Source organism: Lagenorhynchus albirostris, chromosome 20 (assembly GCF_949774975.1).
Source record: "Lagenorhynchus albirostris chromosome 20, mLagAlb1.1, whole genome shotgun sequence".
In the NCBI taxonomy this organism is placed as follows: domain Eukaryota; kingdom Metazoa; phylum Chordata; class Mammalia; order Artiodactyla; family Delphinidae; genus Lagenorhynchus; species Lagenorhynchus albirostris.
The window spans coordinates 15,463,652-15,529,487 of NC_083114.1; the positions used below are offsets into that span (position 1 = coordinate 15,463,652).

Genomic DNA, 65,836 nt, shown 5'->3' on the forward strand with positions numbered 1-65,836 from the left:
AAATGGGCAGAAGACTTAAACAGACATTTCTCCAAAGAAGACATACAGATGGCCAATAGTCACATGGAAAGATGCTCAACATCACTAATTATTAGAGAAATGCAAATCAAACCTACAATGAGGTACCACTTCACACCAGTTATAATGGCCATCATTAAGAAGTCTACAAATAAATGCTGGGGAGGGTGTGGAGAAAAGGGAACCCTCCTACACTGCTAAATGGAATGTAAATTGGTGCAGCCACTTTGGAAAACAGTATGGAGTTTCCTTAAAAAACTAAAAATAGAGTTGCCATATGATGCTGCAATCCTACTCCTGGGCATATATCTGGAGAAAACTCTAATTCAACAAGATACACGCACCCCAGTGTTCATAGCAGCACTATTTACAATAGCCAAGACACAGAAGCAACCTAAATGTCCATTGACAGATGAATGGATAAAGAAGATGTGGCATATATATACAATGGAATATTAGTCATAAAAAAGAATGAAATAATGCCATTTGCAGCAATATGGATAGACCTAGAGATTATCATACTAAGTGAAGTGAGTCAGACAGAGAAAGACAAATATCCTATGACATCACTTATATGTGGAATCTAAAATGTGACACAAATGAACTTACTTACAAAACAGAAACAGACTCACAGACTTAGAAAACAAACTTATGGTTACCAAAGAGGGAAGGGGGGGAAGGGATAAATTAGGACTTCAGGATTAGCAGATACAAATTACTGTATATAAAATAAACAAGGCCCTATTGTATAGCACAGGGAACTATATTCAATATCTTGTAATAAACCATAATGAAAAAGAATATGAAAAAGAATCACTTTTTCTGTACACCAGAAACTAACACAACATTGTAAATTAACTATACTTCGATCTTTAAAAAAAAGAGTAGAAGTGGAGAGATCTATTTACTACATAGGGCAGGGAGGAAAAGAGTCTTTGAAGTGACACTTACATTAAGTTTTAAAATGAGAAGCAACATGCTTTGGAAAGAGCCGGGGAGAAGCATTACAGCAGAAGAAACAGAATGTGCTAAGGCTTGACTTGTACAGAGAACTGAAAGATACAGTGAATGGTTGTAACACAATGGTTGAGGAGAGGGTGACATGAAATGAGTTTGGCGAGGAATGCCATGAAAGTAGAGACCAATAGCTTAGACTAGGAGGTAGTGGAGATGTAAAGAAGTCATCACAATTTGCATATACTTGTGGGTATAGCTGATAGGACTTGTGAATGAAATAATTGTGGGGGATGAGAGAAAGAGGGGAGTCCAAGAAGACTCCCAGGTTTCTGGATTAAGCCACTGGTGAATAGTAGTGTCATTGCAGACTGAGAAGATCAGAGAGAAAGAGGTTAGAAGAAAAACCAGTTTTGCTTTTGGGTATGATAAATCTGAAATGCCTGTGATGTATCTAAGATAGAACAAGTAGGCAATTGAGAGTCTGGAGCTCAGAGGAGAGGACTGAGGACATATATTAGAAATAACACTGTAGGGATGATATTTTATTTATTTATTATTTTATAAATTTATTTATTTACTAATTATTTATTTTTGGCTGTGTTGGGTCTTTGTTGCTGTGTGCCGGCCTTCTCCAGCTGCAGTGAGCAGGGGCCTCTCCCGTTGCGGAGCATGGGCTCTAGGCGTGCAGGCTCAGCAGCTGTGGCACATGGGCTTAGTTGCTCTGCGGCATGTGGGATCCCCCCGGACCAGGGATTGAACCCATATCCCCTGCATTGGCAGGTGGATTCTCAACCACTGCGCCACCAGGGAAGTCCTGGGATAATATTTTAGACTTGGAGGTGGGTGAGATCTCCTAGGAAGACAGAGTAAAGGGAGAAGAAAGGAGAGCTGAAGACTGAGCATGGAGAACTAGCCAGGTGAATAGTTGTGCCACTAAAAGAAATGCTGAAGGAAATTAAGAGGAGCATATGGTTAGGAGAGGAAATTGATGATTTATCTTTGGAACTTGCTAAGTTTAAGGTACAGACTAGACTCGTGTCATTTCTAGTGTGATGCCTGGCAAAATGTATAGGTCCCCCTTCACAATGTTAATGCCATACTTATATTTTATTTTGTGATGAGGCCTTACAATATCTCTGTGAATTTTCAGGATAAAACATTCATGGTCATGTCCGAGTTGGAGTTTGGATCAGGAGAAACAATTCTACTAAGATCCATGAAATTGAAGGTGTTTCTGAATTATGGAGATAAATGGTTCTCTATGTCACCAGTCCTAAACAACAAGTGGCTATTTCTTTTTGGGTAATGGACATGAGATGAAGAAAGACAAGTTTGTTCAATGTTGAGCCAATGTGCTTTAATGGTAGCACACAAGCTGAGAATGCAATGAAAATACACGTGTTTTGAACATCTACCATGTGCCAGGTCCTGTGCTAGGTTCTGGGGATAACTCAGAGAACAACATAGACAAGACTTGCACCTTACAAACAAGCAAAGGAGATGGGGAAAAATTAACCTACAAATAAAATAACTGCAAAGTGTGGCAAGTGCTATGAAAGAAACAAACAGATCCAGGAAATAAGTGGGAGGGGTGGTATGGCACTTTGGGTTTAGAAAGGGTCTTTAGGGAAATTTTCCTTGGGTAAGTGACATTTACTTGATTCCTGAAGGATGAGGGGTCAGTCATACCAAGATTAGGGGATGTGCCTGGCTATCGATGAAACACCAAATTGTTTTTGCAGAATCTGACTGTGAAAAGTTAAGCCAGGCTGAATAGCTCATATTGGAATATTCAGTATGGGCACACTGAGAGCGGGGGAAGGTGTTGGAAGTGGTCTGCCCCCATGGGGAGTATTTTATCATTGACTCTGTTTAAAATTGCCTGCATAGGGTGATAATAAAAAGTGGACTGACATTTAGCCAATTTTAATATTATTTAAAAATTCTTTGCAGACAACGGCCCTGTCGTGGGCTGAATGATGGCCCTCAAAAAGATACATCCATATCCCAAACACTGGAACCTGTGACTATTACCTTATACAGTAAAAGAGTAAATATTAACTTACGTGAAAAGATGTAACTAAGGATTTTGAGAGTGTGTATCAGATTATCTTTCTGTAAGCTGAAAGTAGATATTAGACTGAGATATTAAGTTACCCAGTTCTTGAGGTAAATAGGTGTATGTTTTAATAGAGCTGTCACTGTAGAATTTGATGCTGTGTTAGGAGAAGTGTTTCTTACATCCAAGTTTGCTTACAGCCAAGTAACTTAACCCAAGTTAAGTTAACCTGACTAGCCATGTAGGTGTTTTATATTGCCATTCCTATTGCATAAGGAGGCCTTGTGGTAGTTCAGGTGGGCCCTCTCAAGGCAAGACTACAATCCTGGGCCTGGTCACAAGTTTAGGTTCATATACTTATCAGCGTTAGGAAGACTGAATCACACTAGCCACACTCACAAGGCTGGCAAGTGACAAAATTCAAGTGTTTAAAAATATTTATTAATTTAATAAATGATGATGAACTTATGTGTGTTGATTAGTGTACTCTCCTTATAAACAAGTCATATATAATATGGGATTATATTCAGAATGCAGCTAGGTGATGACATATGAGCAAGCAGAAGTTTAATAAATGGTTTTATACCTGCAGTAGGCAGGCTCTGAGATAACCTTCAATGATCCCTCTAATGAAAGTATAGTATTCATACCCTCCTGTGATTCCCCTCCCCTTGTGTGTAGGTGTGTATTCACTTTTAACGAATAGAATGTAGCAGAAATGATGGGATTTCACTTCTGAGATTAGGTTACAAAAAGACTGTGGCTTCATCTTGAGAGCTCCCTCTTGTTCTATTGCTCACTCTGAGGAAAGACAATTGCCATGTTGTGGGCTGCCCTATAGACAGGTCTCTGGCTAATGACCAGTGAGGACCTGAGGTCTTCACTCCAACATCTCACCAGGAACTGAGTCCCACCATCAACCACATGAGTGAGCTTGGAAGCAGATGCTCACCAGAGGCACCCAGGTATGCAGCACCTGGATTCCTAACCCTCAGAGGCTGTGAGATAGTAAACGTTTGTTGTTTTAAGCAGTAAGGTTTGGGGTAAATTGTTACACAGCAATAATAACTAACACAACAGCAATCATATAACTTTTGAAATACTAATTTAAAAACACTAAAAGACAATAAGGAGGGAAATAAAATTGAATAAAAACTATAACAGTAGTTTCCATGGTTACACTATTTATTTTAATAGCTTCTGAGGCATTCTAATCACACTGACTAGATTCCCTAGTAGTGGTTAATTTCATCCAGTTTATGTTGAGTCTTACTAGTTTTATTCCCAGGGAGTGACATTTTATCTAACTTCTAGATGCATCTAACTATGGACTCCAACAAACTGAGTATTATACACACTGACAACTAAATATTTATTGATTCATTCATACATAAATTCATTTTGTCTACTGAAGACTCAGAAAGGAATCCAAAATGGCATACTGATTCTGTTGGTCTTTTTTTTTTTTTGGATTAATGTTCACAGGAGAGTTAGATGTTAAATTCATTCATTTTTTTAAAATACTTTTTTTAAACAAAAAGTATAAATGTTAAATGTACAATGAAAAAATAGAGAAGCAAAAAAGAAGAAAGTGAAAGTCAACTTTGAACCTGCTACTCAGAGAGGACTGCTACTGAATGCACTATTGATTTTAGTTGACAGCAGTTGCCTATTCTATTTTTTTTAAACATCACAAATAAGACTTTTTATTGTCACCATTAAATATCTGAATTATAAACAGATTCTTGGATTGGTGGCTCATATCCATAAGCTCATTCAACTCTAGCATTCAACTCATCCCCAGCAGCTTTTCCAAAACTACTACCTTCACCATGAAACTCCATTAGTTTACCCAATTCAAATTTTTGCTTCTTAGGATTTTTACTTGTCTAACAAAGACATCAGAGAGAGGATAAAAAGACTGGCAAAGCCTTTTCTATGTCTTTCCCAGTGCTGTCTGGAATCAATTTATTGACCACTTTTTTTAAGTTATTTGTCTGCACCTCTCGGGTCATGGTTCCCAACATCTTCTGGATTTCTGACTATTGTGTTTTTTAGTAAAATCAACACAGAATTAGATGAAGCAAATAACCATTGGTAGTCTTGACATCAGCATGAGATTCGATCATGGCCTGCCATTTTTTGACCATTCTGGAGCACAGTTTATCACAGGTACAATCCATGCCATGGGAGTTGGTCAGGCAGTTTTTGCCCTGAACATCCTCAGTAATTAGCTTGGATTTTCTAAATGCACCTTCATTATTCTGCAGATGAGCAAGGCTCACTTTAAAAACATGACCCTTGAGGCCATCAGATGCAATTTTGATTCCTTGAGTTTTCCTGACTAGTGTTTTTCCAATGTTTCATATACTGAACATAGCTGGTACTTTCACATCATACCAATCTTTCATAGAGAATGGATTAACCACTTTCTTCTTGGCAAACTTTTTGCCACTTTTCATAAGCACTTGTTCTTGCCCACTGCCATGGTGCTGCTCAGAGGGCCAAAAGGGCTATTTGCTTTTTTTTTTTTTTTAAAACATCTTTATTGGGGTATAATTGCTTTACAATAGTGTGTTAGTTTCTGCTTTATAACAAAGTGAATCAGTCATACATAAACATATTATTTGCTTATTTTTTTAAAAATTGGGAAAATATTCTATTCTTGGTTAACTTGCTAATTGATTTTTCTGAAACTCAGTTTCCTTAATGAAATATTATATCTGAAATTTTATGTATTAATATTTAATAATTTAGTATCACTAATATTTAATACCTAGTACCACTTACTAATGTTATAAACACTATACCCAACAACTTTATTTACATTATCTAATTTGACTTTCACTATACCTTGTGAGTTAGGCACTAATATTAGTTCTATTTTTCAGATAAGTAAACTAAGGCTTAGAGAGGTTAAATAATTTGCTCACACAGGGTCACAAAGCTAAGCAGTTTCAGAATAGAGATTCCATCCCAGTTCTGTCTGACTACAAAATTTATACTCATACCACTCTGCTATAGTTTCTCCCTCAAACTTGTTCCCATAATGCTTTTCATAAAGGAAAAATGTCATTTAAAAAACTTTCATATTTAGAAAAGACATCATATTTGTTATTAAAAGACTAACCTAATTTACCCATACCTCCATTCAATTCCTTTGAAAGTTTTTTGAAGATAGTGTCTCAAGACAAAAATATTAAGATCTAAAGGAAATATACATGAATAAAATTCTTTCCCTGCCAAAATAAAACAGTGGATGTTACCAATGATTTGCCTCGTTTGAAACTGGAACTATCATCAGGGAGCCAATTTCCATTTATATAAAACTACATAATTCTGTTTCTGATTATAATTTCTAAAGTTATAGTCAACTGTTACAGTTGAAAAGCTAGATTTTTATCAGTTACACTTCTGCTGCTGTAGAGTCTATTATAATGAAATAAAGGAGTAATATGGAAAGAAAGAGCAGTGATAGTGATTAAGGAATGTTAGAATAGAAAGAAATTTGGAGGCTACTTTGCCCATTCTCCATATTTTAGAGAGGAGAAAACTGAGGTCCAGAGAATTAACTATCTCTGTATCTCTTAAGCTGTCAAAGTAGACAAAGTGTAAGAGTACAGGTGTGTGAAAAGTGACTTTCATCTGATAATTAAGACAGTGTTGCAAATGTATTCACCCAAGTTCTAAAACTCTATCAATAAGAGAAACAGATTTTTTAAAAACCCCAAATAACAAAAAGCATAAGATCTGGTACATAAAAAGTACCTAATAAATATTTGCGAATGAACAAATGAATAAAAAGATTTTATTGCTTTCATTTTCAAGTTCCCTCACAATCCTTTAATTCATATTTTATATGCAATCATAATGTATACATATAGTTTATTTTGCTCTTTGCCCTTGAGTTATAGCATAACATTTTTCTGTGTTATAAAATGACCAGAACCTTTTAAAGGACCTATTGAAGTTACAACACTTCTGAGTCAGATTCCCAAATGACTGTTAAAAATGACTATTAACAGGGGTGCATCCAGGTTTTGCAGGGAGGCCCTCATTAAGGAAAAATTACAAAAATATGTTACTTAAAAAATTTTTTTACAAAACAGTGAAAAAATATCTATCTCTTTCAAGAGACCATTTCTAGGGCCCCTCCAGGGCTTGGAGGGGCCTGTGCATTGAGTGGCCCTGAACCTTCATTAGCTGCATAGTACATATGCCTCTGTTGGTAATCAGATACCACCTTCATGGTAGTTATGATACAGCTTGAATGTTTTTTAGAGGTTTACTAAAATTTTAGAAATGTACATCACACTTTGACAGTGTTAGAAATTCTTTCTATCCAGCTGACCTGGAATCTACTTCAGGCCCCACCATAAACTTGGTGGCTTTTAAATTATAAGCAAGTCTCTTAACTTCTTCAGGTCTCAAATTCCTCATCTGTAGAATGGGCTTAATATCTATCTCAAAGAATTGCAAATGAAAACAAAGATAAAATAGTTGGTACAGTTCCTGACACATCATAAATGCTCCATAAAGATTAGGTATTATGATTACAGTGATAGTTAAAACATTAGCCTACCTTATATGGGAACCTCCTGTCTCTCCATTACAACTTTGTACATTGACTGTAGGTAAAATATGGTGTAAAATGAGTTTTAAGGATTGTGCAGATTCAATTTTTTATTATTTTAATTTTTAAAAATAATGTTATTATGGGGCTTCCCTGGTGGTGCAGTGGTTGAGAGTCCGCCTGCCAATGCAGGGGACACGGGTTCGTGCCCTGGTCTGGGAAGAACCCACATGCCGCGGAGCGGCTGGGCCCGTGAGCCATGGCCGCTGAGCCTGCGCGTCCGGAGCCTGTGCTCCGCAACGGGAGAGGCCACAACAGTGAGAGGCCCGCGTACCGCAAAAAATAAATAATGTTATTATGAAAAGTAGTAACTACATAACAGAACATTTGGAGAATAGAGAAAAGAAAAAAAATAGCACCCATAATTTCTCCAGACTTATGCTATATTTTCTTGTTGTGTTTTTTTCCTTAATGCAGGCTTCATTTAAAATATAAAAATGCTTGAAATAAGTAGACCCAATTATTCTCTTTTTTTTAAATTTAATTATTTATTTGGCTGCGCTGGGTCTTAGTTGCAGCACGTGGGATCTTTAGTTGCGGCATGCAAACTCTTAGTTGTAGTATGTGGAATCTAGTTCCCTGACCAGGGATCGACCCCAGAGCCCCTGCATTGAGAGCACAGTCTTAGCCACTGGACCACCAGGGAAGTCCCCCAATTATTCTCTTTTCAAGGGGGGTTGGTATTATGGCATTATTATTTTCAAATACATGGCAAATCTCAAAATATGTTTTACATAAAACTATTTGAGAAAAATCAGGAGGAAGAAAAGATACACATTCTACTGTTGTCATTCCATAGTTATTCCCACAAGCCGCGCGGCGCGGCCAAAATAAATAAATAAGTAAATAAAGATTCATGTTTTTATAAGATTATGATCTTACTGTACATATAATTTGATAGTCTGCATTTTTTTCCTACATTATATCACAAGTCTTTCTCCATACTACTACATACTACTACAGCGACATTCATAGTAACTAGAGCATCTGAGAGCAAGGCTTAGTTTCCTAAACTTCATATGACTGTGTGTGAAGAAAGTAAGGCAGGCCAAGGTTTGAAAAGTCAGAAACTCGGAGTGAGTGCTTTTGGTTTGCCTGCAACTATAATGTGGAAAATGTAGAAAGAGAAGTTATGACTCAGGGATTCTTGATTTTCAACCAAACGTCCCAAGTCAGCAAAAGAATATAAAGCCCTATCAATATAATCCTAAATTCCATAAACACTTTTATTTCTTTAATAGATGGGAAAGTGGTGCAATACTATTCAACAGCAAGGACTTATCTGTCACAACGTGTTATTATTAGGGTTTTAGCTCTCAAAATGGGGTAAATTTACTCCCCCACCACCCAAAGGGGTCTTTCTTTAAAATTCCGCAAGGCAACGCAAATCCTCACTATAAAGAACAAGTCAAGTCTGGACATGGTTGTCTGAATTCAGTGACATTTGCTCTTGGAAAAAGACTTTTACCTTTTAATTATGCTTTTGTGCTGATATTCATTGATTTCAAAGCACAAACTTTTTCTTTTAAGCTTCTTGTTCCTTTAACATTGTCCTGCTGTAGGAATTCAAGCCACTTTTAAAAATTGTAAAATATACACTGAGGAAGCAATCCACATGTCCATTGCTGAATGAATGGAAAAACAAAATGTGGCATATGCATACAATGGAATATTATTCAGCCTTAAAAAGGAAGGAAATTCTGATATTGATACATACCACAGCATGGATGAACCTTGAAGACATTACGCTAAGTGAAATAAGCCAGACACAAAAGGACAAATATTGTATGATTCCACTTATATGAGGTATCATAGAGATAGAAAATAAAATAACGGTTACCAGGGCATGGGGGAGAGGAAGGAACAGGGAGTTATTGTTTAATGGGTACAGAGTTTCATTTTCTGATGATGAAAAGTTCTGGAGATGGACAGTGATGATGGTTGCGTAACAGTGTGTGTGCTTACTGACACCGGACTGCATACTTAAAAAGGAGTAAAATAGTAAATCTTATATATTTTATGGTAAATTTAAAAAAATCCAGTGTATAACATACATTGAGAAAAATGTATTACACATACATACATATTCAGTTTAAGAAATAATTATACAGCAAATATATGTGTAATCACCAACTAGGTCAAGAAATAAAATATTATCAGAGTGCACCCCTGTGCCCCCATCACAACCGTTTTCTTCCTTCCTGAGTAACCACTGACCTGACTAAACATTTAAAAATCAGGCTGTGATGTGATAATGCAGGATAAGTTAAATCAATATTAGAAAATGCAACCGAGCATTTCTTTAAATTCCAATATTTTCCATATATGCAAAAAAAAATTTTTAACTTAACTTTTAAAGTGCTCTTTCACCCTCTTTCTCTCTTGAAACTCTTCACATTCTAAAACCCTTCTTAGTTCCACAGTTGACCTCACCTGCAGCGTTAAAACAAAACAAAACAAAACAAAAAAACCTACTTCAGTGTAGATTTTAGATTTTCATTCCTCCCACTCTCCCTTGCCTCCAACTACAAAGAAACAATGATTTAAACCCTTTGTGCTCTTTTAGAAAATTACACAGATACCCCATTGTGGAATCCTATAATCCCTTCGTGGAAAGGAAGAGATTAGCATATGAATACAAAGCAAAATGAATCCAGAATACAAAATGATCTACTGGATTGCGAAGCTCTTGTGTTTTTAAAAATGTATTTATTTCCTCTTTTTGTATTGCCCCTTTAGTGGTCTCAGGGTTAAGGGAATTGAGCTTCCCCTCTGGTTACCCGGAAAAGGATTTAGAAAGAAAAAAAAAAGCCAGTAGATTCTAGGAGATGCAAAACCAACAGATGGCTCCCAGAGCCACTGGAATCGCCAGTGGAATCTGCTGCCCTCAACATGAGCTAGCTTGCGGGCGAGAAGTGTAGAAAGTGCTGTTCGCAGACTGCGCAGTGAAGGAGAGAAAGCGACAGAAGAGAGAGCCATAGTGCTGACGTTGAAGGCCCGGCCCTGTAAGGTTGCATAGGGTAAGTGGCGTTGGCCAGCAGGCAGTGGCTAAGGGGAAGGAAAGAGGATTTGGGCTAGGGGCGGGGCCAGAGGCACAGCGTGGCTCCTGATTGCTGGGGTGCGGTGCCAATCTCGCAGAATCGCTCGGTTAACCAGTGCGCTTGCGAGACGCGCTCAGATATACTGAGTGAGCCCTGAGAAGCAGTCTCAGATCCTGACGGTGCAGCAGCCCGCAGCCTCAGCTAGAGAGTCCCAGCCGCTTTCAATGGAGGAGAAGCCCAGCCAGCCACAGCCTCAGCACCATCACAGCCACCACCATCCGCACCATCACCCCCAGCAGCAACAGCAGCAGCAGTCGCACCACCACCACCATTATTATTTCTACAACCACAGCCACAACCACCATCACCACCACCATCACCAGCAGCCTCACCAATACCTGCAGCATGGAGCCGAGGGCAGCCCCAAGGCCCAGCCAAAGCCGCTGAAACATGAGCAGAAACACGCCCTCCAGCAGCACCAGGAAACGCCGAAGAAGAAAACAGGTCCGGGAGGGAGGACGAATGGGGGAAGGGGGATGGAGGTGGGGGGGTAGGGGAGATGGGGGTGGGGCTGGATCGGGGAAACGCGGACGGGGTCAGGGTGTGTGTGCGTGTGTGTCCGTGTCCTGCGGGTCTGGGGAAGCCCCCTTTCATTCTCCGAAAGCTCGGGCTGGGCCCCGGGGTTTGCAGCGCCCTCTTCTCCTCAGCATGGGAGAGGCCCAACCAGGCCAGTGTGACCTTCCCGGCCCGGACTGGAGGGAGACCCGGAGGGTCGGCCTTGGAAGTCTAGGCTTATATTCCTTTCTCGTTTACTTTCTTGAGGCCCCGGAGGGACCCTAATTTGGGGGCCCTGAGTTGGGGGTGAACCTCGCCCCCCCAGGAAAGTCCTTCGGGTGTAACTCAGGAGGGCCTAGCGAATTCCGACTCGGGTGGCGTCGCGAGACCCTTTTGCGTACGGCGATGAGAGGGTAGGGGGGCAGAGTTGAGGAAGTGTCCTCCCTCACCCGCCACCCCAAGCCCACCTGTGGCCTTGGGGTTCCCCGTCTGGGGGGGCGGTTGGGACCCCTCGACTCTCGGGTCATTTCCACCCCTAGACGCCCCTTTCGGGCACCGCACCTCGCAGTCTATCCCCGCGGCTCCCCCCGAGGCCGGCGCCCCGGGCCCGCTCCCCCCAAAGCCGGCGCGGCTGGAATGTTCTCTCCTCCTCGCGGGGCCGCTTCCTGTCCGCCATGTTGGAAGCCGATTCCTGTCACCGACTCCGGCCCACTGAAGAGCGGAGGGGGAACAGTGTCGAGGGGCGCACGGCGCGGCCGAGCCGGGTGGCTGGGGATCCCCCTCGGCGTCACCTCGCTTCCCGCCCTGCGGGGGCGCCGCCGCCCCCGGCCCGCGGCCGCCCCTCCCCCCGTCGCCGGCCGGGTTGTGTAACCCGGTGGCGGCCGCGCGGCCCCGGGCGGGTCCCTGGGGTGAGGGGCGGGGGCGGTTGGGGTGGGGGAGGGAAGCGGCCACGAGGGGAGCGGCCTGCGCCGGGCCCCGCGTGCTGGCGGCCGCATTTCCCGCTCCCGGGTGCGGCGGGAGGCGCGGGCGGTCGGGGCGGGGAGCCGGCCTCGAAGCGGGGCTGAGGGAGAAGGAGGCCGCGGGCGGCGGCCGCGAGCGCTCCTGGGGCAGGAGGGCTTGGGCGGGGGGGCGGGAGGGATACATTTTGGGTAGAGGCGGTGCCTGAAGACCGGGTGGGGTACCCAGCGGGAACCAGGCTCCCCGGTCACGAGTTTCTCTGCCACAGGAACCTCGTCTCCTGCCAGGTTCGCTCACGACTCCGCCTCTCAGGCTTTCACTTGGGCCCTTTCCTTCTAGCAGCTCATTTTTACAAAAAAAAGCTTGTTCTATCTCTCTCCAACCACCCCAACATTTATTTTCCGGGCTTGGGCAGAGGTTTTGAGGAGAGAGATTAGAAAAATGTTTGATTGAATGGTAGAGAGGGCGACGTTTTTTTGACCCCTTTTTCTTGCCCTTAAGGGTGAACCGAGGTGGCTCATCCATGAGGTTGGTGCACTACCATCTTGCCTGGGAGGAGACTTTTTTTCCATGTTAGAAAGGAAAGGTGTTTTCCGATTTTAAAACCGATATGGATCCCCAAACTCTTCTTTTTAACAAATGTTAAATTGAGGGCAAAAGTCATTTTAGAAAACATTTGAAAAGAAATGAACTTAAAAGTTTATAACCACGCAGATTAAAAAAAATAATGGTTCTTTATAAGTTGAAACGGTAGGAGAATGAATGTTAAATCCTGCGTGTCAAATTTGATATAAGCAGTTACTGAGAGCTGGAGAAAAACTGCTTTTCTATTGCAGATTTAATAGTACTTGAAGAGTGAAATTGGAATGTCAGCTTTTCCATTTTGGGGGGTGGTAGGGACTGATGGTGTGCAGTAGAAATGAACATTAAATTTGTTGAGTATTTAATCCTAAGGATTTGGAACAGTTTAAAAACTGTTAGAAGCTATATAATACTAGATCTTTTTAACGTTAGGTTTTTTTCAACTTCAGGTGAAAAAAATCTTACTATGGTTACTTGGACTATAAGGCAGTATTACAGTTCAGATTGGAAAATTCAGTTTTGTCTGTCAGGTATTATTTAATATACTCCTGCAGGACTCCTCTCTACTTATGGGGGCAGCCCCTGAACCATTCAAGGTGGCATCCTTCAAATTATAATAGTTTGTCTTATCCTGAAAGGGAATAAATAGGGGAAACTGGGTTTAGCAGTTCTGAGAGAATGTAAACAATTGGGGCGAGCAGCTTTTCTTGTGTGGCCTGGTCACACCACTGTTGCTTCAGCATGCATAGTGCTAATATATTAAGAAAACTTGTGAGGATTTTTGAAATGTGTCTGTAACGTGTTGAGGTGGGCTTTATGACCCATTACCCATAAGCCTGTAAAGAGTAACAATTTTTCTTTATCCAGAAGAGGGAGCAAGAGAGGGACAAATGCAAATTCATTCGGTAATTTCAGATACTAATCCAAAAGCTAGATTTATCAGAACTCCAGTTCTGCTGAGTCCTTTTGAAGTAGGGTTAGGTGCTTTAGCATGGCAACCCTAAATAATAAAAGCACTTGGAGACTTTTGATTTCTCTCAGTAATTCTATAGTGTTTACATTTTCTTTCAATATCTAAATTTTTAAAAGAAAATGTCTCTTCGGCAGACTTTTTGCAACCAACAAAGTTGCCATGGGAAAATTTTTATATGGTTAAATGAGAAATATTTTTTGTTGTTAAAACTTGGGGGGCGGAAGTATAGGGGCTTCTGGGTGGTTTTTAAGTTGGTGATTTCTGATATCAGAGCCATTAAATAGGAAAAATTTTATTTTAAAGTCTTGGCTTTGGTCCAACTAGTTTGGACTTTGGATTATTTATTTATTTTTGTGTTTAAGACTGCTTATGTTTGAGATCTGAAAAGTTATGACTAATTGGCCCAAGGGTACAAGCCTTTGTTTTAGCCTGTTAGTATGTTAAATGGTATATATAGTTCTCATTGGTCTAGGGTTGTGCACTGGTAAACTTGTATCTGTTAAAAAACGTTGAGAGTCTCTGTCGAAATTTCTGCTTTTCTGGAGAAAAATAAGAACCTTTTAGAAAACATCCTAAGCAGTGATCTCTGCTGTTTCATAGAATTTTTCCACCAAAAGTTTGATTTGATTGGCTATCATAGCTTTTTTAGCCAGCCAAAAAATAAAATGTACCTTTACAGAAGTTAAGAACTTCTACAAAATATATTCTCTCATGAAACAAGTTCTGTGCCACTATATCTCAAGAATGATTATGCCTTAAGTATGTTTTCTTAAGTTATTTCCTGAAAGTTTATATAATTTGCTCATTTCTCTGATGTGGAGTGACTTAAAATTATAGTAAACAGTGTTGTGAATCTTCTCAGTTTGTTCTGTTTCACATCAAGTTCTTTTAAAACAATGGTTCTCAGGCCTTAGAAAAAATCTTAGTGTCCCTTATACTCTTAAAGTATACAAAGAGCTTTTGATGTGGATTATGTCTATTGATATTTACCATATTGGAAATTAAAACAAATCTCAAGACAAGAAAATACAAGCTCATGTGCCTTTTAGCCTTGACAGGCTAAAGGCCCAAGAGAATGAATGAGAGTGACAAATTATTTATTCCTTTTGGAATACTAAATACTAGGAATACTAAATACTATTGGATTTCCCCCCCACCCCCTGAAAAGCTGCCTTAAATGAGTGTGAGTGTGTGTCTGTATCCATCCTTCTCTTGGATCATGTATCTGTTTCTAATGACTTGACCTCAAGATGCTTTAGGGAACATTTCACAGTAAGGTAGATAAGTTGTAATGCTATTTTACTAGTAAGGAAGTGAGAAAAGTTGTTGACCCGGCTGAATCACCTATAGTAATAAGCTGATTCTGGTGACTGAAGTTCTTAAATTAAACTTGAATACCATAACACTTTTTCAAAGTAGATACCGTTCATTGTAGTTTTGTTAGTATCTTACTGAATCATTTGGTTAGGCAGTATGACATAGTGAAGGGAAACCATGTTCCAGACAGACTGGAGTTCAGCTTTCCAGTTCTTCCACTTTGTGACTTGGGCAAGTCCCTTAATTTCTCTGAGAGTCTGTTTACCCAAATATAAAATGAAGAAAATGTATCTATAAGAGTTAGTACATAGGTGCTTGGGTTTCATACAGTAGTAGTATGATTTAATGTCTGGGAAGTGTCAATGAATTTAAGACCACTTTTTTTTTTTTTTTTTTTGCGGTACATGGGCCTCTCACTGTTGTGGCCTCTCCCGTTGCGGAGCACAGGCTCCGGACGCGCAGGCTCAGCGGCCATGGCTCACAGGCCTAGCCACTCCGTGGCATGTGGGATCTTCCCGGACCGGGGCACGAACCCGTGTCCCCTGCATCGGCGGGTGGACTCTTAACCACTGCGCCACCAGGGAAGCCCAAGACCACTTTTGAAAAAGTTCACAAGTGTTAGATTTTTGTTTCACAGAATGCAATAGGAACTGCTTGTGGTGACCACCAGCCATGTATGGTTTCATAGAAGTGGAATCTTTAATTTTGTTGTAATACTTAGATTTACTGTATCAGTATAACTTGATTTTTCCCAGAAGGTAGCTCTGTTCTTAATTGTAAAAAAATTTTACTTATTTGTTTATATTTAAATTGTTTATTTATTTATTTAGGCTGCACTGGGTCTTCGTTGCAGCGCGCAGTGTTTAGTTATGGTATGTGGGATCTTAGTTCCCCCACCAAGGATTGAACCTGGGCCCCTTGCATTGGGAGCATGGAGTCTTAACCCCTGGACCACCAGGGAAGTCCCTATAAAGGAAATTTTATAACAGCCTTGTGAGAATGATGGGAAGGTTGATCCTGTTAGGTGAGAGATATTATGCTTAAGATGTCATCTTCTTTCTGACCTTAGACTCTGGTTTGATACCAGGTCAGTTCTGTCTCTTGCTTAGTAAACTTCCTAATCTGTGAAATGGGACTGACAAGTGTTTTCTCATAGAGTTATGAAATAATAACATAAAGCTGAAGTCATAGTGTCTAGTGCGTTGTAAATGAATAGTTGTTAAGTGTTATGTACATATTGTAATTTTTTTAACCTTTTTTTCCCTAGGCTATGGTGAACTAAATGGTAATGCTGGAGAAAGAGAAATATCTTTAAAGAACCTGGGTTCTGATGAAGCCACCAACCCTATTTCCAGGGTCCTCAATGGCAACCAACAAGTTGTAGACACTAATCTGAAGCAGACTGTAAAGTCCAGCACCTTTGGGAAAGCAGGAATTAAAACCAGGAATTTCATTCAGAAAAACAGTATGGACAAAAAGAATGGGAAGTCTTATGAAAATAAATCCGGAGAGAACCAATCTGTAGACAAGACTGATACCGTAGCAATTCCAAATGGTGTTGTAACAAATAATTCTGGCTATATTGCTAATGGTTATATGGGCAAAGGAGCAGATAATGATGGTAGTGGATCTGAGAGCGGATATACCACTCCTAAAAAAAGGAAAGCTAGGCGCAATAGTGCCAAGGGTTGTGAAAACCTTAATTTAGTGCAGGACAAAATAATGCAACAAGAGACCAATGTCCCAACCTTAAAACAGGGACTTGAAACTTTCAAGCCTGACTACAGTGAACAAAAGGGAAATCGAGTAGATGGTTCAAAGCCCATTTGGAAGTATGAAACTGGGCCTGGAGGACCAAGTCGAGGAAAACCTGCTGTGGGTGATATGCTGAGGAAAAGCTCTGATATTAAGCCTGGTGTGAGCAGCAAAAAGTTTGATGATCGGCCCAAAGGAAAGCATACTTCTGCTGTTGCCTCCAAAGAGGACTCGTGGACCCTATTTAAACCACCCCCAGTTTTTCCAGTGGACAATAGCAGTGCTAAAATAGTTCCTAAAATAAGTTATGCAAGCAAAGTTAAGGAAAACCTCAACAAAACTGTACAGAACTCTTCCGTGTCACCATCTTCATCTTCATCCTCTTCGTCATCTACTGGGGAAACTCAGACCCAATCTTCAAGTCGATTATCCCAGGTCCCTATGTCAGCGCTGAAATCTGTTACTTCGGCCAGCTTCTCTAATGGGCCAGTTTTAGCAGGGACTGATGCAAGTGTGTATTCTCCTGGGGGTCAGCCACTGCTAACTACTGCTGCTAATACTCTAACACCCATCTCTTCTGGGACTGATTCAGTTCTCCAAGACATGAGTCTGACTTCAGCAGCTGTTGAACAAATTAAGTCCAGCCTTTTTATCTACCCTTCAAATATGCAAACTGTGCTGTTGAGCACAGCACAAGTGGATCTACCCTCTCAGACAGATCAGCAAAACCTGGGGGATATCTTCCAGAATCAGTGGGGTTTATCATTTATCAATGAGCCCAGTGCTGGCCCTGAGACTGTTATTGGGAAATCATCAGATCATAAAGTGATGGAGGTGACATTTCAAGGGGAATATCCTGCCACTTTGGTTTCACAGGGTGCTGAAATAATCCCCTCAGGAACTGAGCATCCTGTGTTTCCCAAGGCTTATGAGCTGGAAAAACGGACTAGTCCTCAAGTTCTGGGTAGCATTCTAAAATCTGGGACTACTAGTGAGAGTGGAGCCTTATCCTTGGAACCCAGTCATATAGGTGACCTGCAAAAAGCAGACACCAGTAGTCAAGGTGCTTTAGTGTTTCTCTCAAAGGACTATGAGATAGAAAATCAAAATCCTCTGGCGTCTCCTACGAACACTTTGTTAGGCTCCGCCAAAGAACAGAGATACCAGAGAGGCCTAGAAAGGAATGATAGCTGGGGTTCTTTTGACCTGAGGGCTGCTATTGTATATCACACTAAAGGTAACTTATTTGTTTCCTATATGAAGGTTCTTACTGGTCATTTTAATGTACATTTATTGCCTGTTGTATTAAGAGTGAAATTTGGAAGCTACTATGAGATTCTTTAAGAATTCCAGAGCTTAGTTGAGAATAACAATGTTGATAAGCAGCTGATATCAGACTCTAATTCAGGGTCTTTGAAAACAGTATGGTTAAGGTTTAGAAGGAATGTTCACTTTTCCAACTTAAAAGTGTTTCTTTTTATATAGACAAGGATAATTGACCTCCTGCCTTTTGTTCAAGGAATAGTAAATTTTTTCTTTGAACAGGTGTTGCCTCTCCTTTGCTTTTTATATCATATGCTGCTTTATTAGTGAGCTCACTTGTTTGTTCTAAGTTGCTTAAAATGAGTAGGAGCAGTGTTTTGGAGGAGTCCAAAAAGGTGGAGTGTCAACTAATTTTTTCTCTTATAAGAAGGAATAACGGGTGCTAAAAGGTAGCTAGAAAATAATCAAACTACAATGGCAGGTACAATCATCATTGTATGGACCAGGCTCTTGGGAGTCTGCGCCTGTCACAGCCCCAAAGCCCATGTTAAAAAAGAACCAGATATCTTTCAAGCTCCATGTTAATAACCTTCTTAGGATAAGGCTTATTTGTGTCTTAAGGAAAAATTTGCTATTTGGCATAACTAATTTAAATCCTTAAAATAATGTTTTTTTGGTTTGTTTGTTTTTGCAGTATTTTTGTAGCCGTTTTTTAAAATTTATTTTTTATTGAAGTATAGTTGAATTACAGTGTTGTGTTAATTACTGCTGTACAGCAAAGTGACTCAGTTATACATATATACATTGTTTTTCATATTCTTTTCCATTGTGGCTTATCACAGGATATTGAGTATATAGTTCCCTGTGCTATACAGTAGGACCTTGTTGTTTATCCATTCTATATATACCAATCTGCATATGCTAATCCCAAACTCCCACTTAAAACAATGTTTTTTGTTTCATGAATGATGTTTACAAATGATGTTACAAGTACCTCTGTGCTTTGGAGAACAGTGGTTTTCAGTTTTCCTTATCTACCTCCCCCACCTCCCCTAACAGAAATCTATACCCCATGCGTGCATGCACACGCCTAATATATACTGCACAGTCCCATTTTTAACAGTAGCTCATTTAGGCAATGATTTGCAACTGCAGCGAAAAGATAGCATATCAAATAATAGGGGTAAGGTAATTACCATATTCTCCCTGGAAGAATCACTGCCTCATAGATGAATAACAAAGCTATTTATGTGACTTCTAAGCAAATTACCTAGTCTCCATACTTTAGCTGCAGATTGTAAGACATTTAGTAAAATAAGCAGATATCCTTTTAAATTTTTCTTCCTTTAAAAAATAGGAGTAAATAGTAGAATTGCCTTCTGGGAGTTTAGGAGTAGAAATCCTGGCAGATAAAATTACCTGTTTTCACTTTTCTCCAGCACTGCTCTTCTGGAAGTAAATACGCGTTAATCAAGAGCTGGGTGTTTTTAGGAAAGTTAGGGTAAAAAAGAAATACTTAGTTTCTTAAGACATTGATTAATTATATGTTAAATTCTGCCAGGGGAGTTGGGTGTTTTTGATATTTTCTGTGCCATCTGCCCTCCAGAGACCGCTGTACTTGGAAAATCTTTACTTTATACTGGTGGTGGTTGTGTGAGCCTGAGAAGATATCTGGTTGTGTTATGTTCTCCCACAACCTGGAAAAATTCTGGGACAAGTTGTTCCATTGGGAGCTTGGTTGTTGGTATTATGTATGATGTTTATTATGGAGAAATGCAGGCCTTTTTAAATGGCAGTATTAACTCCTGTTTATTCTTAGGTATTCTGTGTATGCACTTGTCCTATAGATGGGCTAACTAACTGTGAAATCCATGGTATTTAGATAAGCTAAATACCCCTACATGGTTGCAGTTGTACTTACTTTTGCTGATGTAACTGAAAGATTTGCTTTAGTAAAGTGCATCAGTTTGAGTTTTGTAATTGGACATTATTGAGATGAAATTGGTATTGATTTTTTTATTTTCCTCCCTAGAACAAACAGGTAATACTCAGTTCAATTAGGTCCCAAAGTGGCAGGTTCTTTGAATTCCTACCAAATCCATTAGATCACTAATTTTTCTTTTATTTGAATTTGTTTTGGTCACAACCTTTTGAAGATACGAAGATCTTTTTCTTAAAGGAAGGCTTGCCCTTTTTTCAAGTGTTCTAAAAGAGGCAATAATCAGTGGGGCTTATTGGACTATCCTTTAAAAGAGCACTTGTATTATTTTCTTGATCCTTTAGTATGATCTTTAAATGTTCAAAAGTAAACTAGTACTGAGTAAGTTGAATGAAGTTAGACTTAGAATTGAAAGTTCTGTGCATACTTCCTAACTTCAAAAATAAGCCCTTCAGCAACTTTATTTGGAAATAGTGGGTAGGAGGGTGCATTATGTCAGTTCGACAGGAATGGCACATTTTTTAGATTAAATATTAATTACCTGTGGTCTTAAACATTAGTTACTGCAGATTTTAAAAATCTGAATGTTTAGTTGAGGGATGTGAAATGAAGATACAGTGAGGCATAAAAAAGGAATTGATGGGAATTCTTGTTCTTGGGATTTTTCTTATAGCTTTTGATATAAATATGCTACTAACTTTTCTTAAGAAGTAAGACTGTTAATCTTTGTGGTTTTGGGGGGAATATTGTACCATGACATAGCAGTACCAGTATTTAAGTTAAGAGGTAGGTCGTCTTCTCCTATTTATCTCAAGTGACACTTGAATTAAAACTTCAAAGTGATAATTTTTTAATTGATTATGAAAAACTTAAGTATATATAAGTATATAAATATATTTATGTATATTTAAAAATGGAGCCAAATAGTACAGTGAACCCCAATGTGCCCATCATCCAGCTTGAACATTTAGAAAACATTGTCATTCTTATTTCATCTACCCACCTCCACACTCTTAGGAGTTTTTAAAAGCAAATTCCAGGTATCAGCATTTTACTCATTGATACTTTGAGTATGTTAGGGTGATGGCTTTTAATGCACATACCCAAGACGTATAACCATTGCCACCTTCAAAGTAATTACTCAGAATGCTTAGTTAGTAGAACTCTTTGATTTGTTGTCAAAGGCTTAGAATACTAGATCCTAACTTTCTGAGGTGATATCTTTAGTTTTGAAATGGTCTAAAGTCATTTGAATCCAAGAAGTAACATTGATTGGTGTGAGTTGTGTGGTTAATGTGTTAATTTAAACCAGTTAATTTATCTTGCCTGGCTAATACTGCACTAAAGGATATTAAGCATTCAAAATGCTGACATTTTGGAGTATTCATTAAATAATTTGATTTGATAAAATTTACCCAGCACATAGAGACGCAGGGGAGATAAATAGTGTAAGATTTAATTTTTGATGGTTGGGGTGAGTCAAAATGAAAGCTGTCTAGTATAAAATATTCCTAAGGCAGCTCTAGGCTATTGCATGAAATTTTAAAAAATTGTTTATGTATTACCTCCACAGGTGGCAGGTTATTGGCATAAGTGGTTTGATCCACTCGAGTTGGGTCCTGGATTGAAAGAAATTTTTAACTCACTGGGTGGTTCTAATTGCCGACTAGGATTGGGACTCTAGGTCTATAGAGAACTTTCCTCAGCTTAATTCTTTTTTTTTTTCTTTTCTGTCACAGTTTTCTGTACTTCTAAGGAGTTGTGCAATAATTTGTTTTCCTCTTAATGTTGTACCTACCATAGGCCTAGTTGTGGAAGACTTGCTTTCACAGGATGAGTCTTTTCCTTTAAAGAACTTCAGTAGAGGAGAAAACAATAAACAAGTTTTAAGGCAAGGATTTTAAATGTCATAAGAAGGATAAAAATAAGAGATTTTAGTTGGGGGAGAGAGAGTTTCTTACTGGAGTAAAGGTAGGAAGAGCAAATGCAGGGTATGTTTTCCTGGAGGCAGTGGCATTTAAACTGGATTTTGATGGATGGGGGTAAGATTTTTGACTTAATGAAAATACAGAGAACAGAAAGATAAAGAACAGAAAAGTTGGAAAACAAGTAAGGTAGGAAGATATCCATTTTGGATGTGGTGAGGGGATATAAAAGAGAAGGAAGGTAAATTGCCAGATCATGGAGGTTTTTAATTTCCATCTGGAGGCAGGGGGAGCCACTGAATATCAGGGAGATAGGCAAGTAGAATGAAGTAATTTAAACTGACAAAAGACAGGGGTTTTAATGCTATTCCTAATTCCTATGTACTTGGGCAAATCATTTATCATTTTTAGGCCTGGGTTTTCTAATTTTATAAAATAAGTATGTCAGCCTTTGTTTTGTGTTACCAGATTGTACTCAACTGCTGTAAAAACTGGGTTGGTATTAAACAATTGACTTGTAGATCTCTGTTCGGGTAGATTAATGTGGCACCAATTTGTAGAGTAGATTAGAAGCCATTTTTCTGGTGACTAGAAGTAAAAGATTAGTCAGACTCTTGGAATAGTCCCGGCAGAGAAGTAACAAAGATTTCCCCTTTGTATTTGCAGTCATGTGAATGTATTATTTATCCAAAAATGAACAAACATTTATTTTTTTAAAGTTTTTAGATTGGGTAAGGGCAAGAGGGAACTGATAAATATTTCTACATCTGCAGGATAATGGGAAACAGGATTTTTAAAAAATTTTTATGTATTTTTTATACAGCAGGTTCTTATTATTTTATACATATTAGTGTATATATGTCAATCCCAATCTCCCAAGGGAAACAGGATATTGAGGAGGCAAGTTATGGTTAATTAAATTGATCCATAAAACTGATGGGAACTATACATACAGTTTATATATTTGTTCACAAAAAGATCTGAATATTAAATTTTCTCCCGTTAACACAGTGCTTAATAAGCCTTTTCACTGTATTGCATTTGCTCCATAATTGTGCCATCAAAGCTATCTTTCTAATAATCTTATTAATAGGTACCTGCAGATTTGAGTTTGGTTTCAGTCCTAGCTGAATATCCTATATTTGGGAAGAGTCCTTTTTTCCCCTCTCTGTAATATGGAACATATAGGAATGTATGTGACAAGTAATTCTTAATAATTGTGTGAGATCCTTTTTTCCCAGTGACTTTCCATTTTAACATCCATACTGGGTACTTGATTTCTCATTAATTCTGCTTTATGAGTACAGTAATTTGCTACTAATCTGGAAGGTAACTTGTAAGGAATTTAATAGAAGCTAAAATTTAACCCCTAGATTTCATTAGCTGAAGTCCTGAGGGAAGTAATCACCCATGCTATAAAAACAGAAATTGTCTATTACTTTCATAGTAGTGGCAGTTTCATTGTAAGCAACTTGAATTTTATATTTAACCTTTAAAAGTAATCTGGAATAGAATAAGTGCTCCAAGTTTCGATTGTGTGTATTTAGAGGTTGTCCAGACAATTCTGTTGTCTGTTGGTGTTGCTCCAAATTGGGAATGTAGGATTGAGATTGATACACTGAAGAGTTCATTAAGCATCTACTGAAAAGGTGGTGACTTAACAACTACCTTAATCAACTTTACTTGAAAATGTACAGTATTTCTTTATGGGTATAGTCAAAATGAAAAGAAAAAGAAAAGGGTGGGGAGAAATTTCTGACAAGCAAAAGAATAGGTAGGTAGGTACAGTGACTGGTTGAGAAGGAGGAAGTCAGGATAGCAAAACACAGTGTTGGGATAGCCAGAAATCATCAAAAGACAGGTAAATCTAAACTAGAGAAAAAGCAGAATTTAAATTTATGCCACCACCCTTGCAGAATTTTACAGAAATTGATCTAAAATGTCTTAATGAGGGGTTGGAAGGCATGATTACTGATAAATTGATCTGGGGGTTCTCATTTGTGGGAATCAGCTTGTTTTGCCTTATATATGATTTCTTTTTGTGGGGAGCCATTACGTGCTTCTTAAAATGTTTATAAATGATTTTTTTAAAATGTTCTATTAAACTGGGACAGTAGTATCTTTCAGTTTTAAAGGCAAACAGTTAAGCTTTTAGTTAGCTTTAACCCTCTTCAGTCTTTTTCTTTGAAGGATTTTAGAGTTAGAAGATTAATCTATTTGGTTGAACCACATGAAATTGCTGTTTTTGTAGGTCAAAACAGGTTGAATAATAGCAGTTTCAAATGGGTCTACCTAAAACTACTTTTCTATATTATTACTTCCTTGACTGATTTATGAGTAGTATTCCGTTCAAATCAATATTTATTTACTATGTCAAGCACTGTGTGTGGTGATAAGCAGATGAAAAGAGAGGGTTCATGTTATTAAGGAACTCAGTCTGATGGGGAAACATGGAAAGAAATTACTAGTGTCATTCCTCTATAGAAAAATGCATTTAGAATATAGAGAAACTGCTAAGGTGAATGGGTGGGTTCAGGGGATGAGGGTAGTCAGGATTCAAAAAAGAAGTGAACGTTGGCTTATTTATTTGTAGAAGGAGAGTCAGAATATTTTAGGTGGAAGTGAAATAGTGTTTGAAGATTGCCAGTTATTCAGTTTGTTTCAAGGAAGGTGAATGGTGCAAGTTAAATCTTTAACTTAGTCATTGAATTTATTAATGTATCAGCCACTGTGTCAAATGCTAGAAATTTATTTATTTCATTTCTTATTTTTGGCTGCTTTGGGTCTTTGTTGCTGCGTGCGGGCTTTCTCTAGTTGCAGAGAGCAGGGGCTTCTCTTTGTCGCAGTGCGCGGGCTTCTCATTACAGTGGCTTCTCTTGTTGCGGAGCACTAGCTCTAGGTGCAGGCTTCAGTAGTTGTGGCTCGCGGGCTCTATAGCGCGGGGTCAGTAGTTGTGGCACATGGGCTTAGTTGCTCCGTGGCATGTGGGATCTTCCCGGACCAGGGCTTGAACCTGCGTCCCCTGCATTGGCAGGCAGAGTCTGAACCACTGCGTCACCAAGGACGCCCTACAAATAAATTTTATATGAGACATACACAGAACCAGTCTCCATGTAGGCAAGTGGGAATCCATTGAAATGTTTTGAGCAGTGTGGTCACTTTCAGATTTATATTTTTAAAGGAAGAGAATTATAACCATGGTGTAGAAAATAGAAAGTGAGGCTCAGTTAACTGCATAAGAGAGCAGTTAAAAGACAACTTCAGAAATGTGCATAGGATACCACTGCTTGAACCAGGGCAGTGGCACTGGGCTAGAGAAAAGGGGATAGGTAACTAGAAAGTTACAAATGTCTTAACCTTGGGTAAGAGTTGCAGTAGTTGAACACTCCCTCCCTGAATTCTCTAGTTTCCATTTCCTTAACTCTACCCACTCTTCCTACTTCCTGTATGTTTGATATAACCTTCCTGGTATCATTCTCTTTTTCTCAAATGTTGGTGCTCCTTCAGTCCCCTTTTCATGCTTTTGAACTCCTGGGTAATCTCATTTAATTCTGTTGCTGTGAATTAAGCTTAAGACTTCTTCAGCTGCTTTTATGCTGAGTTCAGACCACGTATATTCAATTCAACATCACACCAATTCTGTGTTTGTAAAACTGAATTCATTTTTTTCCTAAAACCTGCTCTTTCTTTCTTGCCTTCCCTCTCAGGGAATTAACATACAATACAAATACAGCCCTTATCGTTAGGTTTATATGGATCCTCTCTAACATCTCCATTCTTTTCTATCTCTAATACAACTGTCCTAAATTCTTTACTGCTGCAGTAACATTTACTGGGCTCTTTTTCTGTATTGTCATTTCATCCATTCTCTTCAGCTGCCTTGAGGAATCATTCCTAATATTTAGTTAATAACCTCATATTTCTTCAGTAGGTTCCCTTCACCGATGTAATTAAATAACAAACTTTTCTTTATGAATGCTTTGTGCTCTTCCCCCAAAATAGCAAAAAGGCATTTTTCTTTGTCTAAATCTTTCCTTCTTGATGACTTTCAGCTTTGTTCCCTGAATAGTGTTGTTGTCTAAATCTTTTCCTCTTAGTGACTTACTAAATTACCTGTGACTGCTAAAGCCTGGGTCAGGAAACTTGTTTTATAAAGGACCAGATAGTAAATATTTTAGGCTTTGTGAGCCAGTCTCTGTTGTTATTGGTTCAGCCTTGTACACAAAAGCGGTGGGCTTGGCTCTGTTCCAGTAAAACTTTATTTGCAAAAACAAGTGGTATGTAGAACCCAGTTGGCTGACTGCTTTAAATTAGCACACCTTGTTTAAAATACCATCAAGCTTTGTTTGTGCTGATGTTTCTTCTACCTAGAAAAGCTACCTACCTACTCTACTAAGCTCACAGAGGCAGAGCATTTCCTTCTGTTTTTTTATCTATATCCCTATCCCCTAAGTAGTGCTTTTTAATCCACTTGGAATTAAGAACTTGTAGGTAATTGGGCATTTACTACAGGAAGCCTTGAGATAGGGAACTACATAGAAGGTAGTCTGCTTTAGAAAATTGAATGTTACATTTTATTCATTTGAGTGGCATTACTAAATATTTGAATTTTTAAAATTTTGATACAGTAAAATTTTAAATTTGGGTGGTGGTAGTTTAAATGATAGAATCATGACAAAATTGCCTACCAAGTTTGGCCCTGTGGCTGTTTCTCAATAACTGTTTACATAATTGGATGATGTGATTCCTGTTTTAAAAGAACTGGGAAGTTAGACGTGTGTGTGTGTGAGTGCATGTGTGTAGAAGAGGGCAGTGTTAAAAGTAAAAAGATTAATGTTATGCTATGTTATGATTCTGTATAGTTGAAGGTGCCTTCTGTAGGCTTCTTTATACTTGTTCAGCTTCTCTTGTTATAAAGTTAAACAGAAACTCATTTCATATTTAATGTCTGAATCCAGACTTTTGTAACCTGAAAGAGGGCAAAATGTCATTCAGTTCTTTCCCATGTATTCTCTGTCACTAGCTTCTTGTTAGTCTTTTTAGAGTGGTTGAAGCATGGCATATAATCCTGCAAACAATATTTGATTTATTTCCCCTTCTTTTTCATCTTAACTTGGAGTTTCATGGAAACATTAAATTCTAGTCAAGGAGATCAAGTTGCTACTAGTTATAGAAGTAATTGATATTAAATAGCAGGAAGGGGAATTGCATTCATTTCTCAGTACAACACTGCAGATAATGCTGATTTCCTGGCTGGAAGCTAGGCTGGCCCATGACTAATTTTTTAGCTAAGTCAGCATCCCTTTTCCCTCCTCAGGAGTCATAGTCAAATTCACTACTCCAGAGCCCATATATGAGGGTAATAAAATTTTCTTGCCAGAAATAATTTAAAATTATTAGAGTAGAATGTAAAACTGAATGTCCTAGTTGAAGCTAAGGAAATGTCTTCAATCCACTAAAGAAATGGGATGTTTGCAAATAGTTATTTTTGTCTTTATTCTAAATGTGTATGTTTACTCAGCTTTAGAAGTACAATAGTATGCTGCTACTGTGACTCTTGAATGTAGTGCCCTTCTCCCGCCCCCCCCCCCCCACCAAAAACAGGGTGGGGCAGCGGCAGGTTGAGGTTTTCGGCTGGGAAGAGAAAGGAAAATGTTATAGCATAGGCGGGCTATAACAATGAAAAGTTCTATTGTTCTTTTCTTTTCTCAACATACAACTAAATATAGATGTATCTTTGCATTAAGCAGACTTTAAATAATGAGCATCAAGTAATCTGTGTATACACAACTCAGGAATTTATCTGTTGCAAAATGGGAGATTTCTGTACTTTAAAAGGGGGAAAGGTGGTTGGATTAATTTTTTCTGTAGTGAGGTCAACCAAAGGAAGGCTTATCTTCGGACTTCTTAAAGTAAGCCATTCTGAGATCCAGAAGTTTGTAGATAACAGCTCTAATGACTATTGCAGCTACTCCTAATTGCCTGAAACTAGTGGGATTAGAAATTATATTGAAGTGATAGATACATGAGTGCCATGACTAGAATTCCTTTCCTGATATATCTTCTTTTTTTTCCCAGATTAGACTGGTTGCAATTCTCTCTCCTTAGACCTCCTAGGAGATGGGAATTTTCCTGCCAATCTTTAGATGGGCATCTGCTCAGCAATTTAAAGGCCATAGCATCCATCTAAGCTCTTGGACCAAGTGGCAACCAGTGCATTATTCCCAGTCTTTGTTTAATCAGGGAATTGCTGTGATACCTTGAATGGGATTTTATCTGGGTAATTCTTTGATCATTTTGAATAATTAACCCATTACTCCAAACATCCAATTTTGACAAATTTTCAAAAAATCTTAGCAGGTTTTTTAGAAGTGAGTTTGATGGGGTGGGGGCAGGGAGAATGTGATTCTACCATTCCCTGACCCCATCCATTCACATAAAACAAAAAGTAATAATTTTAGATCTAGACGACACTTACTTCCTTTTAGCCCTGGGGAGCTATTATATTGTACCTTAACTATAACCCATGTTCAGATGTATCTGATCTTAATGAGCTCCAGTTTTATTTTTCCTTAACTATAATTGGTTGCTGATAAATTATAGAATACAATTACAGACAGTCCAGTTATACAGAATAAAAATCACCTTTTTGTCTTTTCAAAATGGTAGTTATAGGGCCGTGGAAGAGCACTTATTCTCAGTGTTAGTTATAGGTCATTCCCATTACTAAGTAGTTTTTGTTTACATTAATCTCCTTTCAAGGAACAGTTCTTAGGTTCTTGTGGTGTAATAGTCGTCTACTGTCTTATTCCTCAAGGCTTCAAATATCCCTTCTGTGAAGCTTTTTCTTATGCTTCCAGGTAGAGTTTTTCTTGCCCTCTCTGTGTATGTCAGTACAGTTTGGTCATGTACCTACTTCCCTTATTCTAAGATACTAAAATAGGCACATGGTAAATGATCACATTTGAATGGAATTGGAACAGATAAGGATTGTGTGTTATTAATAAATAGGTATGGATTGACATTTTGACCTTATGGGTTAAGAAGAGTAGGTTGGGTTTGTAGGAGAGAACTACTTACCTATAACACAGAGTTAAGTAAAATTTTAATAAGGCATTTTAAGTGTCAAGCTTAATTAAATTTGATGACTGCTTCATTCAAAAGACGTCGGCACCTTGTTGAAGGATGATGGGTTGACAAAAAATACTTGGTGTTTTTTAATAACAATGAGCTATTACAAAAAAACATTTTATCTGTAGCATGCATGTGCATATCTTTACTGTTTGTGCAGACAGATTGTTCTCTTGGCAATTTGATTTCAGGTAATAATTGATTTTCTGTAATCAACATTTAAGGCCATCTCAATGACACGCTCAAGAATTAAAGGAAAATATGAATATTTTGTCTGGGTTTCATAGAACCCAGCCCTACCTCCAGCCCAGCAATAATCCGTCTAGGTTTTTTAGGTTTAAAGTGAAAAGCATAGCTTTAAACTTTGCTCTACAAAACTTGGTGTATAAAAGTAATCCTTTTTTTCCTTCTTTGCAGAAATGGAATCTGTTTGGAATTTGCAGAAGCAAGGTAAGAATGGTTAGGTTACCTAAAATGTCCTTATGGCCAGTCTTTATCTGTATTTGTGTGATAGACAAAGGGTAGCCTAAGAACTGAAATTCATAGTTCATAAAAATATTAGCTGTTTTAAAAACCTTATTTGGGCTGTATATTCTCTGCAAAGAAGGTTAGAAATCTACAGAATAGCAGATTAGCTTCCTTCACTCCCGTAAACAAGATGTGAGTAGCAGGAGGGCAGAGGGACTAGATAATCCACATCTGGATAATTTGGAATTTTAAAAAAACTGAAAATTGCTTATCTTAATTATTGAGTGCTTTATTTCCAAATACAATAAAATATGTTAGTTGTGGGATACCTGAAATAAAGTGAGTATTGGTTTGGAGAGTCAGTCACTAATAGATTTTGGCTTTCAGAGCCCTGTAAGCCCACTTACAGGGCTGGATCCCACTTGCCATGCACCTTGCTAGTTAAAATAAGTGAATTTCAGATGAATGTGAAAGTCCTAGAATTTCAGAACTTGAAGGCATTAGAAATTCTGTTTTCTTACTACAAATTAGGAAACTGAGGCACAGAGGGGTTACTATATAAACTAGAAAGTGTCCGGACTAGAAAGTAAGATTCCCCGATTTTCCAGCATTGCTGCTTCTTCCATCCTCTCTCTTATTCTTAGGCCAGGTCTTTTTTGTCTAACACAGCCATGACCTGAAAATAACTAGCAAGCTCTTAAATTATTTTGAATTGCTTTCTGTGTACCTCCTTATTCAAACACACATTTAAAACATAGACTAGAAAATATACCCTGCAGAAGTAGACCTACCTGTTTTTTACTCTAAAATGGTTATTAACTATTAAGAATTGAGCGTTGCCTTCCTGGCAAGCTGCTAATGGATGTCCCTTGGAGTTCTAGAAAGGATATTGTTTCTGGACTAAGTTAGATTGATTCTTAGCCTCAGGTGAGCTTGAATTCTTCGATATTATTTTCAGGCCTTTATACTTTTCTATTAGGTTGACAAGTTTTATTTTCATTAAAGCATGTGTACTTCAAAAAGTTCTTAGGGTAGATAGACATAGTATGTAATAAAAACATTGCTCTCCAGAAGAGGGGGGCATACAGATAAATAATGGGAATTTAAAATAACACTGGAGTCTTTGCCCAGACACATTCTGACTGTTTTATACTTCAACATAGGATATCCACAGGTTTTTGCTGTTGCTGAGGATAAAGTCTGGTGGGGAAGTCTATGGGAAATTAGAGGGAAGAAATAAGTAATAATTAGGACGGTAGTTTTGCTTTAATTTAACCTGAAATTTTTGGTGCTAGGTGTTTCTTGAACAGTTCCTTAATAGACAATCCACATTTCTTAAATAAATTTTGACTTCATTTTGCTGAGAAGAACAAAAGAAAATAAATCTAAGTGTTTACTTTAGTATTGGATTATTGATGACTTAACCTTTGTCTGCTTTTTTCAAATGTGCTACTTTTATAATCAGGAGAAGCACATTGTCCTGGTTAATTGAACTCAACCCTCTTAACCTGTAGGCGTTGAGGCCCCTCACTGGCTCGAGGACCTTTATGCTGGGAATCCATTGAGGTGGATTTATTTGAGAAAAAGTGAATCACACATGTGTTGATACAAAGAGGAAATGGCCTTTAAATTGTGTTTTCATAAAAGGAGTTTACATGATGATGGTTATTTGGGATTTGTTTTTTGAACATGGGCATTTGGGGATTTCAGACTTCGTTTTTATTTATGTGTTTATTTTTTAAACTTCCCTCCAGATCCCAAAAGGATAATCACTTACAATGAAGCCATGGATAGTCCAGATCAATGAAGGACCAGACTGCCTATTTGTAACCTTTCTGCAGCATTAGAGCCACCGTTCATGGGGGACACAAGGCTTTTATGCTCCTAGATCTTCAACGCAGCAGAGGAACCATAAGTAGAATCACAGGATAATATATACAAATATATATATATATACATATATATATATAGTTATTTAAAAAAAGGCACCTGAAAGTAATTAGACTTCTTAAGGAATCAAATTTATTTCAAGAGACTACACATGGTTATTTAATCTCTGGTACTGAATAGTTTTTTTTCTTTTTTCTTTTGTTAGTTTTCGTTTTTAAGTGTGAATGCAAGTGATTAATGAATATGGACTTATTAACAAGCGTGGTTCTAAAGTTCCTGCTGTCATCAACTTGGGCAACAAATGACCCACTGGAAAGGCAAATCCACTTAAAAGATCTCTGTATCTTGTTCTGTGACTAAAGTGATACACTAATCACGGGGAACCCAGAATGATTCAACATTTTTCCCCACTCCTCCCTTGATCTTTTGGTTATACTATGAGCCCTGCGAGAATGCTGGATAAAATGCCTTGAAGTTTGCAGGGGTGTATTTTTTTAGAGAATATGATTTGCATGTCTTGCCAGGAGCTAAGCAGCCTCTGTGGGGTGTTGGGGAAATATTTTCTTTCTTTCCTTTTATTTTTTTGTGGGGTGGGGATAGGGGAGGGCATTGAAGTTCTACAGTTCTGGAATAGTTGGTGGTACATAGTTCACTTGGCTTTGGTTACATATTGGACTTTAATAAGTAAAGAATCCATGAGTGTCATTTAAAGAAAAGTTACAGAACAAACAATTGGCTTTAGATATTTAATATGGAAAAATACTCCTGTGCCCATATTTTAATGTAATTGTGTAAGTGGGAGCAAAAATATATTCTGCTTTTCAACTGTAGGTGCTCCGGACTTGCTCTCTGTCACTAACACTAAATGTGCTGTTTTTCTTGTTTTTCATCAAACATCTGAAGAGAAGCTTCTGTACCTTTCTGTAAATTCTCTTTTAATTTCTCAGAAATAATCTAAAGGGGGAAGAAAAAAGTCCATGAAAACTATGAAACTTCATGTTTTTAGCCAGTGAGGAGGTAATAAACCCTGCCTATAGAAGGTGTGTTTCCATTCAGACTATACTTCTGAGCTTATTAGCTTCTGATTATATCTTAATAAATATATTTTAATACTAGAGCAAATGGGTTTTTTAAAGAAAATAATGTGAAATTCTGGAAATTTTCTTTTGGGCAGAGAAGAGCATTAGCCTTGTCTTATCACATTACCATCCTGTTGCACTGCAGCTTGTATATAGCATGCTAAAATAAATTTTTTTGTGTGTGCAGAAACTAAGGGTCCAATTTAAGATTGGGTGGTGTTAGTGGCGTAAAAACAAGTTCTCTGGCCTGACATAGCATTGCGTCACACACACATAGAAATTAGTATATCCATGTATGTCAAATACAGGTTAAAATAGCAGGGCATTTATATAGAGAGATGTAGTCTTCTAATAAAAGTAGACTGGATCCCCAGGGGTATTTGGGGAGAAAGTAACTACTTTTGCTCAACCCTTTTGCTTAAGAAATGTCCAGTTTTGAGCGACTGTAGTATGGATGAGTTTTCTTGTTTTGTTGATTATTTGAGGCTTTTAACAAGTAGTTTGTGAAAGAAGCTGTTGGACTCAGCATAGAGTAGAGAAAATACCTTTATAGTCTGGATTTCTGCCCTGCTTAGATTTTAAAAGTATAAGCATGGATTGCCAATTCCACTTGATGTAAACAAAACTTTTATACATAATATATATATATAATAACTTATTGTATCAGTCCAGGTTCAGAAACTTGTGGTAGGCCAGTTCCAGATAGTTTCATTTCCCCTGTAAACTGTATCACTTTTACAGATATTGTAATTTTCAAATGTATAATATGTTTACAGATGTGCCCTGCATTTAGTCTGCCTTGTTCTATTTTGATTTTTGTTGAGTCTCCTGCCTGCTTGCCAAAAGCTAGGATGCTTCAGGCCCATGTACAATTGAAAGCAGAGGCATCCTTGAGCTTTAAAGCATTGAACAAACTGGAAAATGCATACCACATACTGAAGTGAAAGAAGTCTGTGTTTTTGTGTTTTTTTTTAAATAAAAATTTTCAAAAGGTTAAAAAAAAGATACAAGGTTGATTAAAGGAAAAAAAAAGGCTCCAGTTTGTTTTACAGGTTTTAAAGTTCTGCTGTGTGTTCAATTGCCTTGTGTAACCACTTGTCGCCTTAGGGCCAGATTCTCTCCCTCTCCCCTTGTCACCCTCCTTTTTTTAAACATCCATTTTGCTTACCTGGAATTTGAAAGCTCTTCTGTGTCACAACTCACAAGAAACTTTCTGGGTTTGTGATATACAGAGGTTGAATGAATATATATTTTAAAAGGAAAAAAAAAAAAAACAGCCCGCATCTGAATTTTTAATTTAGAAGCAACACTTACTTGAAAATACCTTTTGAAAGTTGTCATTGCTTTCCTACTTCCCTTCCACATCCCTCAGGCCTCCATGTTTAGAGAAGCCAAAAAGAGAATGTACCCCATCTTTGTGTCTGTCCAAGGTTTTTGAGTCTCACTTCTAAATGAAACGATGCAACATTTCACTTTGATTTCCCCACTGAAATTTCCTTGATTATATGGTTAGAGGTATAGAGTTAGGGATGTCTCTTAACCTTCTGGAACCCTAGTGCCCCATAATTAACTGTCAGTATTTTGGGGGCATTGGGTTAATGGACTTACTTGCCTAGGTACAAGCAGGACTTTTGAGACATGTCTCCTTTGTGCTGTTTGGTAACACTTAACTCTACTTGTCGCAATCTTTCTTAGGTCCTCACACAATTCCTTACAGAGCACTTATTAAAAAAAGAAAAATCTTAAGAGTTGATGTTTTCTGATTATTTTGTGTAAGCTTCAGCTGTGATTAATTTAGCACATTTAAATAACATTGATGTGTTATTGTTCGGTATAAAGAATTTTTCTTCAACTCAGAGTATTAGTACTGTAGCATAAACCAAATACAGTCTAGAGGGGATTTTTAACATCCCTCCATTATAAAGACTGAAAAGGTGTGTGTCTGTGTGTGTGTTTGTTGAGTGCTTGTGTGTGTGAGAGAGAGGGAGATATTAAAAATTAGTAAATGAATGTGTGTAAGACATTATATTAGTATTCAGAGAATGAACTTGTATTTATTTTGTGCCATTTGTTTTCATTACACAGAATAAAGTCAGGTGGTTTTAATCCTTAAAAGGGTAGTATTTGAAAAATGGCACTAAGAATGAAATCATGACCTATTTTTTTAATAGCTATGAAGATACTAATTAAGGGTGAAGATTTCTTTTTAAATCTGTCTTGATTGTAGGTGTCTGTCACATACCACTCTCTTGTAGATGTCTTGAATAATTCCCCTTCCCCACAAAAGACAGGGTGTATTTATCTTTCTCTTCATTCACCCCACTTTGCTGAACTGAAGTTAATTCCATAGCCTTTCCTCTGACTTCAGTAATAATGAGCTTTCACATACAATGTATTTACAGCATCTGTAGTCAGCCCTTCCTCCTCCTCTACTTTCTAGGAGTGGATAGACAATAACTAGGAATTTGTTAATGGCAGTTTGTTTTTCCTTAAATAGCTGGAGAGGTTTAGAATTTTGCTGTTTTCCTTAATCATCTGCTTACCCTAATCATCACAGAATCTGCAAAAACTTTATAAAGGAAAAAAAGTGCTGCATTGTTTTTTCAAATAACCGTTTCTAGGGAAAATATGACAAACCTCAATGAGTGTTGTCCACAGTACAAAATGTGTTTCTTTCACAAAACATTACATAGCAGTGGTAGTTCCGTACTTGGTTGTTAGGCTTGTTGCTAACCCAGTTGGAGGCATCTAATGGTTTATTTTTTGCTGTAAACTTTTTTTAGTGAAATTGTATGTCATGTACCAAATGGCCACAGTCAAGGAAATTTAGAAGAGGACTTTGAATAAGGAGGAAGTCATTCTTTCAAGGCTTTCTTCCTCAAGTTCTAGAAATAGATTAAAAGTCTACACTTTCCAAGGATTATGAGAATAGTTATGCCACTGAGCCATATCCTCAAATAACACATGATCCCTCTTGTATACCTGTGCTAACTGTGTAAAACAGACACTATAGTGGGACAAATACATATTATGATCAGGTCTGTTAATGCTGCACCAGTTGTAGATTCTGATCAGGCAGTGTCTTTTAATAGTCCTACCCATAATTTTACTGTTGAATTTTTAAAAGAAAGGGTAGAATTTGCTCAGCTTTTTTCCCCCCAAAATGTTGATATTTGTTTAAAGGGGAGGGGCAGAGGATAAGACTAAAAGAATAATAACTGCTTTATGTTTGCAGAGGTGCATTAGGTTATCATTAGTTCTTAATATTGATGTTATTTTCATTAATGTAATTAATTGACAGAGCACCAGGATTCTTTTATTTTGAGAAAGATGGGCTTCTGCTTTAAGTATCTTAAAATGTTTCTATTTAAATATACATCAATCTGTTCAGATGTGTGAGAACCAGGACCACCCTGGGTTGGTTTAAAGAATGATGAATCATTGGCTTCACTGAAAAGCAAAATTTCACTTCACTCAAAATTTACCGAGTTTTAAACTAAATTTCACACCATTTTGCTACTCAAGAAGGGTCTTACGAATAAATAGAGTTTTAAGTTGTCTACACGATAAAAACACTCAGTGAAGCATGAATGGTATATTGCTTTTGCATTACTGGGAGTGTCAAATAGCAGTTATGTGCTAGAAACCTATGGAACAGCCATCCTCACAAGTGGGTTTGCTGATTCAGACTTCCCTATTTATCCGTAAGATTTTGTTTATGTCCAGAGTTCTAAAGCCATTTTATAGTACTGCAGTATCCCTTTTCTGCAGCCTTATTAAAATAGCTACAGACATTTTCCAATTCAGTTTCACTTTGATTGCATATCAAAATTTTACTCTGTAGACCAACAAAACCAACTTGAGGTAAATTGCAGAGCTTTCCATAAATCCTTTTCTCCTCAGGTGCTAAACAAAGGCTCCAAAAATGGATACTGCTTTAGTAATGTCTGCTTTATTCTTAAATATTTCTTTTGCTAGGTGTAAAGATTTGGTGTTAACAAAAGTGGTTTAATATGTAAATATGAATGAATGCCTTTAGTTTACTCCTGTTTGTTTCCTTTATCCTCCATGGAGGAGGATCCTTTCATGATAATGAATACATTTCATTAGGTATTGTTGCATTTTTAGGATGAGAATACAACTATTTTCTGTCTTGGATTAATCCTGCTGCTGCTATGAGAAACTGAAAAATCAAGAATGTGATGCACTTTTTACATTACTATATACCATACCTTTATAGGTTGCTTTGATACCTTTCCTGTAGCACAGCCACTAACAAAAGTGAATGAATTTAAAAATTCTCTTTGGGAGGGAATCAGTACAAATTATTTATGGTATTGGCCTATGAAGGACATTAACTTAGGGAAATACAAATTCTGTTAGTATTACACGTTTTGGCCTTAAAATGTCTTCTACTACTGAAAATCTTAAATCTTAATTTTGCTTCTGTTATTATTCCCTCTGCCTCAAAAAGAGGAGTTGGGAAGAATGGCTTAAAGGAAGTATCATTGGTTTGTTGCTGATCTTTTAGAAAGAAAACAATTGTCTACTATATATACTGGGAGCTTATTTTTGTTTGTATACAGAGGAGAAATAATGTTGCCCCAAGCCAATCCGATTTAGTTTAATCAAATCAATCAGAACCAGCTATTCTTCTCTAGCGTACTTTTACTTAGGAAAGATAAACTTATGCTACTTTACAAGAGGAAAAGTCATTTCTCAAGCACGTACTCAAACTTGAAGGAGATTGAACCCAATATGATGGAGGAAAAACACCAAATGGGGTGGAAGAATATGAGAGAGAGATGTGGTCCAAAGCTATCTGATTATATTTTGATGTTGCCAATATTGCAAAGCCAAAATTTTAATTTGCTTATTTAATATATTTGTTGGCCAGAGATCTATTTTTATATCAATGTGCCTTGCATGTATATTAAAAAAAAATTGGAAAGGCCATGTTACAATGCCTGAGATAGTTGATGGTTCTTACCACCTCACTAATTTTTATGCAGTATGAAATGCTCATTCTATCACCCAACTGGTGCTCTCTGTTTAAAAGTTACAGATCTTGTCACAAACTGGAACTATTTTATAAACTGGGAAGTGATTTGATTTACTTTTTTGGTTGTATCTTTTCCTTTTTTTTTTTTTTTTCAGTTCTTAGTCTGTTAGTGGCTGTTCTGTAGTGGGAAATAGTAAAAGGATTCTTCACTTTCTTTCCCTCCCCGCTCAGCACCTTCTTCAAGTAATGTGATGACACCATTTCTTGTGTGCTTTGAAAGAAGTTTCAGCTTGCTGTTTCCTTTAGTGTTATAAAAAGCATTGTTTGCAAAATCTAGGGAGATAATGGAGTCCACTTTCATTTGGAATTCTATGTGAGCTATGATCCAAGTTATTGGCTCTTTCCAACTTTAAAATTTTTTATTGTTAAAGCACCTTGCTTAGAAAATTTTAAATATTTATGTCTGCAACAATTGTCTCAAAATAATGAACTGTGCAATTCTGTCATTAAAAAAAAGAAAAAAAAGATCTGAACTCTCCCTACTGTGACTTGTTAGTTTCTCTGTATTTCCTGCCAGTGTAAATGTGAAAAGCTTTGCTTGCATTACGTTTTAGAAATGCATTTTGCACACTCGAATTTTGCCGAAGCTCCATGAAAAGGTTAGATCTAAGTAGATGAATAAAGCTATGCACATGTCTTGAAAGTTTAATTTGTGTGTCATTACCAAAAGTGACCTATCCTTATTACTTTGCTGCTCTTAGCTTTACCGTGTTTAGAAACATGGCTCAAAGTTAGAGTTCTGGGCTAGCTCATCAGTGGAACTAGAAGAGAGGAAAATTGGCACCTATTTTAATAACATAGGTTTAAAATGAGAGCTTGACTCATGTCTACTAAAGGGCTTTTTTTTGAAACGGCAGTTTTATCAGCTTTCCAAACTGTTGGATACTCTTCAATGAAATTTTCGTTGATTTGATCAAATAGAAATGGGAAGTAATTGAAACTGAAGTGAAGGAAGGACCTTTGCCACATGGAGTTCTGTGACAATTCTATATTAAACCTCTAAACCTGGTTTAAAGGTAGGATAGCCTTTTTACCTTTGCTTTAGCATAAATTTGGTTTACTGAATGAATGACTGACTTGAGATAAGAATCATTCAATTCTTTAAAGATCAAAGCACAGGTTAAAGATGATGTGTATCTTTTTAAAACTGCCCAAGCTGATTAGAACAGGTTAGAAACTGAGCTGATTTGGTTTAATTGCTGCAGTCTGCATGTACTAAATAGCTTTACTTCACATGTATGTGTACTTAAAGGTTGTGTAGATGTACTGGCCAGGTTTTGTCAAATCATCTTCTAAAAGATTGTTTTATATTCTCTTCCGGACCTTTGTAGAAGAGGCTAATATGTTTAAGTAGAGATAATACTAATGGTATTTTCCCCTTGCTCCTAGATATAAAAGAAATATTTCTGTTTTATAGCTTTTTCCTATGTATAGAATATTACTTCTCTATCATCAAGTGTGCTCTTAATGTATGTTGTTGTCTTTGAAAACACAGCAAAACCCTTCTATACCTTCACTGAAAGTGACAGTTAAAATCTAAGTCTACTAATCAAGATGTGAAAGGTGGCCCATAATGCATGGCCTTAAAAGGCATGAATGCAGGAGTATAGCATCATCTTTGATGGCTATGACTACTCCTCAGCATCTGTCAGTGGTTCACATGTTCAGTCTTAGAACATTATTGGAGGAGCAAAGTAATTTCTGTGTCTTGTGTGCATCAGCACTTAGGAGCTGAGTTACCTCTTAATCTGGGGGAAAGGACAATTAATGGGCTACAATTATGTTAGAGGATTTTTTTCCTTCCATCTCCCAATTTAAAAAATGTTTTTTCAGTGTTTGTTTTGACCAGTCCAGAATGATAGGCCTTTTCTAGATACAAGAACAGTGGCCAGAAATTTACCCTTTTGCTAAATGCTTAGGTATTTGCCATAGCTGTTTCTGATGTCATGGATTCTGAGGAAGTGTCAGTTACATGATGATCTTCCTTTATTGGTGTCTTACTTCATGTTCAGTGTTTTAAAAATACAAATTACAAACACTCTACATCCATACCCAGATTTACTTATTTTATCAGGAAAAAAAACTTGAGAAATTTGTAGATCAAATTAAGAGACAATAAGTGTACATTGTTGAATAAAAAATTTTAAAGTTTCTGAGGTGTTTGTGTTATCATCTTTTGTGCGCTTTAATTCAAAAAAACTACTGAAAGCTAAGTTAAGATCATGACATTGATAATACTTTTTTCAAAGTGTCAAATGTACAAATAATTTGTCTTAAATATTAGCATGGTCATAGGTCATGGTTTTTTTTCTAATCATACAGGTTATTAAGGTACTTAAGAATTGCCATATGTATGGAAAAATCGGTTGTGAGAGCAGCTATCCTGCCTTTTGTCATGACATTGAGCCTTACGTTCTTCCAGTTGAAATAAGAAACTGAAATTGAGCTAAGCAGTTAAGCAATATGGCAGTGCATATTTGAGAAACTTCCTGAGTTTGTTTAGCATTGATTTGTCACAAGTGAAAAAAAACAGTGCTAACATCAACATTAGAGTGGGGGTTAGAAAAGATGAAAAAACATTTACCAAAAGTGTGTGTCACTATATAGACTGATGCATTTGGGTTATATGCTTTCATGTTCTTTGAAATAGGGAATCATTGTCCTTGGCCAGGTAAGTGACTTGCAAGGACACAAAAGGGAACTTGGGGTTTTACTGAAGCTTGTCTTTTAAGATTCTCAGACGTGTAAATGTGATTTCTATAAAGCATGGTAGTTAATTCAGTCTACAAAGTTGTTGGGTTTTTTTTAATGACATTTATTGTGGATTTCAGCAGCTAACATTTGGAAGCAGTGTCTGAGCAGAACATAAAATTCATTCTAGATTGCTTAGCAAGGACTCGTGCTTGGGGAATTGTTACTTGGAGCTTCTAATCCACTACTGTTGGATACGGCGAATTGATTGAATCTGGGAAGTCTGGGCATGAGAACCCCACTCTCTCCAGTGTTTATAGTCTCCTCCATGATGGTCACATTCCAAGATATACTGATAGCCACGGTATCCAGGATACTGGTAGCAAACCCAGCTAGGAAAGCCAAAGCAGATTGGATTATTAAAACTAGTTAGGAACCTGGTCAAGACCCCCAAACCTGAGCCTCTTTCCTCGACACAATGATATGGAAGGCTTTTAGGCTTAGAAAACAAGAGCCATCCTAAATACGCCAGGCACCATTTGTGAGCAGATACCTACAACCAGCTGAAAATTAACCTTGATTATGAAAAAAGGTATGAGAGGAGTCAACATAAATCCTTCCATACAGGAATGTCTGGGGGAGGAAAAGCTGAGATGCACTTACGCTCCACATTGTATCTTCATGGAACCAACTTCGTTGTTGAACCAACCCATGGCTTGCAAGGAGGGGTAGTCATCACAGATTTCCCATTGTCGTCCAATAAAGTTTTCTTTCTCAAAGATGGTAATCTTAGACTCCTTATGATTCTATAATGCAGAAATTTTTTTTTTAAGTTTAGTACCGGTGTTAAGGCTGTCATTGTAATTCTTTACCAAATTTATCAAACTCAAAACTCTCCTGGTTTACAGGAGGAAGTACATGATCATTAATTGTAAAAATATTTCAGGCAATACAGAGATTTTAAAAATTGGGTAATCCTGGGCTTCCCTGGTGGCGCAGTGGTTGAGCGTCCGCCTGCCGATGCAGGGGACACAGGTTCGTGCCCCGGTCCAGGAAGATCCTACATGCCGCGGAGTGGCTGGTCCTCTGAGCCATGGCCGCTGAGCCTGCGCGTCCGGAGCCTGTGCTCCGCAACGGCAGAGGCCACAACAGTGAGAGGCCCGCGTACCGCAAAAAAAAATTTTAAAAACTGGGTTATCCTGTTTAATCCAGTTTAATACCATAACATTTAAGATTTTTTTTTTGAAGATCTTTATTTTTGGCTGCGTTGTGTCTTCGTTGCTGCGCGCGGGCTTTCTCTAGTTGCGGCGAGTGGGGGCTAACCTTCGTTGCGGTGCGCGGGCTTCTCATTGCGGTGGCTTCTCTTGTGGAGCACAGGCTCTAGGCACACAGGCTTCAGTAGTGTGGCACGTGGGCTCAGTAGTTGTGGCTTGCGGGCTCTGGAGCGCAGGCTCATTAGTTGTGGCGCATGGGCTTAGTTGCTCCACGGCATGTGGCATCTTCCTGGACCAGGGCTCGAACCCATGTCCCCCGCATTGGTAGGCGGATTCTTAACCACTGCGCCACCAGCGAAGTCCCAATACCATAACATTTAAGATGTACAAATAACTGATGTACTTTGGAACGACGAAAGACCAATGAAGGAAAATTATGACAGCAGGAAAAATATTTGAAACACATAGCCAACCAAAGGATTAATTGTAATGTGGAAAAGATCCCACAAATTGATAGGAAAAGTAAGTCCATGTGTGCCTAAGTGTTTGTGTGTGTGCATGGCATTGGAAACAATGTAAATGTCCAGTAGGGGATATGAAGACTACACAGGCATTAAGAAGGCAGAGACTAACCTTTATGAAGTTCAAAAGCAGGCAAAACTAGCCTTAGTGATAGCAAGTGGAAAGGAGCAATTGATTGGAAAGGGACACCAGGTAATTTTATGGGGCAATGGAATTGTTCTCTATCTGGTTAGGGTGTTGGTTATGTGGGTATACATGTTTTTCAAAACTCATAAGTATATACACTTAGGATTTGTGCATTTCACTATGTGTAAATTATATCAATACATTAGAGGAAAAAAATCGGAGTTAAAGTGAGATGAAAACACATCCAGATAGGGAAATACTAAATACCTTTTAGTTCTAGAACAGTTTAGTTTACCATTTCCACTACTTGAATTTTGGTAGGACTTTAAGATGAGATAATTAACAGCTAAAATCATGAGAAAATCACATGATATAGATGAACATTTGAAAAGGTTTTAGCCTAGCCTTACTCCCAATGTAGGGATCATTTTTCAACACACCCCTCAAGGTCATCCTGCTTCTGCTTGAATTCTCCAAAAGACTAAAAGCATCCCATTCTGATGCATAATTGAATATTGCTTAGTGTTAGAAACAAAGTTAGGAATCAAAGATAAGAGGTGCTGGAGCTCTTGCCTGAAGAGCTTCTTCAGTCTGTACTAAAGGGTTACTTCAGCATTACCCTGTTTCTAGGTAAAATGATACACAGATTGAAATTTAACTGGCCCAGGATTTACTTTTATTACATGGTAAGTGCTCTCACTAATTATCCTATTGCACTTCTGAAGATCTGGGCTCCTGAGTATCCGCTTCCTGACACCTATAAGAAGCCCTTACTTTTAGCTTAATAAAAATACCATCTAAAAAAAAAAAAATACCATCTAGGAGAGAAAAAAATCAAATGGTAAACTTAGAAACTAAGGGAGCAGTGTTTTTCTTTTTATACTTTTTTCCTTCCTGCCACATTTCAGCATAACTGATGGGAAATAACATAAGTGTCAGTCCATATGCACCCTCTCTTATCCATCCCCCACATGCACAGAAATGAAAATTTCAGGGACTCACAGCTGAACAGATGGGGCGGAAGGACATGAGGCGCTCAATGTGGTAGGCATTACTCCCGCTCCAGGCATCCCAGCGAGGGTACTCTCCTCTCTCCAGGACAAACTGTTGCCCGCAGAAGCTGGTATGCTCATAACCAATCCAGCTGCCAAAGACAAGTAATGGTGTTTGTTCATGGTGTTCAGAGCTTGCATGGCCTCATGGAGAAGGCATCTTTTGTTTTAGATGTTACCAGTGGGGTAAAATATCCAATTAAAGCCATGCAAAGTAATACTTTTATCATGAGAGGTGGAGAATGGCAGCTGCACTATGTGGGTTTGTAAATATATTTGTTTGGGGTTATCCACTGAGGAGGTGTACTTCACTGGCCTGAGTAATGAGTATTGACAAAGTCAGTCTAAAATTACATTTCCTTTCCAAGTTACCTTATTCTCTACTTGGAGCTCCAGGTTCAGGATCTAGTGACTGACTATTGCTTTGGCTCCAGCCAAACCTATTGACTTCTTTCTAAGGAAGCAAAGGGATGAACAGGCAGCTGATGAATGACTAGTCTCTTGTTTCCTTGTCACTTTGTGGGTTCTTCTGCATGCCTATATATACCTATACCTTATTTATTAAAACACCTCAGATTGATTTTTCACAACCAGGTCTCAGTTACTGATGACACCTTAAAGAATTTTACTTTAAGGGTTGAAGAGCTCAATTTGGGGGGTGAGCAACTTGTGGAAACCTATCTACATGCACGGCCAGTTCTGCCTAGGCCAAAGTAGAGTCCTTGCCTTTGTGTTTTCAGGCTGATGATCAAGGCCTCAACTAACTTGCCAAGAGTAAGAAGACAAGAGAGGGTCTTCCTTGCCGAGGAGATTAACCACCACCAAGAAACTCCTGAAAGACTAGCTAGGAACTACAATTACTCTCTGGAGTTGAGTTCCTTTTTACAAAGAGAAATTAGCTAACAGTGTCTGCTCTGGGAAATGAAGGGGAGTTAGCTGTGAAGCTGTAGCTTGATAGTTTCCTCTCTCTTTTCTGTAGGAAAGAAAAACTCAAGGGGCTTGTGGCTATTCTGAGGGAATCCCAGGCAGAAGCCTCTGGACTCCAGAAGCACAGAACTGATTACCATCACTGCCCCACCCCATGGTGTATATTTCTTTAATCCCCCCCAAATCTAATACCAAGCCACTAAGAACCTCATGTTCCTTCCAGCTTTGAGTTAATAAATTACGCATGTAGTGACTTTCGGGTTTTTTTTGAGATTACTTAAGTATGGAGGCTGCTCTCCCAGAAATGATTAGAGTTTGGGGGAACATCTTTCTTCCCTGATCTCCACCTTTATGGCCACATGTCTGAAGGGACCAGAAATAAGGGGCCTGATGTTCTGCTGAGGTCTATACTCACGCGCCACATTCCACCTTGAGAGACCGGACATTGTCAAAACTGCGCTCAGAGACATTTGGGCAGGAGCTGGTGAACTCCATTCTCTTGCCCTGGAAGTTCTCCTGGTCATAGATGGTTATCTGAAATGGGATTAAAATGGGAAAACAGAGCAAGAAAGTGGTACATCAGGAAGAACAGAGGCTCAGGCCAACATCTTAACCTGTGTCTGAACCTATGTTTTCCATCACTAGCTGCAGCCCAGGAGGCCTGATGAGGTCTCTTCTAGTGTAGACTGGGTTAAGAAGGGGTTTGAACTAATAGCACTGGTTGGCGGTGTTCACATGCCCAGCCGGGATGAGGCGTGGGGATTGGTTTCTGACAGGAATTGTCCTCCAGGGGTGATAGCCGACCTAGTGGGCGTACCAATGATTTGTGGACTCTTACTCCACCATGCTTCCTGCATAAGTGTGGCCAGAAGCCATGAATCTGGGAGACCCAGGGCCTCCCTGTGAATTATTTCTTAGCTTCTCCAGCCACACCTGCTATAGAAACCTAAAGAGTAAAGGGAGAGTTGTGATAAATCCCTTTCATACCTTGAACTAGAACTTGGCTTTTGAACCTGGCTAGAGGACAACTCCCAAAGCTGTGAACAGGACTCAAGAGTTGACCCAGTGAGGAAGGTAAGGGTGTTGAGGGAAACAGTGGCTGAGGACCAGCCACTTCAGGCAGTGGTTACAACCAACCTCACGTTGGGAGTCAGGAGACCATAGTCCAACCATTTATTTGGGATCTGGTGGCAAATCTGTCCTCATTTCTGGGCCCTCAGTTTTTCCATGTCATAATTCACTTGGGCTGCTCTATTTTAAGATGATTTTAGCGGTGTGGAGGAAAATTGACCTAGAAAACTAGGTATCATTTCCCACCCATCATGGGCTTCCGGGGTCATCCTTCTTCTGTCCGAATGGGGCACCCTGAGAAGAACCTTCCTGAGACAGCATCTGGATTTTGGGTGAACCCTTCCCCTACAAGCTGGTGTTTTATTGGTCGGTCACTGTCCCATGGAAAAGCACAGCTCTGAGGCCTGCTCTGAGGTGGTATTATACCCCCTGCCCTGATGGACTCCTCAATTTTTCCTGTGATAGCGATGGGCTTACCTTCCATGGCCCCACAGACCCCGGCATGGGGTTAGTTTGAGCCATCTTGGTGGTTGGAAGGGATTCTGGAAGACAGAACACACACCAATGACATGGTCTCTGGGGTGAGGGAAGAGGAGCACAGGCGGAAGTAAAGGAGGCTTGAAGTCCAGTAAACAGACTTTGGTTGGGACGCTGGCTCTGCCTCTCACTAGCCGAGCCTCAGTTGTTTTCCATCGGTGAAACTTCTATGCGCAGAGTTATTGTAAGGATTAGAAGCAATAATGCAGGTAGAGCACTGAACAGATGCCATGACCACTTGATAAACGTGGCTCTCGTCCTCTTGCCTGCCTCCAGGCACCCGCTGCTGGTGGCAGCATCGCCTCAGTCTTACATACCCCAGTATAAACCCCTTGGCAGCCATCCAGTCCAGACGCTTCATATTACCAGTGCGTGGTCTCACTGTCACCTGGCTTCTCACAGCCCTCACACGGACCAGCTGTGCACAGCCAGGCACCATTCCCTCCCTACTTCTCTGCCTTCTAGACCTACCCAGCCTTGGTCTTGCCTCCGGAGACTTTGCTGCTTTCCCCAGCCTATGGTGACTTGCTTTCTTTCCTCATTTCCAGCGCTCATCACGGTACTGATCTGTCTTCCTATTGAATATGTCCTGGGTGAACATCTCCACGGCAGGGCCTGGGTCTCCAGAGTGACTGGTGTAGCACCATGCTGAGCCCACGTTGGGGTGGTGCGTGTTTAAGGAGGGGGACGGGCGGCATTGAAAGACTTACCGAAGGAAAGTGAGGAAGAGAAGAGGATGATAGTAATAGCTAACACTTAACAGTGGCCCAGGCCCCTATGCCAGGCCCTGTCTTACATGCTTTACATGCATTAATACATTTACTCTTCACAATGAGCCTATGAGGGAAGCACTATCATTGTCCCCATTTTACAGGTGAGGAGGCTCATAGAGCTGAGGTAGATAGAAAAAGATGGTAGGAAGAGTAAAGGAGGGAAGGACAGGGGGCAGAGGTCAAGGAGGGAGGGAAGAAAGAAGACAGGCAGGTGGACGTCAATTCTCTTAACTCAGAACAGCCATTCATAGCTTTTCCCTCTGGCTGGTATTGGCCCAGGGACTGATGCATATAAACTCTGTGACGTAACTCTCCGTTCTGAACCTCTGAACAAGCACTTCCTAGCTCTTGCCCCCCTACCTTCTCCCTATGCCCCTGGAGCCTGTCATTTCTTGGGGCCCCATGCCCCCTCCCAGCCGTGGTTGCTAGGGCAGTGGTTATTGTCATGTAAGTGACTCCTCTTGGGGTGGCAAGAGGAGACTACCTCCCCCAGAGTACCCCAGTCTTCTCCAGCCATCTTCAGAGGCTCTGACCACAAGGCAGGAAGACGGGGTCCCCCTTCTGGGCATGTTTCTGCAGGGGAAGGAAAGGAAGGACCAGAGTACCCCTCAAGGCCTTACTCACCCAGCTCCTGCTGCACAGTCTGGGTCTCCATCTGGTGCCACTTCCTCTATGGCCCTGCTCTTTATAGCCCTGCAGCTGATGCCCTCCGGCCCTGTCAGCACTCTGCTTTCCCTCTGCTTTTGTTCCCCCTGATCCCAGAGCTTTGGTGGCTCAGCCTGCTGGGCGGGCATCCCTCAGGGCTTTGTTTAAACCTGGGATACAGAAATCCAGAGAGGCCCTGCTGCTGTGGGCAAGGCTGGCTGTGCAGGCCTTGGCTGCTGTGGACTTGCTCTCAGAGCGGCTGGGAGGTGAGGACAGGCCTCTGCGTACATCTTGTCCCCTACTCTTCTCCAGATTCTTTTCCTCTCGCCACCCCAGGACCTTCTAAGACCCCATGTCGTAACAAACACATCAAAACGCACATCCCTTCTCATATAGGATATACGTTTTGGTTGTTTTTGTTTAAAAATGCAAAGGATTATTACAATTCTGAACTCTATTTTTTGAAAAAATGGTTCAGTGTGTGCTTGGAAATCTTCTTTATACCATATTTATATGTATAACTATGCAAGAGTCGAATTCAGTTATGGTCAGCTAGTAGACAGGACTCTCTCTGTAGCTATGTTATTAAATATTCATTTTAATTTCGCAGCTTTCTTTTTCAAATTTGGAGCCAATAAATCTTTTGAGGTTTTTAAAAAATATATTGCTTTAGGCCCTTAGCAGTCTCACAGGCCCAAGGTACCCTAACAGGTAAAATGATTTCTCCCTGGAATTTCAGGGCTCTTGGTGAGAAGAGTGTGTGGTGATTGGGGGCCTCCCCAGGAGCCCTGAAGGGGAGGATGTGTTATTCAAGAATCATAGCTACTGTGAGAAGGAGGAGGGTGCATGGGTGGAGGTTGCCATGGGTGAGCCTGGCGGATGTGAGTTCAGATCCCAACTCCCCCTGGGTGGGTGACTGGGCAAGTTATTCAGCTTCTCTCAACCCCCCAAAAGGAGATACTATCTGCCTGACACATCGTAGGTTTATTATTACATATTATCCTACTCTCCTTCTGGTGACAGATCCTGTAGAAAATCTCATAGCAGCTTGGAGAGAGGAAGAAACTTTTCCTAGTAAAGTTCTCCCAATCCCTCTGCCAATCTCTCTGGCCTGGAACTCAGGTTTGTCTGAGCCCCCTTTTCTCAGAACCAAAAATCCAGGGGCCAGTTCTGGTATACACACAAGTATTTGCAGGTCAGGCAGAACATTCCAAATCCACTGGTCTGATGAGAAGCGTGATGTGTCACCCTAGGATGTTTCTGCTGCTTGATTAATTGATGGCATCTGGATCGATGGCTGGCGAGAACAGAGTCGCCTTGGGGATCGTGGCCGGCTGGTGGCTGTGCAAGGGCCTAAGGCACCAGCTGTCCATGCTGGTGATTCTTCCTCGACTTTCCTTTTCTTTCTCCTCAGAACTGGGGTCTTGGGAAAACACTTATTTGTTCATTTGTTCATTCATTCATTCCTTAACTCCTGGACTGGCTTAGGTACCCCCACCAAGTGCTCTCATGACACCCTGCACTTACCGATGATTGCATGGATCACACTTAGAAATTGTTTTAGAAACTAGAAATATTGGGCTCCGAGGGGGGAAACTGGGCACTTGGGGTTCGAGTATAGGACAAAACTTTTCATAGTATAGTTTTCTGTACTTTTTGAGTTTTGAACAATGTGGACATATTTCTATCAAAACAAAGTTATTTTTGAAGATAAAGAAACTGTTTGCTTAATTATCTGCTGCTTCTGCTAGACGCCATCCTCTATGATGGCCGGGGCTCAGTTTTGTTCATTGTTATATCTTTGGCTCTGGGCAAAACTCTTAGCTCAGTAAATATGGTTTTGTTTTGTTTTGTTTTGTTTTTTTAAAGAAGATGTTGGGGGTAGGAGTTTATTAATTAATTATTTTTGCTGTGTTGCGTCTTCGTTTCTGTGCGAGGGCTTTCTCTAGTTGTGGCAAGCGGGGGCCACTCTTCATCACGTTGCAGGGGCCTCTCACTATCGCGACCTCTCTTGTTGCGGAGCACAGGCTCCAGACGCGCAGGCTCAGTAGTTGTGACTCACAGTCGTAGTTGCTCCAAGGCATGTGGGATCCTCCCAGACCAGGGCTCGAACCCGTGTCCCCTGCATTAGCAGGCAGATTCTCAACCACTGCGCCACCAGGGAAGCCCAGTTAATATGTTTTGAATGAATGAACAACATCCAATGATGGAGTTTTGTGACTCTGGGGGCAGAGGTGAAACTGACGTAGTCCTCACCACCCTAGCCACAGCCGACCTGCTTGTGTTGTGTTTGTGCTTCTTACATGCTCAGCATCTCAATTTGGGAGCTTTACACACTACTGAAGTGTTAGAGCCATGCAGGCTGATTGAGCCAATTTTTAATTTTTGCAGAAAAATGGGGCTTTCACGTTTGATTGAAAAGCCCAAACCCATGAACAAAACCACTGTAAGGGGGAAGATCAAGGTCACTGTGCAAACAATTTACAAATATCCATCCAATTTTCCTGGGGTCATGAGAATCCCTAGCCTGTCCTCTGTCCTCTTTCCTCAATTACCTTAAGTCCAAGGAAGCTGGAGAAGGAGTACCAAATCTCCAGTGCAACCATCATGCTTTCCAAATAGCACCTCAATGATTTTTTAAAAATATTTATTTGGCTGCGCTGGGTCTTAGTTGTGGCACATGGGATCGTTGCCGCGTGTGGGCTCCTTTAGTTGCAGCACGCGGGATCTTTTTTTTTAATAAATTTATTTATTTTTATTTATTTATTTTTGGCTGCATTGGGTCTGCGTTGCTGCACGTGGGCTTTCTCTAGTTGTGGCGAGCGCGGGCTACTCTTTGTTACGGTGCTCGGGCTTCTCCTTGCAGTGGCTTCTCTGTTGTGGAGCAGAGGCTCTAGGCGCCTGGGCTTCAGTCGTTGTGGCACATGGGCTCAGTAGTTGTGGCTTGGGAGCTCTAGAGCGCAGGCTCAGTAGTTGTGGCGCACGGGCTTAGTTGCTCCGTGGCATGTGGGATCTTCCCAGACCAGGGCTCCAACCCGCGTCCCCTGCATTGGCAGGCGGATTCTTAACCACTGCGCCACCAGGGAAGCCCTGGGACCATCTTAGTTGCGGCATGCACGTGGGATCTAGTTCCCCAACCAGGGATTGAACCCGGGCCCCTTGCATTGGGAGCGTGGCGTCTTAGCCACTGGACCACCAGGGAAGTCCCCTCAATATGATTTTTAACCAAGTTCTACAGGATTCCCCCCCGACATTGTTTGGAACTACTGCTTCACCTGCCCCATGATGGTTATGGCCTCAGAGCTCCAACTCCCTCCGCTGTCTCTTTCCAGGAAAGTCAGGGCACAGCCACTCCAGGAGTGGGAACCAAGAGAGCAACCAGCTTGTATTTCCTTCTCCCAAGCTGGGTTTGGGTCTCTCCTCTTCATCCTTAATAACAATAACTACAGTGTACAGAGCATTTACTGTGAACCAGACACTACCTTCTTTATTCTCAAAACAACCCCATGAAGTAGATCATTATGATACCCATTTTACCAGTGACTTAACTGAAGATCTGAGGGGCCAAGTTCTGGGCCAGGGAACCCAACAGGGACTTGAATGCACATCTCTCTGATTCGAAAGCACAGAGTTTTTCCTACTGGCAACCCTGCCTCTCTGGCGTAAAGTCGGATGATAATACCTACCTGACCCACGGCTGTCAGATGAAGGGAAATGAAGGTGTTTAGGGTAGCCTTTGGGACCTAGTACCATCAATAAATGGTAACTATATTATAGCTTGTTCCAAGTCAGATACTATCTGGTGCCAGATTCTCATAGAGATGAGTGGGAACAAGCAACCAAGTTTTAGAAACATTTATCAGATAAAAAATATTGTCTTTGAATTTCAAAAAGACCACATTCATTCCGTTTTCTTTTTTTTTTTTCCAATAGTTTTCTCTATTCCATTTTAACAGCGCATTCTGTCAGTCTAATCTTCTGCAGGGCATTGATCTACGGGGGACAAGGATTGTGAAGTCTGTTCTCAGTCCACACACTCATCACATGAACAGGTGGGGCAACTGTCTACCCAGTGGGAGGGGCTTTTAGATGTGGAGGTGATGACAGACGTTGAGGAGAATGAGACAGTCCCCAAATGTAATGTGGTCGATTTGAACCTTGGGTTCCCCAGCACTAAGGCTACGTGACAATCATGGTAGATGCTCAGAAGAATTTTATGGATGGCTTGGACACCCTGACCTTGTCTCTGGGCCCAGGGAGCCTCACAGGATGAGGCCCAGGGTGAGAGGGGTGAGGTCATGGGGCCAGGGCAGCCCCTGGACTCAGCACTTTTTGGCAAGAGCATAATGGGGCTGACCAGGCGGCTGAGCAGCACTTCTGTTGTTTGGGAATAAGCAGGATGAGTACAAAGCAAAGGGCCCAGTCAGCGTTCAGCCAGCACCCACCTCCCCCATGAGGGGCTGCTTCGGGGGGACCTTTATTGCCCTAGTCCTTGCTACACCTTTAAACAAGTAGGAGAGCCAGGGCCTGGCTGGGCCTGAGAAGGCGCAAGCGCTAGGAGAGAACTTGGGAGGCATCTCAAGTCTCTGGTTCTTTCTGAGCTCTTTCTGTGTTCATCTATCCCTTTGCTTCCAGGCATAAACGGATGCCCGCTTGCCTGCTAGGGAGTGCTGTGGTCCTAAGGGCCCAGCCTCTTTACCTGCTTCTTCTGTGTGTAACTAGCTGGAGGGCATCTCAATTCCATTCGGTCTTACTGAATTTCTCAATACTGCAGCTTGTCATTTCCTCTCAACTGGAACCCCATGAAACTATTAGAAAAATAGGAACAAAGATGGGACTTATCCTATTGGGTGGCACTCAGCCCATTCTCTCAACTACAGCCAAGTAGTTCAACTCTGTGTCTCATTTAGGACGGCCAGATTTAGCAGATAAAAATATAGGACACCCAGGTTAATTCGAATTCCAGATAAGCAATTAATATTTTGAAGTATAAATAGGTCCTAAACATTTTTTATCCTAAAAAACTATTTGCTGTTTATCTGAAATTCAAATGGAACGGGGTGTCCTGCTTTTGATCTGCCGACACTGGTCTCCTTCCACCTTTGTCTGGATCCAGAGGTGATACCCCTCTACCAATCTGCTTCTCTGTTGTCCTTTGGAGAAGACAGTGTAAAAAAGTCGCCATCCCGGGCTTCCCTGGTGGCACAGTGGTTGAGAGTCCGCCTGCCGATGCAGGGGACACGGGCTCGTGCCCCGGTCCGGGAAGATCCCACATGCCGCGGAGCGGCTGGGCCCGTGAGCCATGGCCGCTGAGCCTGCGCGTCCGGAGCCTGTGCTCTGCAACGGGAGAGGCCACAACAGTGAGAGGCCCGTGTACCGCAACAAAAAAAAGAAAGTCACCATCCTCATGATCACTTCCCTGGCATACCCCGTCCCACCAGCCACCCTACAACATCCTTTGATAGAGTGGAGAACGGGAGAGAATCTATATGTTTTTAAGTGTTTTCCCAAATGTTATCTTATCTAATCCTCCCAAGTATCGCTGAAAGATATGCTTGGTTAACCCCATTTTACAGTAGAAGAATCAGACTCAGAGAGCTTATGTTACTTGCCCAAGGTCACAATGCTGGGAAGTGGCAGAATCAGGTTTCAAACTTGATTCTCTTTGATTCCAAAATCTATATTCTTTACCGTGTTGTTTATAGGAATCCCTCACCCTTCATTTGTTTGAACAGCATGACTCATAGAGAGTAGCCATAAAAGCACATTTATTTTCATCTCCTCTGCCTCATTATGTTTTTCCACTGGGGCTAATTTCTTTCCCTTGCCCTGGATGTAAACTTGGGCAGTCCCAAGACCTTTTGTGGCCATTTTTAGGTAATAAAAAGTTGGATGTACTTTAAATCATAAAAGACAGTCTCAAGTTAAAGTGAGAATGTTCAATCCACTATAGTAACCAAAACGTCAATCTCCATTCAAAGGTGTCTTCTCCTTGCTACCCCAGATAGGACCTGCATTAGGCAGAAAGCCTGAGCCCAGGTTAAGGGCACTCTTTTTTCTTTCTCCTGCTTACTCACTGGTTTCTGATCCTTCTAGGATTGGAGGGAATGGGAACAGGAGAGCAGAACATTCCTTACCTGATGGTCCTGTGATAAGATGGCTTCACATTCTGTGCCCAGCAAATCTTCAAAACTGCCCGTCTTGTGGGCTCTTACTGGTTCTTGGGAGACGCCGACCTCCCCGCCCCACCCCACCCCACCCCCCGCCCGCCGCCACCACCACCACCACCTGCAGTAACCTTGACCCAGGTCTGTGCATCTCCACTCTGGCTATTGTTCCTTCTACAGCCCCTAGGCCCCTGGTGGTCTATGTCTAGCTTTACTCTGCTGAGGACCCATCAATCCTCCAAGAGTTCTGCTGGACTGAATCTGCTCCAGCTCCATCCCAGTTCCTTCTGAGGCATGACCCATGCCATGCCTCAGGAAACACTACATGTACTTTACCACAGCAAATTCTAGAATGTAGGCTGATTCTTACTTAGCCTCCTCTGCTTTGCCTCATCCCTCAGCAACTGCCCAGCTCAACTTCTGACCTTTAGATTTCTAACTGCAGGGACACATAACAGGCTTTCTAAGTGGAGACCCTGGAGCCTTCACCTAAGGTGAAGCTCTTTCACTCCTTCCCTGAAGGACGATGGGGTTCACAGCACAGCTTCTCAAAAAACTCTCTCCATAGTCTGTCTCTCATCTCTCCAACTGTACAGCCTCGGTGTCGGAAGGAAGTGTTAAGAGCCGTCAAATCAGTTCTCAAACACCTCCTTTGGAATTTCTGCATAGTGTTCTGTCACATAACTCACTTTGGTTTCTTTTTTTTTTTAATATATATATTTTTTAACATGGACCATTTTTAAAGTCTTTATTGAATTTTGTTACAATATTGCTTTGGTTTTATGTTTCGGTTTTTTGGCTGTGGGGCATATGGGATCTTATCTCCCCCCAACCAGGGATCGAACCAGCACCCCCTGCATTGGAAGGTGAAGTCCTAACCACTAGACTGCCAGGGAAGTCCCCTCACTTTGGTTTCTAACATCTAATGTCTCAGCCAAAATGTCCATGTTCACATCCTCTAACATGGGTGTGTTACTTCGCTGCTCTCTTCATGCTGCTCACCCACCTGTGCTCCCTTTACCCCCAGCAGGAGAACTTACATCCTATTTCATCAGGCATGGATTTCCCCAACTTCCTGACCCTGGAACCTACAGTACCTGCAGCACTATCTACTTCCACACCACCCCTCACCTCTTCACCTCCAGTCCCAGATGTTCACCACTTCCTGTCCTGGATAACATACCATTCTGTCTTCTTAGGAATTTTATTTAATCGATTAGCCCTCTCTTTTCTAGTATTTCAAAAAATAATGTCTATATTTTACTACAAAAGTATATGTAACTGAAGAAGTCATATATTAACTGTACAATAAATATTTTTTACAAACCCAGGAACCCTGCTTTTCAAAGGTTACCATTTTCAACTCTTTTAGCTTTTCCTTTGGTATTCATTGATTTTTAGACATTATATACTGATTTCTTATCTTGGCAGACAGGATTTTAGCTCTCTTCCCCTCCCCACTGTCCTATAGATCCATTACAAATTTTGCTTAAATCCATATTCAGTGAATTAGTTTCTATGACTTTGTAAATATTATTTACTACTGGACCAAGTAATGCATGATAATGTTTCCTTTCTTGAACAGTGTTTTGTTTTCCCTGGAGTTAAACATTCCCTAGTTTTGTCATAGCTTCAGTTTTCTTGCATCTTCATGAAATACCTCTTAATACAATGTCCTACATGCTCAACATATCAGAACCTCCTATTGGCTACATCTTTTCCCCTTGGAGACTTCCATCTAGAAGCCTCTGTTCTCCTGCTCCAGATTGAAGAAGTTTCTGTCTATGCTACTGCATAGGTATTGCCCAGAGATCTCTCTTGGCTGACATCCTGGGAACTCCCTTGTCAGTGCTCCAGGGTTGAATCTGTGTCCTCTTTCATAGTTTACCCTCTTGTGTTAGGAAAACACATTCTCTAACAGTGTCCTGAGAAATGGCACATGAACATAAATTTTTTAAGGTCAAAATATCTAAAAATGTATTTTTGTATGGTCACATTTGATTGAAGGTTTGGCTGCGTATAGAGTGCTAGTACCCTACAGATCGGGAATGCAGTTCCCCTTTGTCTTCTACGTGCGATGTTGCTATTGAGACGTATAATGCCATTTTGATTCCTCATCCTGTATGAGACGTTTTTTCATTCTTTCTAGAAGTTTTTTGTTTTTTTTTTAATTCCCAGTGATCTGAATTTCCTGAGGCTGTGCCTTGGTAAAATCTTGTTTTCCCTTTATTTCTGTGGGCATTTAGTAGACTTTTTCAACTTTCAGAAAAGACAGGTCCTTCAATTCTCTGAAATGTTCCTATATTACTTCTTTGATCATTTTCTCACCTCTGTTTAATGTATTTCTTTTTCTGCAGCTATTATTCGTTGGACATTGGACCTCCCGAACTGATACTCTAGTTTTTTTTATATTCCTATTCTATTTTTATGTCTCTTTGTCTTTTTGTTCTGACATCTAAGGGATTTCCTTGATCTTAGCTTTTAATTCTATATTAGTGTCCTACTGCTGCTATAGCAAATTACTAGCCCAAACATAGTGATTTAAACAACACAAATGTATGATCCTACAATTCTGGAGGCAGAACTGCACTCCTTCTGGAGGCTCTCAGGGAGAATCTCTTTCTTTGCCTTTTCCAGCTTCTAGAGGCTGGTTGCCTGCATTTCTTGGCTGATGGCCCCTTCCTTCAAGCCAACAGCATGGCATCTTCGAATCTCTCTCTGTGTGACGCTGGTCTTCCTGCCTGCCTCCCTCAAAAGGACCCTTGTGATTATATACCCAGATAATCCAGCATAATGTCCCCCATCTCAAGTTCCTTAATCATATCTGCAAAGTCCCTTTGCCATGTAAGATCATTTTCACAAGCTGTGGAGATTAGAATGTGGACGTATCTTTGCAGGGCCATTATTCTGTCTACCACAAACTTTTTAGCAAATTTGTTATTTTAACTATCACATTGTTAATGTCCAAGAGTCCAGTTTTGTTTTCTGATTGTTTCATTTTTAAAGCATCCTGTTCTTATTTCATAGATGCAGTATTTTCTTTTATCTCCCTGTGCATATTTTTGCTTCTTTGAAGTTTCTTCATCTCCCTACAATATCTCTATTCTCTTCAGGTTCCTTTACTTCTGTTTGTTTATTACTACTATTATTTTATGTTGGAGACTTTTCCTACATGTGTCATGATCTGTGGATGTCCTTTCTTACTGAAGAAAAAGTGCACTGGGAAAAACTGATTGGAAAGTCTGGATGGCTGGGTGAACACTGTCAACTGTAGATTTCATTATATGACAAAAGGTGGTCAGCCAGCTTTTTTGGTTGGGAATTATTAAAAATCAGTAACTGTAGGTGTTTTGCTTGGGTTGGTTCAATTTCCCCTTCTGGAAATCATACTGCACTCTTTGTGTCATTGTGCACAGCCCAAACACAGGGACTGGTGAGTTATACTGCACCTCCTTAAAGGCTCCTGTTCACTTTTTGTTTCAAAGATCTGATTGGAAGTTACATATGTCTGCTGGTTGCATCAGTGATGGAGTTTGTTTCTGGTTTTTGGTCTCCATGTCATGTTAATTTTTAACCTCTCTCCTACTGACTCTTTTTCCTCAGCCTATAAACATGCTTAAGCCTCCTTATCTGAAAACAAAACCCCAACCTACCCCCTCCAACACTCTGCTTCCCCTTCTGGATGTCACCGACTCTCTCTCTGCCTTCATAACCACAGGTCTTAAAAAAAGTAACTATTTCAACTTCCTCACCTCCCTCTCTGTCTTCAAAAACAGCAGTCTTATTTCTGTCCTTGCCTTTCTTCCAAAACTGCTTTGGCAAGGGAGACCAGTGATTTCCATATTGCCACATCCGACGGGAGACCAGTGATTTCCATATTGCCACATTCTCTCTCTACAATATTTGACTCATTGAACGTGTCCTTCTTTAGAAACTCTCCCTTGACCTCCGTCTGAGTGACCGCTCTCTGCTGCTTCTCAGTCTTCTCAGTCTCTTCCCTTTCCCCTTCCTGCTCCTTCTAGGTCAGTCTTCCTGACTCTGTTCTTGGCCTCCTTTTCTTCTCATTCTAGACTCTCCTTAGCTAATCTCATCTACTCCCAAGACTTCAACAACCACTTTATTCTGATAACCCTCAGAGCTATATTTCAAATTCAGACATCTCTCTGTGTATTCGTTTCCTAGGGCTACTGTACAAATAACCACAAACTTGGCTTAAAACAACAGAAATTTATTCTCTCGGAGTTCCAGAGGCCAGAAGTTTTTTTTGTTTTTGTTTTTGTTTTTTTTGCGGTACGCGGGCCTCTCACTGTTGTGGCCTCTCCCGTTGCGGAGCACAGGCTCCGGACGCGCAGGCTCAGAGGCTATGGCTCACGGGCCCAGCCGCTCCGCGGCATGTGGGATCTTCCCAGACCGGGGCACGAACCCATGTCCCCTACATTGGCAGGCGGACTCTCAACCACTGCGCCACCAGGGAAGCCCCAGAGACCAGAAGTTTTAATCATGGTGTCAGCAGAGTTGGTTCCTTCTGGAGCCTCTGCGGCGGAAACTGTCCCATGCCTCTCTCGTAACTTCCAGTAGTTGCCAGCAATTCTCAGCCTTCCATGGCTTGTAGATGCATCACTCCAGTCTCTGCCTTCATTCATCTTCACATTCTGTTCTCCCCATGTGTCTCTGTCTTCACATGGATTTCTGATGACACCAATCATTGGATTTGGGGTCCACTCTAATCCAGTATGACCACATCTAAGTTCACCTAATTTCATCTGCAATGACTGTATTCCCAAATAAGGTCACATTCCAAGGTTCTAGGTGGACATGAATTTTGGGGAGACACTGCTCACTATTCAACTCCAGTGTTGACTATTCAGCTTCCTCCTGGACAACTGCAGTCAGATGGCTTCCAACAGACTCCTCAAACCCAACGGAGCCAAGCGGTTCAGATGATCTCCACTGTCACTCCTACCCCTCAACCTGATCTTCCTCTGGTTTTCGCTGTCTCAGAGATGGTGTCACCATCCACCTAGTTATCCAAGCCAGAACCTGGGATCAATCTTGACTCCTTTCTCTTTCTCACCATCATATCCAACCTTTGGCTGAATCTTGCTAATTCTACCTCTTTAATAGTTCTCTATGTCCCCACTTCTGCAATCCCATTTATCAGTTATTATAAGTTTGGCTGCAAGTAACAGAGAACCTAATGCAAGCTGGCTTAGCCACTAAGAAAATTATTTAGTTCATTTAACAGACAATAATGCAGTAAGGGGACTTCCCTGGTGGCTCAGTGGTTAAAAATCCACCTGCCACTGCAGGGGACATGGGTTCGAGCCCTGGTCTGGGAAGATCCCACATGCCGCGGAGCAACTAAGCTCATGCGCCACAACTACTGAAGCCTGTACTCCTCAACAAGAGAAGCCACCGCAATGAGAAGCCCACACACCTCAACGAAGAGTAGCCCCAGCTCACTGCAACTAGAGAAAGCCCGCTCACAGCAGCGAAGACCCAACACAGCCAAAAATAAAGATATATATAAATAAATAAATAAAATAATAATAATAATGCAGTAAGGTAAGCTTCAGGCTTGGTTGATCCAGTGATGTTTTGATGACCTGGGTTTTTTGGGGTTTTTTTAAATTATTTATTTTTGGCTGCATTGGGTCTTTGTTGCTGTGTGCAGGCTTTCTCTAGTTGTGGCGAGCGGGGGCTACTCTTTGTTACGGTGCTTGGGCTTTTCATTGAGGTGGCTTCTCTTGTTGCAGAGCACGGGCTCTAGGCACACGGGCTTCAGTAGCTGTGGCACGCAGGCTCAGTAATTGTGGCTCGCAGGCTCTAGAGCACAGGCTCAGTAGTTGTGGTGCCTGGGCTTAGTTGCTCTGTGGCACATGGGATCTTCCCGGACCAGGGCCCAAACCCATGTCCCCTGCATTGGCAGGTGGATTCTTAACCACTGCACCACCAGGGAAGCCCATGACCTGGGGTTTTTTTCCATCTTTATTCCACTGGCTTCATCGTAAGCCTGGTTGCTTTCATGATTATTGGATGTTTTCCAGTAGCAATTGGGGCCATGTGTTTCATTTTTCCCATCCATCAGGAGAGAGAGAGTGGCTTCCTGTGACGTCCTAAAGAGTAAGGAAAAACTTTCCCAGTAGACTTCAATATCCAAAACTTGTGCCTTACTGGCTAGAATTAACAAGAGTGAACATTTTGCCATATTTACTTCAGGTCTTTTTAAAAAAATAAACGTTACAGATAAAATTGAAGATTCCTTTGTACTTCCCTCAGTCTTATTCTCCTCAATCCCACCTCAGAAGCAACCACTATTCTGAACTTATGGATGTTTCCCATCTATGTTTGTATATTTCTTTTACATGCTTATATAAATATATGTATATTTTTTTGTTTTGTAAAAAAAAGTACATAATGTACATATAAAATGTATACACATAAATGTACATAACACATATAAATTCTGCAAATCCCTTTCTTCCTTCAACATTGTATTTTTGAAATCTGTCCATATTGATACATGTAGATCATGTTCACTCATTTTATGGACTATATAATATTCCATACTATGAATATACTGCAATTTACAATCTTACTTTGTGTCTTTTTTTATCATGGTTTCTGTGCATTTCCCCCTTCACTCCTGCCTTCTGACTGAGTTTTTAAATTATCTATTTTTCCTCCACTGGTTTGAAAAGTGTACATTCTGTTTCTTTTATTTTAATAATTACACAATCTTTTTTTTTTTTTTTTTGCTGTACGCAGGCCTCTCACTGTTGTGGCCTCTCCCGTTGCGGAGCACAGGCTCCGGACGCGCAGGCTCAGAGGCCATGGCTCACGGGGCCCAGCCGCTCCGCGGCATGTGGGATCTTTCCAGACTGGGGCATGGTATTCTATTCTATGAAAATACCAGTTTTTAAATCCTTTGTACTATTGTACTATTGATAGAGACTTGGGTAGTTCCCACTTTGGGACTATTATAAATAGTGTTATAATATAGTATAAATAGTATTGCTGTGAACATACTTATATATGTTTTTGGTTAAGATCTAGAAGCATTGCTTTTGGGAAGATACCTAGGGGTGGAATTGCTGGGTCACACATACGCTCAGTTTTAGCAGACATCGTCAAACAATTTTCCAACGTTGTTGTACTAATTTACATTCCCACAAACAGTGTGGAGCAGTTTTCACATCTGTGGACACATATTAGAGGACTCGGCACTAGAGTAGGTCTTTTCCCTCAATTACACGGGATTGAGAATTACTACTGCTCCTTTTCAGGGAGAATAAATCAAGATTGATATCAGAAGCCCTGGTTTATCTCTTTTATACTTCATGATATATAACTACAAAGTATATCAAAAACACTACAGTTTGTCAAGCTTCTACCATGTGTCAGACACTGTTCCAGGAAGCCGTTTCCTCCTTGTCACGACCCTATGAGGTAGGCATTATTATTGCTTCATGTTTCAGGTGAGGCAGCTGCAACTCAGGAAGATGAAAGAACTGTCCCAGGACCCCAGAGCCTGAAGCAGCAGAGCTGTAGCAGCCTAACTCCGAAGCCTGGCCTCTTCACTCTGAACGGCGAATACGCTCCTGCATCCTCCTGCCAGAGTGTGGGCTCAGCTTTTTTCAAAAACCTCTTTTGCACCTCCCTAAAGACCTAAAATACAGAGCCATGTACTGTCAGATATGACTACCTGGAGCAGATGAAATTTGCCCAACTGTAGCCAGAAATCCATGCCTTTGTATCGGCGGGTAAAAACAAGTGAGTGGTCACCGTGAGGAATTCTGCTCCCAGAAATCTTGCTTCTGTCGAGTGTACCGTGAGTTACGCTGGCTCAGTGCTGGCACATAGTGGCACCTCAGGAACATTGGCCGAACAGAACTGTAGAAAAATCCACATTTGTGATGTTGACCCGGGGCCCTCTTGGCTGCAGCTCCTGGCCTCTACTCTTTGACCACCAGGGGGCACACTTCTGTCCCTAGAGCACCCTCATTCTCCCAAAGCCAGTTCCCTGGGGAAGAGAGGGGTCTGTCAGAAAACTCTGAATTTAGAAAAAAGATACAAGAGGATTGGGTTTTTCCGGGTGTGGTCCAAGGACCACCAAATCATAATCACCTAGAATGCATGGCTAAAATGCAGGCTCCAGCTTATTCAGCCTAGACCCATAGAATTAGACTTTCCACGGGTAGAACTTAGGAATTGTACCTTAAGCAAGGTCACCAGGTGATTTTTTTTTTTGTGCACATAGCTCTGTGTTCAGACTACCCGTGTTCAAATATTGACTTTTTCACATATTAACTGGGTGACTTTGAGCAAGTCAATTAACCTGAGACTCAATATTATCATAAAAGGGGATCATAAAACCAGATTTAACTCTTAGAGTTGCTGTGAGTAATAAATGAGACAATTCATGTAGAGAGCTTAGCATGGTGCCGGACAGTGTCTTAGCACTTATAAAGCTTAAATTATCATTACTGGGGCTTCCCTGGTGGCTCAGTAGTTAAGAATCTGCCTGCCAATGCAGGGGACACGGGTTCGAGCCCTGGTCTGGGAAGATCCCACATGCCACGGAGCAACTAAGCCCATGCACCACAACGACTGAACCTGCGCTCTAGAGCCCAAATGCCACAACTACTGAGCCCATGTGCCACAACTGCTGAAGCCCGTGCGCCAGAGCCCGTGCTCCGCAACAGGAGAAGCCACCGCAATGAGAAGCCCGCGCACCACAACGAAGAGTAGCCCGCGCTTGCCACAGCTAAAGAAAGCCCGCGTGCAGCAAAAAAGACCCAACACAGCCAAAAATTAATTAATTAATTAAAAATATATCATTATTATTGAATGATCTTAGGAGGGAGTGCGGTGAGGGGGAAAGAGCACAGTGGATGAGACCTGGAAGAAGTCTGGGATATATGCTCCCAGTGTAGGCTTTGCTGCTCTCACCAGCTGTGTGTCCTTGGGCAAGTCACTTAACTTACCTGGGCCTCAGTTTCTGCACAAATAAAATGAGAAAGTGGGACTAAGTGGTCTGTGAGATCCCTTCCAGTGCTGATGTTCTGTGAAAATTTCACAGGGTTTGAGGATCCTCGTAATCACACACACACACACACACACACACACACACACACACACACACACACACACACACACCACCTATGCCGCCCCTGTGTGGTTCCTGCAAGCCCCTGTGTGATTGTATCACACCAGATTACATTGCTAATTCTCTTCCCTGCCTTTTGTGAGGAAGGCAGAGCCCATGTCTTCTTCATCCTGGAGCCTCAGAGCCTGGCACGTTGCCTACCACATAGCTCCTGTGCAATAAATATCATTTATACTGAGAAAGTAGAAATATAAAGTGTGACACAAATGTGAGGAATTAGGATAATTTTTAATCCTAGTTGGTCTTTAAGAAAACAGCTGTTGGGGTAGGATTAGGCCAAGAATAGCTGGAGGAGCCTGGAGGCCAAGGTGGGATTCAGGTGTGAGTACTGAGTGGCCAGAGAACTGGGTGCAGGGATACAATGCAATTCACCTGGCACCCTCCTCCTGAAGGTGAGCTTCTTTTCGTTGCTGCTGTCGATTTGTTTTTTGTGTGTGTGAGAAGCAGGACTGGGGTCAGTGTCTAGCGTGATAGCCTGCAAGTCGTAGACCTTCAAATATTTCACTAAGAATCGTGGCCCAGGAGAGTTAGAAGGAAAGAGAAGTCAGAAACAATCCTCCCATTTTTACAACACAGCAGAAAACTATGAGCCAGGAAGGCAGAGCCCCTTCCCAAGATGACACATCAGGTTGTGGTGGAGACGGGCGTGGGCCAGGGCCTTGTTCCGGACCCATGCCAGGGCCTTGCTCCGGACCCTGCTTCCTCCAGCACTTTTAAACGAACGATGAACGCACACAAGTGGAAATGTTTCTGAATGTGTGCTCATGTCTTTACCGGTCTTTGGGTTTGTCCAACTCTGTGTGTCTAGCTGCCTCCTGCATGACTCCGCCTGGACGGCCCCCAGGCATTTGAAATGCAGATAGCCCAAACTGAGTTCATTACATTCCCTGAGTCTTCTACCTCCCTTTCCTGTTTTTCTCTTTCAGCAAACAATGCCACTGTTTATTATTCTTTTACTCAGATTAGAAACCTGGGTGCCACTCTTTTTTTTTTTTTTTTTTTTGGCTGCACCCCACAGCTTACAGGATCTCATTCCCCCACCAGGGATTGAACCCAGGGCCCTCAGCAGTGAAAGCCTGGAATTCTAACCACTAGGCCACCAGGGAACTCCTGTGGGTGCCACTCTTGACTCCTGCTTCTCCCTCACCCGTCATCACCAAGGCCTGGCAGTCCCACCTCCTGCTCTCTCTTCATTTCATCCCCCTGAAGCTGCTGACGCTTCAGTCCGGGAACTCATCATTTCCAGGCATCATGCAGACTCCTAACCAGTGTCACTTCTCTCCACTTGATCTCCAGACCCCAGCAGTCTGAAGCATCACCCGCTGTCTGTTTGTAAAATATGAACCTGTGAAAATATTTACTGAGGTTCTGTGCTTGGTGATAAGTGAATGATGATGAACAAGACAGAGATGGTCCAAGAGATGAGCAGAGCAAGGATGATATGGACAAATAAATGGGTAATTACAATAGGTTATGGAAAGTGTTATGACGGGGGAAGTATGGAGTGAGATAAGAGCTTTGGGGAAAGACAGCTGCTGAGCTTGGTTTGTTGAATGACTAAATGTGAGTAAATGAATACTAATCCTGTGAGATTTCAGTATCTGCCCACACCCCCACCCTCCGTGTCTTGTGCATATTGTGAATATGTCTGTGTATATATGTGTGTCTGTTGGGGTTGGATTCAGCTGTGCGTGAGAGAGAGTCAAAATAACAGTGGTTTAAATGAGATAGAAGTTTCTTTTTTCTCTGACTTCAAGTCCAGACCTAGTGGTCCAGGGCTGGTGGTGTGTTTTTAAAACAAAGTTGCAAATTCTTTGACTCTCCTCCCATTGAGAAGTGCAGGTCTATGACCCTTCTCCTCAACTCTGGGTGGGCTTGTGACTTCTTTGACCCATAGCATAGGCAGAGGTGATGTCGAGTGACTTCCAAGGCTTGGTTGTGAAAGGCCACGGAGTGTCTGTCTTGATCATTGGAACGCTTTCTCGTGGAGCCCTGAGCTGCCACATAAGAAGTCCAACTCTCGCGAGGCCATCGTGCTCGAGAGACCACACATGGGTGCTCCAGTTGACTGTCCCAGCTGAGCCTTTCACCAGAAGCTGCCCGTGCCGATGCCAAGATGCTAGACATGTGAGTGAAGCTGACTTGGACATTCCAAGCCAACCCATGCACCGGCTGAATACCACCAGGTGACCTCAGTCAGTGGCACAAGGGGCAAGAAAATCACCCAGGTGAGCCCTGCCTGGAAGTTGCACTTACACTTCCATGTACATCATTGACCAGAAAATAGTCATATGACCACCCTTCCTGAAAAGAAGGCTGGGAAATGAGGTCTTTATTCTGGGTAGATACTGCCTAGCTGTTAATAAAAAGTTCTATCGCTATAGAAGAAAAGGAATCTCATATTAGGGGAAGATTAACGGTCTGTCACTCTGTGTGTGTGTGTGTGTGTGTGTGTGTGTGTGTCCAGGGAGCAGCTGGACCTGGAACATGCAGCTCTGGTCCCAGGCTGACCCCTCACCTCCTGGGGCCGGACTGCTGGTACCTGCTTCATCTGACACCACTTCTGGTACCCACATTGTGGGTGGATGAGGGGACCCTGGATTAGGGCAGTGATTTCTCAGCATCCTCTAGACAAGAGGGAAGACAGGCTGGAGGTGGGTCCAGCCTGGAACCCCAGGCAATGCTTCTGAGTCTGGCCTGGGGAGCCCATTGCCAGGTGGGCCAAGGACTTACAGTCTGGTCTTTTGGTCCTTGGGAGTAACCTCCTTCCCAGCCAACTTCCTGCTTCTGCAGGTGAAACCCATTCACACCAAAGTTCCATTACATCCTCACCTGAGGAGGTGCCTGACTTGCTTGTATACAATATTTCTCGATGCTGGTGAGTGGGCAGTCGGAGTGATACCGGTCAGCCAACTACAGTGTGGTCCAGTGGTTGCTGCACAGTCTCTGGAGTCAGAAAACTGGGTGAGGGCTTCCCTGGTGGCGCAGTGGTTGAGAGTCCGCCTGCCGATGCAGGGGACACGGGTTCGTGCCCCGGTCTGGGAAGATCCCACGTGCCGCGGAGCGGCTGCGCCCATGAGCCGTGGCCGCTGAGCCTGTGCGTCCAGAGCCTGTGCTCCGCAATGGGAGAGGCCACACAGTGAGAGGCCCGCGTACCACAATCAAAAACCAAAAACCAAAAAAAAAAACAAGGATATCAGAAAACTGGGTGAGAACTGGGCTCCACACGTACAGGTTGTAAGAACTTGGGGCAGAGCTCTCAGAGGGTCAGTTTCCTCATGTGTAAAATGGGGATAATAAGAACTGCCTCACAGAATTTTTGTGAGAATTAAATGGAG

At 40.8% G+C, this 65,836-nt stretch overlaps 2 protein-coding genes and 1 pseudogene across 3 annotated transcripts; 1 reads left to right on the forward strand and 2 right to left on the reverse strand.

The window, feature by feature from the left end:
* Positions 1 to 4,752: 4,752 nt before the first annotated feature.
* LOC132511503 (small ribosomal subunit protein eS1-like) lies at positions 4,753 to 5,522 on the reverse strand (annotated as a pseudogene).
* Positions 5,523 to 10,866: 5,344 nt separating this feature from the next.
* On the forward strand, positions 10,867 to 39,757 carry NUFIP2 (nuclear FMR1 interacting protein 2). 2 transcript variants are annotated; one of them, XM_060133287.1, is made up of 4 exons: positions 10,867 to 11,212; positions 16,360 to 18,084; positions 29,523 to 29,555; positions 31,328 to 39,757. In XM_060133287.1, exons 1-4 carry the CDS (start codon positions 10,933 to 10,935, stop codon positions 31,378 to 31,380), a joined length of 2,091 nt encoding a protein of 696 aa, XP_059989270.1. In that variant the 5' UTR covers positions 10,867 to 10,932; the 3' UTR covers positions 31,381 to 39,757. The 2 variants fall into 2 exon arrangements, with proteins under 2 accessions (XP_059989270.1, XP_059989269.1); XM_060133286.1 differs by lacking the exons at positions 29,523 to 29,555; positions 31,328 to 39,757 and having other exon boundaries at positions 16,360 to 18,480.
* Positions 39,758 to 40,539: 782 nt separating this feature from the next.
* CRYBA1 (crystallin beta A1) lies at positions 40,540 to 47,172 on the reverse strand. Its single transcript, XM_060134190.1, has 6 exons — positions 47,142 to 47,172; positions 45,685 to 45,749; positions 44,552 to 44,670; positions 43,160 to 43,301; positions 40,959 to 41,101; positions 40,540 to 40,687 (listed from the first exon to the last, which is right to left on the reverse strand). The coding sequence occupies exons 1-6, from the start codon at positions 47,170 to 47,172 to the stop codon at positions 40,540 to 40,542; spliced, it is 648 nt and encodes a 215-aa protein (XP_059990173.1).
* Between the last annotated feature and the right edge of the window lie 18,664 nt (positions 47,173 to 65,836).

What these genes read in the sequence shown, in the direction of transcription:
- NUFIP2 (XM_060133286.1), top strand. Translation starts at nt 10,933, where the DNA reads ATGGAGGAGAAGCCCAGCCAGCCACAGCCTCAGCACCATCACAGCCAC. An exon ending in AACGCCGAAGAAGAAAACAG is followed by an intron (nt 11,213 to 16,359) that starts GTCCGGGAGGGA and finishes TTTTTTCCCTAG; the next exon opens with GCTATGGTGAACTAAATGGT.
- CRYBA1 (XM_060134190.1), bottom strand. Translation starts at nt 47,172, where the DNA reads ATGGAGACCCAGACTGTGCAGCAGGAGCTGG. An exon ending in GACTGTGCAGCAGGAGCTGG is followed by an intron (nt 45,750 to 47,141) that starts GTGAGTAAGGCC and finishes TCTGTCTTCCAG; the next exon opens with AATCCCTTCCAACCACCAAG. An exon ending in CTCAAGGTGGAATGTGGCGC is followed by an intron (nt 43,302 to 44,551) that starts GTGAGTATAGAC and finishes TGTCTTTGGCAG; the next exon opens with CTGGATTGGTTATGAGCATA.